This window comes from Electrophorus electricus, chromosome 10, assembly GCF_041902795.1.
Source record: "Electrophorus electricus isolate QZ-2024a chromosome 10, ASM4190279v1, whole genome shotgun sequence".
NCBI classification, from domain to species: domain Eukaryota; kingdom Metazoa; phylum Chordata; class Actinopteri; order Gymnotiformes; family Gymnotidae; genus Electrophorus; species Electrophorus electricus.
This window is the reverse complement of record NC_137506.1, coordinates 4421303-4491485: the sequence shown is the minus strand read 5'-3', so window position 1 is coordinate 4491485 and position 70183 is coordinate 4421303. Positions and strand designations below refer to the sequence as shown.

Below are 70183 nucleotides of genomic sequence, written 5' to 3'. Positions count from 1 at the left end.
CAACAACAAAAACAGCCAAAATAGTGAACTACTTTGAATTAATTTTTTATACTATAATGAAATAAACGGATATTGTTGTTATCTTAAGTTGTTATCTTGGTGTTCTTTTTGACACGTTTGTCATGCGAATCGCAAATTAAATCTCTACAAATCTGCATACTTCCATCTCGACAGTATTGTCTGCCTGCGCTCGATGATGACGCGTAAAGACACTGAGATCTTGGTTCATGCATTTATTACCTCAAGATTAGATTATTGCAATTCACTTATGTATGGTTTACATTCAAAATCTATCTGCACCTTACAGCGTGCAGCTAGAGTCTTGGTCCCCACTAAGAAATCTGCGCATTCCACTCCCACCCTTCAGCAGTTACCCACAGTTAAACGCACTCAATACAAAATTTAAGGCACTTCAAGGCCTTGCGCCCTCATATATTGCAAAATTATTCCATAAGGTCCTCTGATTCAGGTCTCCTTACTGTCTCCATGTTTAGGCTGTCCACCATACATTTCATTTAGTGTTGCTGCACCTTTTCTCTGGAACTCCCTTCCTACACCAATTCGCTCATGTTACTCTCTTCTCTCTCCCTTTATTATTATTAAGTAACCCTCTTTTAGCTGCATAACTCATTATTCTTTTAAAAGAAAGTAATGAACTATTGAGTACTATAGTAATACTATATAAACAAGCAATTTAAAATTATAAATCATAGCGTTGAAACAAGTGTCTTAGCCACCATTAACAAATAAACGGGATTTTAAAATTAAACTACTGCAAGGAGTATAATGAATCCATCTAACAATATGCCTCTTCTACCACCTAGTGGCTGTAATATAATATAACATTATATATACGTATTACGTATTATATTTACGTGCATATTCTCTCTCTCCCTCTCTCCGTAAACACACACACACACACACACACACACACACACGCACACATGAAACTAAAGATGGAAACTCTGTGTACATTACTACAATTATTTTGGGGGAGAAACTGGGCGCTGTTGCGAGCTGTCTGTCCCTGCATGACAGGGTGGGTAATGTGGAAGCATCTAAATGCAAAAAAAATCATTTGAGGCAAATGACAAATTTACATTTAAATTTAACATTTTCAGCATTTAGCAGACACTTTTATCCAGAGCGACTTATAAAAATGCTTTGTCATCTAGTCACAGAATGTATCCTAGCCAGTACAGTCAGAATTCAAGCTATCTTTGAACTAGAATACTGCTGAAATACAGTAATCAATGCTGGAACCTAGAAGAAATGCAAAGTAAGTATAAGCTCTAGATCAGACAACAGTAAGTGCAATAACAAACAATACCAAACAATAAATGTTAGAATTTGTTATTCAACAGTAATATGTAGTAAACAGTAGTAAATTCAATAGGTGCAGTATCAATGGTCATTTATATAATACACAAATAAATGAGTCTTCAGGATCACTGATCATTTATATAATACACAAATAGATGTGTCTTAAAGATAACTGGTCATTTATATAATATACAAATAGACAAGTCTTCAGGATCAGTGGTCATTTATATACACAAATAGATGAGTCTTCAGTCTTCAGTCAGCATTTGAAGATTGCAACAGCTTCTGCAGTCTGGACTTCCAGTGGAAGTTCATTCCACTATCTGGGAGTCAGGATGGAGAAGTCTCAAGACTTGTCTACCACAAGACTTGAAGCATGGTGTCTCAAGCTGAGTCGTATTTGAAGTAGTTGAGGTATGGATCGGGCTTTGACCATTGTCATCATCTAGGGAAGGGCTGGTCCATTTTTGGCTTTGTAAGCGAACATCAGAGTTTTAAATCTGATTCAGACAGCTAGTGGAAACCAGTGAAGGGAACAACACAGCAGTGGAGTAATATATGAACTTTGGATGACTGAAGACTTGTTGTGCTGTGACTTCTCGTCAGGTTTGAAAGTTACAGAATGACCTTCTACATGAAGTTGCCATTATGATGGTACAGACTGGTTGGATTATTCATAGCAATTGTTATTTTATATTTATTTATTTTACTCATAAATAAATGTACCTTATTTGTATATGACTACATCACAAATGGGAAATTGGGGTGATTCACAGCCCTGATGTGTTTTCTTGCCTTTTTTCTGTTTTTTTTTTCTTTTCATTTCAAAAAGAAAAAAACAATCAGATTTACATCTCTCATTTAACAATCACAGTATGATCATTTCTCAATAGAAACCCTTTGAAGCCATTAGAAAAAGAGGCATTTAATGCTTTGACTCTTAACTAATGTCTTCAGACATTCCACTGGTTGTTCTATGTATTGTCAAGCAGGTCGGTGTAATATTAGCAGTTCGGTCTTAGGCACCTAGCAAACATCTGCAGTGGCCAGAACCAAATACTCAAAAATGAGATTTGATATTCTGATGACAGTACAATGTGCATAACCAACTTTAACAAAGATGGCATGTTTCAATGGTATGTTTTCCAAACCTCTTGTTATAAAGAAAACATTTAAGGAAATATAAAGTCCCTAACTCTAATCACTAATATTTGGTTTTAAAGTATAAATATGATCATCTGCATTATCTATTTATGCACTTTCCCACTCAGCTGGAAATCTTCTGGTCTAACCATCTGTTCTTTTCTAACTAACTGCTCTGGTCTAACTGGTGATAGTGACATCAAGCCAATGATGAACCTACACCATACATGTGCATTTCTGAATATTACTGTTCTTTACATATTTATTCTTGATTAACCTGAGACACAGAGTTCCTAGGACATTATCCCATAATGTTTGTAATTCCCCTAGGGCCAGGGGACCAAATACTAAATCAGTTTTGAAATTTGCAAGGGCAGCACTTATAGCAACACACACACACACACACACACACACACACACACACACACACACACATAAATATATATATAAATATATAAATATATATATATATATATATATATATATATATATATATATATATATATATATATATATATATATAGATATGTATTTTTGTATTTTTTTCTTGTGATGATGGATTAGACTGTCGAGATTGTCATTTGAATGAAAGAAAATGATAAGTAATGAGAAAAATAATAAGTAGAGTTAGTTTTCAAAGAGAGCCATTTCTAATAAAATATTGCAATCTGGGCAGATGACACAGAGCACCCTGTGGTCTTAAATCTCCCTAGGCCTGGCATGTAGGCTTAACTCTGCTCACTTTCCATCTTGTTGTAGAATCTAGAGTCTTGTGTGTTTTTTTCTCCTCATACTTGTCAGTCTGCATATTATAGACATATTATTATCTTTTACATTCACACCCTCATGTATGAAAAAAAAATCAAAGTTTTATACATTTTTAATATATTTCATTTTAAAAAACAAAAGAGCATGGACACTGATTTGTTAGGCCATCAAATAATTAATTAGTAGTCCCTCTGTCAATAACATGGTAAATTATTAAAGTCTTAAAGTAAAATATTAGAAACATGTTAGTGAAGAGCCTTTGTGGTGAAAGTGCTTTTGCAGCAATAGCTGGGCTTTAAAAATGTATTTGCAGTTCAATGTGCTAACTTGTTTTGTCCTGAATTGAGAGCAGGAAACAGTAATCTTGTGTTGCTACATTGATTTGTCCTTTTATGCTAAATATATGGAACATAAACCATTAACCTACTGAATATCTGATTATCTCCTTATCATCTTAGCTAGCTCTACAGTGATGAGCTGTCTAAATGTAATATTTTGTTGTTGTTTATGTTTTGCACATTTGCAGTACTGGGTTTCAAACCCCACTACTATTTTGTGTATTTCTTTTGGACTACAGTCCTATACAGTCCGCATAATCAAAGAGTAGTACTCAAGTTAAGTAAAACTCTTGTACAGATGCTTGATAATATTTAATAACATTCCAATCTACTTCATTGATACAATACAATATACAGCAGTAATAAGCACAGCAAAAAATATTTTATCTCTGTTATATATAATACTCAGTGTTAATTTACTTTTGTAAAATGTTTATTCTTTGCCCTGTGAGAGAAAACCAGTCCACTGCTTCATGATGCCTCTTTAAAACCACATTTTCCAAAGTTGAAGAGAATAGTTTTGTTTAATTTCACTGTCACAATTATTTTATTAATACAGATAAAATGAGACATCTGGACATTTAAATGTGAGCCGTTATGTGTACCAAGCAGATGCTGTTTTATGGTCTTTTACAGATGTTCCACTGACCTGTTTCATACGGATGAGGACATTTCTTCTTTAGACTAAATCACTTTCTTTTTTGAAAACACCATGTTTCTCTTTTAAATTGTTCAGTTTTCAATAATCTTCTGTATGACGTCTAACAAACGTATGTGTGTGTGTGTGTGTGTGTGTGTGTGTGTGTGTGTGTGAATGTGCGTGCATGTAGTATGCCATCCATCCATTCTTCATTAGGCAATGCAACCGTCTTGAATAGAATGAGCCAGTGTAGCCCTTATGACAGATAACTCCTCTACTTCTCTCATCCTTGCAGATGTACACTGTCAAGCTCATGTTGATCCATGGAATCCTGCATTACCCAGAGCATTAGTCAATTACTGGGATTGTTTCTATTTGTATTATGAACTTTAGCACAATCCTATGTGTATATAATAAAACAGGTGTGTTCAAAACATTTATAAGAGTTGCTTCATCAGTACTGACACTTTTTGATAATTTTGATTATTTAGTTAAACCTTAAAAGCTATATTAAATCACTGACATTTTAGAGCATTTAAAACATTTTAAAGTTTAAAGCATTCTCTCTTACTCACCTTCTTTGTGTCTCTGATACATTTAGTTATACAGAATGGAGGGAAGAGAGTTATTTATAGTAGGGTACTGAGGAGGAAAGTTCCTGGAGTGGTGTCCATTTCATGACAAATGAAATTCCTTGGCCCTGTCTGCAACAATAGGGCTGAAAGCATGCACCTTTAAGAGGGTAGCAGCTGCACAGCTTGTCATCCCTTCACTTGTGGTTCTCCAGCCTTCACACATCTCGTATAAACAAAGATTACATAGAACAGAGGCTACATACTATATCAGCATCCAAAAAGACTTCCTAAGATAATTTCACCTTGAAATCATCTGTATCATGGTAGAGTGGTGACATATTTTAGCAAACACTGTTACATTACCTTTGCTCATCTGACCCCACATAGAAAATCTGTGACACCCTTAGAAGGACCTAGGAATGTTCTACACCCACAAAGTTTCAATAGGCACTAAGAACTAACAGTGTGCCAGTAGCAATAGCTAAACATTAACCTTAGATAACCTTAAAATTAACCATAGACAAGTAAGACAAAAGATAAAAATGAAATATGATAAAATAGATTTAATACAAACCAAGATGGTGGCACTGAGTAGATTCTCTATCCTTATTTACAATCACAGCAGATGGCTTGTATGCTAATGTGGTATTCTAAATGTTCTAGTTGCTGATATTGTTCATTTATTTTCTCTCAGACTTTACAAATGCACCAACACATTATTTTATAAAGTTGTCGGTTTTGTTTGCATAACACTATTTACAATATATATTGTCACAAAAGACAAACAGTTGTTGACCTTAATAAATCAGAGAAAAAAGCTGCAAATCTGAAAGTAGCACTGATGCAATAAAAAACTAAAGAAAACAACTATGGATTTGATAACTGTGTCTGGAAAAGGACATATGTATATTCTGCTGTAATACAATGATGATCTCCAATCTCCAGCCTCCTATATAAGGGATCAAGGGGCAAAAATTAAGTAAATTAAGCCCAAATTAATTATGACAAGCTACCTGGCTCTAAAAGGAAACCTTCAGTTGAACTTTCATGGGAACCAAAATATAATGTTCCATTAGAAAGCAATGTATCGCAGGAGGGAGTATACATTTTTGTATTCCAGCAAAGCATAATTTGTGAATAAATGCATTTTATTTAATTTCAGAACATGCAGAAGCATATGTGCACATGCACATATGGTACCTGCCAAAGGTTTGGACACGACTCACTGAGTGTATATTTTCCTTAAGATATTTGAAAATAATCATAATTTTTTGTTCTAAGATAAATATAAACATTGAACGTTGATAGCTGTGTAGAACTTCAGTCACTCATCCAACACATGCTCAGCATATGTTGGAACTTCTCCAAGTCTCTTTGAAAAGCACCCCAAGTGGTTACCTTATGAAGCTGAGAGAATGCCAAGAGTATGTGAAGCTGTCATCAAGCCTACATGTGAAGTGTCTAAAATATAAGATTTTTGATTAACACTTTTTTGGACATTGCACAATTCCACAACTATTTGTTCATAGTTTTCTAGTTTTTTCTAGTTTTGTAATTTTGGAAAGTATTAAAAATAAGGAAAGTATGTGATCTAGATATTTGATGACTCACAACAAAATGGGAGTCATACCCCAACAAACATAATAGACACTTGAATTTTTCATGATCTTACATAGCTGTGATTGAGAGCATAATTATAAATCCACCACTAGGTGTCACCAAGTCATTTCATACACGCTTGTGTCTACGTTGACGGACCAATTTTATTAAAATGAGAAACAAAAGTGGTCCTTACGAAGTGCCCAGTGTAGTGTAAATAAGTAACGCCAAATTTAAGATCAGACGTCTCATCTTTTCTCATAGGGAACTATGGCATTTGGATGATTTATAACAAGCCTGTTGTTTCCAAATTTAAAGACATAATTCCAGATTGCTTGTGAAAAGAAAAGCTCTGCCTGCTTGCTTGATTCTCACATATTTCACCAGTCATACCTTGTTTGCTGTTGGCTCTACAACCTTATGGAAGAAGCAAGACACGCATCACTTAATAAAGCCGCAGTCAGATGGCACTTCCCTACTGATCGCCTTTCCTTACCCTTGTGGTTGTGTGTACATTGCACTTAAAGTAAGTTTATCTAAGATGTAATTTTAGTAATTGTATTCTAACTATTCTTGTATTCTAAGATGTAATTCTAGCAAATGGAATATAGTGTTCAATATATTAGTACCACAGTCAATATTCACTTAGTTCGAACTTTAAAGATAGTTGCATTAGCATGTAAGCGTCATCATTAGCATTTAACTACTAGCATTAGCATTAGCCACATTAGCTATACTGTCATCTATATGTTTGTATGCTACTCAGTGGTATTTCTCTATTCAGATCTTAGTTTATGTGCTAAAATGTCTACCACTATGCATTTGTTTGCTTCTACAACCGCACACAGCTCAACCCACAGACAGTACACTCCACCTTAAAAATTGTTTATCTGTACTGTGAATATACATTGGTACATGTAAAGTTGGGTTCAGGCGCATAGGAATCAAGAATAAACAGTATCATCACCCAAGCCTCATCCATTATGGTCTTATATTCTTGTTTTTGACTGGGTAGAATATGCGATTTCAAGACACAAATTTCCGGATGTATGTCGTGATATCTGACATTTTGCACATGACCACAGTATGAGTGATTTGTTTGCACGCTATTCCCCTTTAGTGTAAATACTAGTTTTCTCAGTCAAATAATATATCTGGTCAATTCAACAAATCACCCTCCCAGTCTATTATTCTGTAGGGATCTGAGAGGATGTCTCCTGCTGGTAGGGTGAGTTTGCTCATGTAACTGATATGAATCTTAGCATACAGTAAATACTAACGTTATTGAAAGATTTTTATTATGAAGGATCTTATTAAATCTAAATGTTTGCATATGTGCATCATCATTGTGTAAGGATAAAAGTGGAAAAAAACATAAATACAATATCTTGACATATAATCTTTTATTAATTGAATTAGCAGTTAAACACTGATAAACACTGCGGATCACTAACACAAACCTGTACTTGTGTTGCCAATATACCATCATGATTTTGCTGTACATAACTTTTTGCTGACCTGGTGAAGGAGGTTTGGAGCTTCCCTGGTCTTGACCTCAGTTTGTGTTAGCCTGAATCTCTGTTGTTGCAGACTAGCTATTACTGGAAGACTAGGCCTTCTTTTAACCTGCCCTAGAGTTTTCATGCTTCTAGTGTCCACCTGCCCTGGAGATTTCATGTTTCCATTTTGGCATAACAGCAGTTCCAGACACAAAAATGCAAAATAGATACATCACCAGATAATGTTAATTTTTGTATTTGCCAGGGTTGCTAGCTGCCATTGTTGACTAACCCTAGCTAGATAACTAGGTCACTTTTTCAAAGTAATAGCAATAAGCTCAACAGTCACTCCTGTGATCTGTAACAGAAGTTCAGGCATAGCACATTGAAATGCTCATTGAAATGTTATGGTAATGTGTTGAATCATCTGTAACTTAACTACCATGAAGCTTGTGTGGTTTTCACACTATCATGGTTACATTATCTTTGCAGTTTTCTGTTTCTTGTGTGCTGTAGTCTGTCTCAAGGTAGATGATGCCATAGATTTCCCAGTGAAATCAAATGAATATAGTGTTTGTTAATCTTTCAAAATACAGCTAATGAAATGCTCTGAAGTGACAAGTGACAGGACAGGGGCACTTCTGGGACCAATCAGATTTCAACTGGCCCCTGTGGCCCCTCCCCCAAATGTGCCAGATCATATTTTCTGTAGCCTGGGTTGTACATCTGCCTCTGAATGGGCCTGAACAGAGGCAGGACACGCTTAGCAGAGTCCTTAGCATGTGTGAGGTGGCAAACAAATACATCCTTTGAGAGATCTTTCACTTCCCAAACTTCACTTGCACCATGCTGCTGATTCTCCCCCTGTTTACCATTCAGCCTGCAGTCATTTCCAGTAATAGGACTTCAAGCATGATCAACTCTGAGACTCCTCATCAGAGGCAGAATAGGCAAAACTTTTTTTGTCAAAAAGTGTTAGTTCACTTTGAAGATTTTCCCCATTCGCTCTGTTTGCTATCCATTTACATGCTCTCCATTCTCTGTCTGTGTCTATCTATCTATCTATCTATCTATCTATCTATCTATCTATCTATCTATCTATCTATCTATCTATCTATCTATCTATCTATCTATCTATCTTTAGAGAGAGAGAGAGAGAGAGATAAATAGGTAGATAGATGGGTAGATATTTGTGTGTGTGTGTGTTTGTCTGTGTTTGTCTGTCCCCCACCCCTCTGTGCGGTGGTCCTCTACACTTGGCTACCCATGGCAAGATAATCGGTACTTGAGCAAGGCAATATCAACCCACCAGCAGCTCCTAACAACCCCCTAGCCAGGAGAGAGTGGGCACCTCATAAAAGTAGCATAAAGATGTATTAAAGGTAGTAAATATACACATCTAGTCAGTGAACTGTGAAAGTTGTGAATTGGCTTTTTAAGCTTTGTTAAGACCAGAAAGCACAGATGTTAAAAACAGGTTCAGATGTAGCGACAGATGGTATTTGATTATGAAGCAGACTGTTTGTGAAATGCAAAGATGCTGCTTCAGCCCAACTGCAAGGAGCCTGTCTGCTCAAAACACAGGGAGCCTTGGAGGTGGGTGTCGGTTTCTTCTTCATTACCAAGAAGAGGAAGAATAACAAGTGATGTCATAGAACTCTCACGAAGCAAGTTCCCAGCTTCCAACAAACCTGTGTCCCAGCCAGTGGCTCCATGTGTTTAAATAGAGCTTTAGGCTATGGGTGACCTCTGACAGCAGCAGACATGTTCAAACAGCTGTAACATCTGCAGTCGCTTATGATGCAAGAAGAAATGATAATGACATTTTCCTATTGTCCTCTCTCAAAGACGAGCCATCTCTTAGTTTACCTTTTAAGTAATAATCAAAAGAAAGTGCTAACACTGTGGCCACTGAAGAGGTCTCCAGACTTAATTTCTTACCTATCAGATGTCAGTTCTCACCTATCAAGAGTCTGTGAACAATTTGAAAATGCTTTCAGCTTATCAGATTTTATTGTAAACATAACTAGTGACATTTAATATTTTATAGAAATGGCATACATTTTACAGTAGTCTTCAACATTATTCCAATTAAGAACAATGATTCTTCATTCTTTTTTTAGGGAACATGTGAGTGACATTATTCTTGTGTTATCTCTTTAGTAAGAGAGAGAGGAGAGGGGGTGGTGGTAAAATTTTCAACAATGAACAGGCCAACACAAACACAGCTGTTTTATTGTTGTGCTGTTAAGATGTGCCTTTCAAAGCCACGCTGATGAAATCAAACAGAAGGGGAGCAGGGTTCTACTCGTCATTATGGTGCAGAAGGGGGAGTGACCCTACCTCCTGTTCAGCCGAGTTGCAGAAGCGCCCGGCCAGCTAAAGTGCCTTTTTGTATCAGCCTATAAATTACAGTGGTGGGTGCTTCTCTTCTCTCAACACAGCGCTGCCACAAAAGCCACACACTGCTTTTTTATCCCACTCTCTCCAAGCATACCTTTTCATTCCCGAGGCTTTTCTTTGCAAATTTGTCCAAACAATGTTATGTTTATTTGGCACAATTCATCTTTCTCTCTTCTTCCCTTTATTTTAGGCTACAACAAACAAAAACAATTACAATAAAAAATTATATCCCTATGTTGACAATTTGAGAGCAATGGCAAAGATATTTAATGACTGGTTTATTCTGTTATCAGTACGGTCAGCTATCAGTACTGTCAGTAAAGAAAGAATATAGTACATATGGTAATCTGGATTACAACAGAACAAAAAAAAAAAGAAAAAAAGTATGTCCAGATAGCATATATAATATGAGCCCCATATGGTATTTAAGGGCCTTGACTATAAAACTGTGAATGAATGAGCCAAACAATGTAGAACAGGCAATGTAGAACAGACTACATCTAGAATTATTTTTTATTCTTCTTTCTACAAGTTTGCATACATAGTGCACATACATTCAGTTCCAAGGAGATGGAAGGCACGGTTTGACTACTATATCATGTAGGTCGTTCAAAGTGAAGCTAAGTATGATTATACAGTTAATCAAATAAATAAATAAATAAATAAATAAATAAATAAACGAATCTTCTCCATCATCCTCGAGAGGCAGTCAAGTTCCTTTTGCAACTATACATTGCAATAGTTACTGTAGTAGGGTTACCATGTTTTTCTGCCAATTCTACACAACAGTATTAACGTATACCTCCAGGATTACCAAATTTATACATCAAATAAATTAGGATTAATTAAAACAAATACATGGCAAAAATACACAGTTCAGACTTGACCATGCTTGTAAACATGCCTAATAAAGTCTCTCTCAAAATATCTCTCAAAATACAGCAAAAAATGTGACTGAAATGTGACTGTGATTGAAAAAAACTTCACTAAAGTCAAATAAGTATATTATACAAAAAAGCACCACAATTCTATTTACATCATATTGCTAAATTATAGAAAGGTATACACCAATGAGCATGTTTAAAACTTTTGAAAACTCATCATTTTATAAATATAGCATTAAATAATTTACAAAGAGTCAAACATTGTGTTAAAATACACTGCATTTTTTACATCTCACTCTTAGCAACTCTCTCTCATACTCTTTAATCTTTGTTGTTGAAAGCAGTTTCCAGTTATGAGTGTTTTATAAAAACCTAAGCACCTTTGAAAGACTAAAGCCTTATTCTCTAACATATATTTTTGTGCAACACAATTTAAATGGTGAAATTAAAGATCACATTACTAGCCATCTCACCAATTTTCTACAGCAAGTAAGTAGATGTTTTTATGTAAGTAGTTATTTTTAGGTTCAGGTATAGGGATGCACAAAACAAATAGCAAAAGAAGTACTTAAACCAGGGGTCAGCAGTCCCATAAAGGCTGTAGGCTGTAGGTTTTCAATTCTGCCAAGCAGTAGAACATGAGGTACTTGACTGTTTGAAGATGGAGACCAACCAATTAAACAAGTGGAATCAGGTGTGCACCTGCTTGTACAGGATGAAAACCTGCAGGCATGCCAACCCTTTGTGGAAAAGACCCTGTCACCCCACCCCAAGGCCTACACACACACACACACACACACACACACACACACACACACACACACACTAATGTGTGCTTTTATAGAACAGTGCTCCTTTATAGTGCTTTAGTACAAAAAAAATCAACTTCATTAAATGTACTGTAAAAGACTCTTAAATGACTCTTACACGTTTTGTTGTCACAAGTGAACAATAATTAAATTAGGCTCATTTTAGAGTAATATGAAAATACAATAAACCTAAAGAATAAGAATTTATTCAGATGTTTTAAGGAAAAGCCAAAGGTTTATGTTTATTTCAATACACACTGTTAACATATATCTAAATATGATATTTCAAAAAGACATCCAACTAAGAAAACATTTGCTGGTGTTATCAGTCTAGGCACAGGGTGCAAATTGTCTGTGAAGGCGAGACTCTTTTTTGATTGAGAACATACTGTTAATGTGTTGTGACGTTGTATTTGGGATGTCATTCTACGCTGTACTGTGATGCTTCTGCTACTTACTACATGAAACCTAAAAGTTGTAATCATTGGAGTAGCTCAAACTACATACTAGGTCAGTTGATACAACTGAAAAAACGTATCGCATCTACGGTGGCATCACATATTTGGGCCAAAATTATTACAATGTATTAAACTTGTAATAGACTTTCAATTTCCATAAATACCATACCTCCTAAAATTTTGATTTCTCTCTCTCTCTTTCTGTGAGTTTGTGTATTTTGGTGTCAAATACTTGTTTGATATTAGATTTTTTTATTTTAGTTGTTGCTTTGCCCTCAACATATCAAAGACCTGTACAAGCTATCGTGAACTCACGTTAACATGGTCTAATCAAAGGCATGAAAGAGAAGCTGTGTAGTTTTCAGCTTTAATTTTTTTGCATCTTTTTTCTTTTCAGTGCATAGTGAAAAGCTGGGCACTTTGCTGCACTCATTGTATGTGTGGTCCAGTGGCTGTAACTGGAGCGAAGCCTGGAACAGTGCATCGCCCTATGTACTCATCCACCTAGAAGTCAGCAGACTTTTTAAGGCTTTGTGATGACAGTATCTGAACGCGTACATTCTAGTTCATTTTCTGGTTTAGTCCAGAGCAAAGCATTTCAGGGAAATCATGTCTGGAATTTTGCCTTTCAAGCCTTTCCAGTTATGATCTAGAAATTAAGGCCCTTTTATCTTGAAACAATAGAGAACCTCTCTCTCCAGATTTCTATAAATTCCTGTAACTTTCCTTGGTCATCACTACAAAAACTTTATACAACAAATTCTACATTCTTTTGTAGCTTACTTTGATGATGCAGCAGTGTACATGCTTTTGTTTTAAAGTTCCATTTCATCTCTTATAACCATTGGGGAGCATAGGTTTACTTTAAAATCACAAACTCCTTTCCTATTCCTTTACATATATAAATAATATGATTCTTGTAAATATTAGTCATATAAAACACATGCAAGAAATAAAATAAAATGATTGAAAAACAATAACAATATTTCAATAAAAACCATCCTACATTTTTGTGGTTGCTCCTAAACTTCTTAGATCTATATTGTTTAAGTAATTGTAAATGAACAAGTAAATTAACAATGATTCCCTTATTTTGAGTTTCAAAGTCTGTTTGACTTTTTGTATGTTTGTACTTCTGTAATAGTCTATGCATGAGCATAGTATGTTCATGCGTGTGTGTTCACATGAGCAATTGTGACATCACTCTTTTTATGAACAAAAATGGTTTCTCAGTGGGAAGGCGTCCATCTTTTTTGTGCTAAACTGCCTTGCCCCACTATGAAATGGCCATGTTGCTTAGTTACAGGAGAGGCTGTACCCTCCCCAGAACCAGCATTATCAAAGTGGACGCAAAACACAAGAAAACTGGACCCCAGCCAAAGCTGAAGAATGAACAGACAAAATATATGTAACTAGAAAAGGTATACCCTCTTAATATTTTTGTTCAAAGAATAATTTATTTTATGTAGCATTGCCATGAGAAACAAGAATACCACGAGTCTTTTTTTCAAGCATTAATAACATTATTGGTAATAATTATATTAATCATAAATAATAATTACATCTATACACACTAAAAATGTAAGTCTTATTGAGAAATTGTAATCACACATTACAAACATCCTGCCATGAAACAAGTCCTCAACAAAATGACCAAAGAAGAAGAAAATATCTGTGGAATCGGTTCCATTAGTTACCATCTTATGGTAAATATAATAATGCCCATTTAAAGGCAGTAAAAGGGGTTGAGTAAAGATTAAACAGTCAAAAAAGAGACTTTTTTTCTTAAAAGAAAAGCACAAAACATTAACAGTAGCTGGGGCTTGAAAATATAAATGCTACCTTAATCTTCATACAGATCTGAGGCAGAGAGAGGATGAGAAACTGGTATTCAATACCAATTACTACTCGTGCAGAAGCTCCTGCAGGCAGTTAGGAGATTTGAAAATCTCTGGAACCTCACTGTCCAGCTTGCAGATGACCTTGTATATGGCCTTCTTCCAGGAAGGATCAACATCTTTGCCTGCCACAATGGCATTGAAAAACTCCCGTAACGTGATCTGCGCCACTTCCAGGAATCGCTCCGGAACCTGCTGATCCACAAGGAGACAATGACATTAATAAACATATTATGTTTCATTCCCAAGTCTCTGATTAACCAAAAAAAAAAAAAACAAAAAAAAACACCAAACCACCCAGCAAAATAGACCTGCAGTACAGCTCAAACAAGACAAGAGAGGAGGCCACTTGCCAAGCTAGAACCTCCCTGGCAGTGAGTGGAGACAGAGCTGCTCTGCCAAGACTGATGGGACATGGAGTAAAGCTGCAAACAGCTTCACTGCCTTAATTCCTCTTTGTTTCACTAGCTGAAGCACATTTTGGTGGAGCTGCTGTAAATACTTTTTTTGGATCGTGATATTTTCCTCTGATTCAAAAGGCATACATCTTCTGTATCTATTGAATCTCCTGTGCAATACAGTTGTCTACATAGTTAAACTGAAATTAATATAACTCTCCAAGAGTACGTTTAAACTGATCAATTTGGAACATAAACTACGTTATGCTGTTTTTCTTTTATTAGACCATTTTGCACAGCAATGAATATTAGAAGTATATAATATAATGCAGTTTATAAAGCTTTGGAATTTTTATTTACTAGCAGTATCCTTCATGCACAGTTCAGACAAGTGTGTTGTCAGGCTTAGTTTGCATTAGACATCCCCCAACGTTTCATCAGTGGTTATTCTCTAACCATACGTCTCACTACTTTCAACCCAGCAGCAACAGTGATGCATATAAAACTACAACATACTAGGCACTAATTCTAGTGCAGCAGCCACTACCCAACTACAGTGTCATTGTAACTGATGTCTGACCAGCATCCCTGTGGAACTGAGCAGAGTGCAGAGGGGCCATGGGTGCAGATTCTCTTCACCGTTAGAGAGCATTTCCCGAAGGGGCCAAATGTGCTACCAGAAATACTGCTGAATTACATGTTATATGGCAAGTTAAATATTAAATATTATACGTTTTATTTCCTATTACAAGATAAAGTATCCAGTATCATACATACACATATCCCGTTTGTAACAAACTAAACCACTTGAAAATATGTCGAAAGTTCAGCATGTTATGATTATTTTAAGTGCGGATGTTCTACCTTCACTGACAGCATTAGGAGATACAGCTGCTCTAGAACAATATGTCAGCTGCATTGATTCACAAGATTCACTCGCAAGGTAAAGGAGCAAAAAAAAAAAAAAAAAAAAGCAGTCTGATTACAAGATAAATAAGCAAACAAAATGCAGTCTGATTACAAGCTAAAAGCAAACAAAATACAGTCTGATTACAAGGTAAAGGAGCAAACAAAATGCATTCTGATTAAATTGTAAATGTGTTTTATTCTGTTGAGTGGTGGAAGTAAAGTACAATGTCTGACACATCCTATATTTTAAACTAATCTTTGAAAATTAGCTTAGAGGTCAGCTACTACTTCCACACTTCATATCATGCATTTGTATTGAGGGCTAACGTGTTGGGTTTCAGGGATGGTAGGCTGTGGACCAAATCACTGTGAGGCATATGAAGGTGGGATACAATGTTTTGAAACACAAAGATGAATTTTCTTGCATCTACAATTAGCATAAGTTCTTTCAATGCATATTATTATTTAAAATTGTATAGTTATGTTTACAATGATATGTTGAGAGAGCCAACTCTCTGTTCTTCCCCAGGAAGGGGGGGTCAGCACCCCATCCCCCTAAGTTCTGCCTATAGGATGGCTGATAAATGACACATGGCAACACATGGGCTACAGTAGTTAGTAACACCTCTCATGAGTATTATGCCTATAGCCCGTCAGTAATTCTGGGTCCAGTTCATAGCACCTGAATGCCTTTAGGGTTAAAGATGAAGGGATGGATTTCCAGACATGGTTTTGGACACCCAGACACCCAGTCTTGGACTAAATTGTAGTAACAGTGGTGAAACTAGACCATAGTCTTAATCTGGGTTGGGAAACTGGATTTTCTAGATTAGTTTCTAGTTTACATTTCAAAGGTTCACAAAATAATTTGGTATCTTCGATTTTGTTGAACATAACACATGAAAACTGCATATTTAAAATAAAACTATATATTTATTAGTATTCCCAGTAGATACTAATTTCACTGTCACGATCAGTCGCTCCCGGGTTCCGTGTTTTCCCTGTCTTGTGTTTTTTAGTTCCATGCCATAGTGTCGTTTTCTCCACCCCTCGTTTGATTTTCCACACCTGTCCCTCGTTAAGTTCATGTATTTAAACCATGTCTTGATCCCTGTGTTTTGCCTGTTCATTGAATTTGTGAATGAATTTTGGAATGTGTTTGAATGTTAGGCTTGATGGTTGTATGTTTATTTCATATGGTTGTGTTGGTTTGTACTCCGTGTTTCCTAGCCCTGTGTTTTCCCTAGCCTTAGTTATAGCCTGCTTCCCTGTTTGCCTTCGTGTGTGTTTATTTAGTTTACTCATGTATCCCCGTGCTCGCCTTGTCGGCTCTATGACCCTGGACTGCTTTAATGACTCTGATTTTGGATTTGCCCCTATTAAATCTCACTCTTCTCTGCACATGCGTGCACCTCCTTACTGCTCAATGTTACACACTGTAGATAGTGGTCTCTTATACTCTTCTTGACATTAACAAAATGTGGCACAGATTATATGTGTGTGTGTGTGTGTGTGTGTGTGTGTGTGTGTGATGCCACCAAAAGGTGTTTTACCTTGCTTTTGTCACTGTCAAGAAAGAAAAAAGAAAATGCCTCTTAATTTAAGACTAATAGCAACTACCTAGCTGTCACAGTAAGAGTGTTACTAGAGTATCCCAAGCTACATTTAGTATGAAAACGTTTGAGCCCTTGAGCTCTAGTATTAAAGGGCAGTGTAATAGTTGACAGTTATCCAGCAGTGTTGAATGAACTCTTGCAGTGCTCATTTATGTCCAGCTAATTCTGCCAGATCAGGCAGAATACATCCTATATGTGCTCAGTATTCAGAAGACAGCATCTCCTTAGAGGTCAGAGAAGAGACTCCTGTGCATTACAGAGGAAATAGTGAATTTAAGTCATAAGATACTGAGCAGTAGGACTAGCTTCAGTATCTGGTCTTAATCCTGTTTAATCCATTCTTCTCCTGCAATTGACATGTTTTCATTCCAATCAAGCAGGACCACACATGATGCAACTAATCAGTTGTTTGAAGGACTACAAACTGATTAAACAAATGTAAATAGGTGTTTCCACTTGGTTGGAATGAAAACTTAAGACACACCGATCCTTTGCAGATAAGATTGAGTACCCCTAACCTAAACAGAAAATGCAGTTCATACAGATATTCTATGTCATGATTTAGATCAACACATGGGTTTGGGGGAAACTGATTCAGATACATGTTGTGGATTTTGGGCATGACAATGCTTAATCTGCCACTGTGATAGAAAAGATTGGATTATAAAGAAATAAATGTTAATGTAAAAAAGGGAGGTTTACTTTGGGCCTTCCATCAGAAGGCCAGTTTAGCACCAGGGTAAATGCCCTGTGCAAACTATGCTTATTATTAGTAACTACAACTTTTCACAAACATGTACGTTTAATCTTGCTGTGATAATACTTTACTACTTTAATATAATGCACCCAATTTTTATGCTGCTATGAATAAATATACATTGAACACCAAATATCCTAATTTCCTATCAGGGGACTGTACCAAACTCTTCTAAAAATATGTCCTCCTAGCATAGCATCAGTCCTATCAGTCATAGCCTGATCAGCTCTCCTCAAAGACCCAGACAGGTGAGCAGTTGTCTGGACAAAGCATGCTATCTATGAAACCCAAGCCATGCACCACCCTCTTTTTTTCCATTAGATGTGTTAAATATACTGTCATCAAAGGCAAACCTTTGTTTAGAAGACCTTGGTTGGTGGGTTATCTTAGGGTTAGCTTTGCCAACATCATAACTGCCTCACTTCTGGTGATGCACCATTAAATTATAGTGTGACTATAAATATCTTTTTAAACCCATCCAACAAATAAGATGATAGGGTCCAACATGTCTTTTTGGATGGCCTGATTGTGTTTCTGTGGCTGTATGCACACCCTATTTTCCCTTTTCATGCTTGTGTTCAAACTCTGCTTGCCTTGAACGTGTGACATTTTTGTACAGTGTGGTACAGTAATTTCTCGCTTCCTCTCCCTCTTTCTCCTGGGGCAAGATCATAGAATGGGAGGGGTAAGGAAAGAGGGGGAGGGGGGACCTGCCCAAGTGCTTTTGGCTGGGGCTCTGTCTCCTTCTCCTTCTCCTTTCCCAAGGGGCACAGCCTTCAGGGGTCATTTGTTTGATTATGCTGACTGTCCCCAGCCTCGGCAGTACACAATAAAGGCCTGACATAGCAGCATGCTTGCCTTCTGTGTCCTGCAGATACTCATCATGAGTGTCAGGACATACCAAGGTTAGTGGTCACTGGGACGGCGCTTGTAGGCGAAGGGCTTGCCAAACGCACTTGGCTGATGAATGAATGTCACATGGAAAAGAGGGTGAGGCAGAAAAAGAGGTGAAAAGAGAGGGAAAGATAGGGAGAGGGGATTACAAAGGTTATAGATATCCCAACTCCAAATCACCAACCTCAACACTGACAACCTACCACATCTTCTGTGATTTAAAGCCATTCATGGCAAAAAGCTGTCTGAAAAACAGCAGCAAAATTTTAACATGGCAGGAGGACAGATAAAAAGAGAGAATGAGAGAGAGAGAAAGAGAGAGAGAGAGAAAGCCTTGTTCTACTCTCAGGAGGGACTGTGTGTTATTGTGGTATGCCTACATCCAATTTGTTCTAAAGGTTGCAACAAATGTACTAATTTTGTTTTTGTGTTTTTTAACTATGTACACACACAAAATATTATTTGTAAAATACTGCCCTTTGATCTAGACAGTCAGGTCAGTGACAGTCTGTGTGGGATACTTTACAGCAGCAGTGTATTTCAAGCCTCAAAAAGGTCTCCCAAATGCCAAACTACAAATAGTTTCTTTATAATTTTTGGGTGAACATAAAAAATCATTATTTGTAAAATGTAAAACTTCTTGGTAATTACTTAATAATTCATATTACATTTAATCAAACTGGAGCAGTAATGTAAGAAGTCTCCTACCCATAACATGCTGGAGAATCATGATTACAGCAGTGAAATATTTGTCTACACCTCTTTCTAACTGATCATTAAAAGAGTAAATAGAATATCCCAACAGAGAGAAGTTTATTACTCATATAATGCAGAATTGCGCACCAACCTTCCTATTAGTTTATCAGTATTTGCACAATCCGAAAATCTGCTAAAGTGAAATACTTTTGTTTTTAAGACTGAATTAAAGTTTGAAATCTTCTGCTTAGGTACTAAATATAAAGCAAAGAATTGCTATGAACGTATTTTTAACTAGAAAAAGCAAGTAAAATGCTGACTGTTTAAGAGAAGGCAATGGCAAGGAGAAAAGGGCATTGGTATTTTGGACTCTTGACTATCCACCTTGGAAAGAGGGAGGGAAAGAGGTTTGGAGAATGAGGGGTGGGGGGGGAGTTATTCTTGTCACAAACCCTTTTGTCTGCATCTGCTGACTGCTTGCCCATAGCCAACAGCATGCTTTAACTGTTTTGTCACCTCCTCGCCTCGCATGGATCAGCTGTGGTGCTTTTGTTACAGCCATTGTGTAGGATAAGCCTCACAGGCTGCTCTGTCCCACAGGAAACGCTGCCGAGTCAAGCAGCACACAGGCCACATCAATATTACATACACCCTCTTTATTGCTCCTGATTTGGTCAGACTGAAAAAAAAACAAAACAAAAATAAAATGCATAAGATTCAGCTTAACCAGCTGTCAATCGGAGCCATTCAGGAAGAATTATGGATAATAGTCTAGAAACCATGAAGGTAGCCATTACTGTTGGGCACGATGTCTCACCCACAGCTCTGTGTTCCATATGACTTTGAATTTATTTTTTTGTGTGTTTTTCTGTTTTGGTCACAGCTGAAGAGTTCAGAGCTATAACCTTTAGGATTGGTTTAGGATAAAAAAAAAAAAAATGTCATTAATAACAAAGTCTTTTTACTTTTTAAAATTAAATCAAATTTGCAATAGCAAAAAATCCTAATAAAGCTAGTAATGTGTTTTTGTAGTTTGTATTGTAGTTTATGGCATAGAAACTAGGAATAAAAACAAGACATAGGAAACTACTAAGAGTGGTCTGCACTAACGTCATTTATGTGTGCCTAAGTGCAAAATATAGGAATGGGACACCAGTGTATGTGCTCCTGTGCAATCAATTATTTGGCAGTGTCGAAGTTTCTACCTCACAGTTGCCAGTGATGACAGTATGGAGAGGCTACCTTATGAAAAGAAGGATATTATATTTCAGTGGAGGGTAAGGGGAGGAGATTAAGCACAGGAGGGGAGTTAAGACTGCTTTCACCCAGAATTCATTCACCCTGTAATGTGTGCTTGGTCTATCTAAACAACCATCTTCCCCTAAACCCCTGTGTTTGTTGTATAAATATTGATTGATGAGTGACTTAGCTCCTGATAACTGCCAGACAAACCAAGGACTGCATGGGCAGAAGGGGGAGTCCTGTGTCTGCATTTGTATGGATGGATGTTATGGACAAGAGGTACAGATGTGGATTGTAAACCCAGCCACACAGGGCTAAAGTTTACCTTAGAATGGGTCATTCATTCATTCATTCATTCATTCATTCAATCATTTTATTTCTTTAATGAAGCATGAGCGCGTAAGAGAAAGTCCTGATTTCCTCACTAAGGTTAATCATTAAAGAGGAGGACTCTGTTTTCTCTTTCACTGACTCGACATCTCCTATTCATACGTGGTATATCTTGGTGCTTATATCTGCAAAGCCCCCAAGTAAGCAGTGATAAATTAAGAAGTTCTCTAGTAAAAATTATAAGAAAAATCCTGATTATTTGGAAAAAATTAATTAATTAAAAATGTATATTATATTAAAACATATTAAAACATTTTTTAACATTGTTGATTCTAGTGATAATTTCTAAATATCCAGGTGTCTCAAATGGAAAATATGAAGTTGCTTTATTTGTTTGTTTTAGAGTTATACAGCTGAACTAAGCCTTTTAAATGTTTAAAACAATCTCAGTGGCTCTGTGTCCATAAACCTTGCCTTGGTCTGAGAGCAGTGGCTCTTTTTTCATTGTGCTGGCAGATAGATTTTAATAATAGCTGGCCTATCTCTTATTTTGCATACTATATCGTGTTTCCTGATTCTACCCAAAGCCTTCTGTGAAGAGACTTCCCTCTTGCTAACAGCAGAAACTATAGCACGGCAAAAGTCAATAAGCAGAAAATACACATATACTTAAAAATGAAAGACACAAGGAAATTAAGTTATTAAGTGCTATTTGTGAAAGTGTGTTATCATAAAGAGATCAGTAGTAAATGATAAAATACACGCACGTGCGCATGCACACACACACACACACACACACACACACACACACCTCTCTCTCTCTCTCTCTCTCTCTATCTATATATATATAAAGTCAAACACACACACACACACACACACACACACACACACACAGGTTTCTCTTTTATTTAAATACACTATTCTATAATCTCATTCAGCCTTACTTTAAAATAGATGTAGGCATTTGACATAGGAGCAGTATGGAAGGCTGAATAATTTCAAGAGATAATGGGCTGACAGTGAGCAAATATGTCTCAAGGCCAGGGGGATAAGAGCTTTCTCTCTCTGTCTTTCTCTGTCTCTCCTTTGCCCCCCACCCCCAACACACACACACACACACACTCTCTCTCTCTCTCTCTCTCTCTCTCTCTCTCTCTCTCTCTCTCTCTCTCTCTCTCTCTCTCTCTCTCTCTCTCATGGTTGAGAAAATAAAGTTGTTTGGGGTCTGGAGGGTAGATCTGAGCTTACTGTCAAAAGAACATCTTTCTGTTCAACATGAAACATGTACTGTGTGCCTTGTATATTAATCAATAGCATGTATGAGGTAAGTCTTTCCCACATGATACTTAGCTGGAGTGCCACTGAGACAAACAAATCACAGGTTTCCCTCTCTACAAGAAGCTTTTATGTTCGCTGTGTTGCAACTGTCCCTGTGCCCTTCATGCCCAGAACAGAATCCTGCTGGTGCTGCTGGGCAAATACATACGGCTGCATTGGAGCTGCTGATTCAGCACCAGCCTTGACAAAACCAATTCTTCATACTTCACAATTTTAAGCATGCACCATATGCCCATTTCTCAAAAAGGTTTATGGGGTGTTTGTGTGTGTGTGTGTGCGTGCCTGTGCATTTATATATAAGTCACATCTAACAAGGGACTTTCAGTTATTTGTCTCCTATGGAAGACAAATTTCCATGAAACATTTTGTACACCTTGACTTTGATTAAACATGGCCATATTTACTCATAACTACACTTACCAAGATAAACAATGACATGTCCACCCAAATTTAACAGAGAAAGGTCTATGACCTAGAGGAGGGTCTGAGGTCAAGCTCAGACAGGACAAAGGTTGCAAAGTCATTTGTCTCATGTTGCAGTCCAATGAAAGACGAGATGGGGTGGGCAGAGAAGGACAGAGGGACATATGGAGCTGGGGGGTGGGGGTGAACAGAACGGCCTAAGGAGCCAAAGCAGAGAAGAGGAGGAGCAAGGCAGCTTGGAGCTGGGTCTTTCTTGTCTGGCAAAAGAAGAGATCTGGCACTGATACTAATGAAATGAAGAGGCAGTGAGGGAGAGACAGAGGAAGTATGGGGGGTGGGGGGGGGGGGCGCAATGGGAGTGATGCCAGGGTTTGGAGAAAGGCGTGCACATGTGCTACAGATGTGCCCCCCTCCACAGCAAAATAATGACATGATCACTGAGCCGACAGCATGTAAAGTAAAGTGGGAGAGGACGGATGGATGTGAGGCCAAAAAAAGAATCCCCCACAGAAGTCCCAACACCCCCGTTTTCTAACCTATTTTCACATCTACATAATTAATATATTTTATATCACCGTATGCTGGCTCTTAAAGTATTTCTGAATGGTTAAGTCGAATATTTTAGTTATAAACATGCATAGTTTATAACTATATAGTCTGTATAGTGGAAGAATGAGAGAGCTAGGAAGATTTCCAGTTTTCTAATGAACCATTTGACAATAAAGTCTCAAGGTATGATGTAAATCATTGCAAAAAAGCCCAATGTCAATAACATAATTCAGGATATTACCCATCCTCTTAAACTAGAGCTATATCATTAATTTAAACCACTTCTTACTCCCAAATGTCTATCTAACTAAATTTGGATATGAATAAAACAAATAAACATGGCAATTATTCCATCTGCATACATGACTGACTCCTCCTGTAGAGGAGTACTCCAGCGTTTCGTTCTGAGCCATGCTAAAACTGCTCTCTGCTTCCAGTAAGGCTGCCGCCCTTGTGATGGCTATTAACAGCCCTGTTCCTGATGGGTCACAGGTCCTGTCATGACAAGAACAAGATCTCAGTTCATGGCAGCCACTACTTAACACTAAGAGGCAATTAAAGGAACTAGACATACAGCAGCATGGTATCATATGTGAGGCATGTGATGTTCTTTTGGCTTCTTGGTGATTAGGTTCAGCCCATCGACTGAACTGAGATCTATTTTTACATATAATGTGTACATTAAAACACCTAAATAATATGACAAAACCTTTGTATTGAAAATGTTAGCTAATAAGTCAGATCCATAATATAATACATAATAAGACTAAAACTGAGAGCTTGTGTAAATAATTTTTTGTTTTTGGCTTTAACTATAAAAAAGAAGGCTCAGAACCCCTTTGTGCAACTTTGTCACCATGAATAAGTAATTTTGTGTAGTCTAAATGCATTACCCTCCCATCTAATCACGTATCAGCCTGTTTCCACAGTGAAGTAATGCTGCTAGCCCACTTACAAATTTCTAGCGTTCCGTACCCATATTACTAACGTCAATGGGAAAGTAAATGAGTGCAAAATGGAATGGAAAGCTATGCACTCTACACTAAATTATATCACTGTCTTTAGTTATCTATAAGGTAAACTGCATGACATTAAGCTTTGTGCTATTGTATTTGTGTTTTACACAGGTGTTGCATGCAAACAGTTTCTGATGTTCATTTTAGACTGAATTTGTACAAATTCCAACTTATGTCAGCCTGACTTTTACAAAAATATTTGTCTAGTTAATTAACAGCAGTCAGTCATTAGTTGAAAGACATTGATTTTGGGCAGAAATACTCATAGTAAAATATCATGGAAGGGAGAGTGAAGTTCTCCAGATCACCTCTGCTAATGTTTAACCAGCACACAGAGGGAAATCATTTTGTATTTCAGAACTGGGAGAAGGGACCAGGAGAAAGAAGAGTCCAAAAACAGCATTAATAGAGATTTATAAAAAAGCAACAAATTAAAATGCCTCAAATGAATAATAATGTTGTATGGTAAATTCATTTAAAGAGGAAAAGATTTCTGAGTTAAATCCTGTTAGCTGAAACCTTTGTCCTAGCCAGCATTTATCTGATATTTATATACTGCGCCAAGAATGAAAATACACAAACATGTACCTGATGAAACACATATAAAATAATATTTACAGCTTCCAACAACTGTAGTCAAACACAAAAATGACAGAATTGCACAAATATTTTGTATTGCTATATTGCCTCTGTATAAGATGCAACTTAAGTCTGTTATACTGAATGGGCTTTGAAGTTTTTGGAACCAGAGCCTGATCAAATTCAAGCATTTATCTATTATGTTGTGCTATCCTTTTATTATAAATGCTCAAATGACTGCATATACATATTATTTATGTTTAAGTTAAAATGTTCTGTTATACACTTGTTAGACATGTTTGTTTGTTGTCCATTTGTATTGGTTAGCTTAAAATATTTCAATTGTATAATGACGTACTACACTATCATGCTGTATGGTGCAAGCAGAATTATTGTGACCTGATAGCTCTCAAAGACAATAGTTTGCATCATCTGACCAGTCAGTTTATATCACATGACAGAGGTCACTACAGAACACTTATTGTAATAGCTTCCATCCCAGCTGCACATGCTTCAACACCACAATGGGTACAAGTTAGACAGTGACTTTAGACCAATGTATAACCAGATTTGGAAATTAGACACCTTTACTTAAAACAACGTTATTGCTGACAAAATCATCTACTTATGCCTATATGCGGTTTAGATGACACCATTTACCTATGGAAGCCAATTTTTCCCCCTGCAGAATAGAGAGTCATGGGTTTGCCCAGAGATTGAAAGCAGGACAGGTGATAGTCAGAAAGAGGAAATGAAACCACAGCCATCTTCATACACATGCTCATGTAGTCTAGAGGTTAGCAACCTGGTGGAACAGTATGGAAACCTATCTGTCTGCAGGAGAGGAGTGTGTGAGGCCTGCACCCTCTGTAGCAGGCAAAGGGGTAGTCATTTCTGCTTTAATTGCTAACATTCTTTTCTCTTGAGCTATGCTGGATAATACAGTCCAAGAACAAGGGTAAAAAGAGATTAATGTCAGATAATAGATGGTGGCATGTAAAGGAAGTATCAGTACAGTCTTTGAACTTTTCCCTGTCTCCAAAGGACAATTAATAATGAAGGCCTGTGGGGTAGGTCATACCAGGCATAGAAAAGAGTAGGTGCAGACATGAAGGAGGGGAGAGGAGAGAAACAAACACAAAGATAGACCTGGGGTGGAAGGTGAGTTGTCCCTGATCTGGCATTATTGATCTCTTTGAGTTGGGGTAAGGCAGGACTGATCACAGACTCATGTACTTATTTGTTCATGTTCCCAGAAACTGTCATTGAAAGGTGCATGGTAAAAAGGAAAGGAAATAGAAAATAACTATTCCCTCATCTTTGTAATGTTCTTTTCATCAGATATCTTAAAAAGGACAAGAAAAGGGAGAAGTCAAAGCAAAGCCAAATAGTCATCCAAAAAGACAAACCTTCCTCTTTAATACCAGAAAACAGAGCAATTGAATTATAAGTATGGACATCTGATAGGCAAAGACATGAGGATGAGAGCTCTTGAAGTCAAAGGAGGTCTCTGTGCATCTGCTGTGGGGATACTGCCACCAACACACTTTCAAAAGGGCTCAAAGATCACAGGATCAGAGAAAGAAAGAAAGAAAGAGAGAAAGAGAAAGACTTTAGCCTCGTCTATGCACTACTCAGACTGGCAAGGGAGGAGGGGAGGGGAGGTAGAAGAAGAGGGAGGGTGGAGGGGTGGTTTGGCTCAGGCTGGGTGTAGACTCAGGGGCTTTGACAGAAGAGCCTTGAACTATTTTGTGGGTGAAAGATGAGACCTTCCCAGAGCTGTCATAAAAATGTCTCCTTATCCCAGTGGGGCCAAGGGACCCCACCCCTCTCAGACCTCTTGAATGCTGCTTGTGATGTGATACAGTAAGTGTGGAAACTGCCCCTGAGAACCAGGACCAGGGCGTTTGGACAGAAAATGGGACTTTGACTAACAATGCCGAACTGTGCTGCTAGATTAAACAGGTGTTCTCTCTAATCACACAGTCTTGAGTATTTAACATGCTCATTTTGCTGCTCCTCACACTTTCTTCATTTGTCAGATATAATACATTGTTCCAGAGCTCTGATATGTATATTTAGGGAATTAAGAAGGTATGGGTATGGTTACCTTCCATGGGGATCTTAGAAATGTGGCCAAATGTAGTGATCAAGTTCAGTGACACCTCCGGGAGGGATAATACATACTAAATTCAGTAGCTAATAATAACGAGAAGAGAAGATACCGTGGCTTTGCCACTCTACCTGATTTTGTTTTTTGTTTCTTTTTTGGTAAACTTAAACTCCGGGCTCATTATGTATTAATTAATCTTAAGGCACACTATTCAGTAACTACTGTGAATTATTCAGTAACCACACTGAAAGGTATGTAGTTATGACAAGGAGTACAGGAGTTTAAGGCTTTAAGTAACTTTCACATTGAACACAATGTTCTGCCTTCATTCTAATCATTTATTACATCATCAACCTGAAAACTGAAAGGTAAATATGAGTGAAGCTGCCTTATACTGGGGAGGCATCAGTGAGGAGAAGGGTGAAGGATAAACAACTGAACTTGAAAGAAGATGGCAAGCACAGAGGGTGCAACATGAGTACAGGAAAGGCAATTAACAGACCTCTTTAATAGCAGACTCTGCTCATTCCACCATGAGAATTGCAACAATTATGTCATTAAAAACTTTGTAAGTGGGAAGAGTGGAAGAAGGGCAAATGCAGGCTTTTTTTTGAAAAGCGTAAAGAGGGAAATGGAGAGGACGAATGAACCAAGAAGGCCAAACTCCAACAGAAGCCTCATAGGAGAAGGAAGCGTATTACTGGTACATACTGCATTAACATAAAACATAAGCAAAGCAGAATGCATATTCATTCAGGAAGAGCTAGAAATGTGGAATTTTGATGCTAAAAGGTCTGCTAAATCGGCTGACGTTCCACTTTCATGCCTTGCTGTCACAGGTGGAAAAGAGGGGAAAAAATTATGTCCTTTAGCAATAGAGTAAAACAGTGTGTGTGTGTGTGTGTGTGTGTGTATATATATATATATATATATATATATATATATATATATAAACGCTAGTCAAAACACACACACCTCTGACAGCCAAGTCAGAGGTAGACAAACTCATTGCCCACCTTCTGTGTGTGATTTGCATTAAAAATCTAATGTTCCTTGTGTGGGGGAAAAAGACAATAATCCAGTGGTCTTTGATACAGCCCTGGTTGTGCTGCACACCTGCCCAGCCTGTTCTTGCTATGCAAATCAATTTATCCCTCACTTCACTTCTCTTGCAACAACAGTCTTATTCATGGTATCATGCATTTTCTTCCACAGCCATGCAAATCCCATATTTATGCATGAAAATAAGGAACTCCTCTCCTAAATGTTTTCCTGGTTGCAAATCATATTCCTTTATATCTGCAACCTTAATAACCCTAGGTTTGGATATGCTGCAAATTAAACAGGAAGCAAAAGGGGGTATAGAATATTGTCATTACTCAGTGAGGACAACTGTATGATATAAGAGTGCTATATTGTCAATACTCATTGTGGACAACTGTAGGATATAAGAACAGTGTTTTTGTTTACCATATTTTCTGTGGACCTAAAACATACTATCCATATTTTAGGTATTCAGTATACACACAGCAAACTGCATTTGACAAGGACAGTTGGGCCTCAAAAATCAGTCTTGGCAATATCAAACAGAGAGCCACATGACTGCTACAGCTAACCAACTCAGTTACATCACCTCAGGAACGAAGGGAGAGAATGGTGTGTGAGGAGGTACTCAAGTCTCTTCACCTCAGGAACAAGGGGACAGAACGATGTGTGAGGAGGTATCCAAGTCTCTTCACCTCAGGAACGAGGGGAAGAACAGTGTGTGAGGAGGTATTCGAGTCTCTTCACCTCAGGAACGAGGGGAGAGAACGATGTGTGAGGAGGTATTCGAGTCTCTTCACCTCAGGAACGAGGGGAGAGAACGATGTGTGAGGAGGTATTCGAGTCTCTTCACCTCAGGAACGAGGGGAGAGAACGGTGTGTGAGGAGGTATTCGAGTCTCTTCACCTCAGGAACGAGGGGAGAGAACAGTGTGTGAGGAGGTATTCGAGTCTCTTCACCTCAGGAACGAGGAGAGAGAACGGTGTGTGAGGAGGTATTCGAGTCTCTTCACCTCAGGAACGAGGAGAGAGAACGGTGTGTGAGGAGGTATTCGAGTCTCTTCACCTCAGGAACGAGGAGAGAGAACGGTGTGTGAGGAGGTATTCGAGACTCTTCACCTCAGGAACGAGGAGAGAGAACGGTGTGTGAGGAGGTATTCGAGTCTCTTCACCTCAGGAACGAGGAGAGAGAACGGTGTGTGAGGAGGTATTCGAGACTCTTCACCTCAGGAACGAGGGGAGAGAACGGTGTGTGAGGAGGTATTCGAGACTCTTCACCTCAGGAACGAAGGGAGAGAACGGTGTGTGAGGAGGTATTTAGGAACAAAGGGAGAGATAGGTGTGTGAGATGAGACTCAGCACTCATTGTTTTAAAACATGTAAAGGAGATCAGCAAAATACTGAATTAAGTGTGTTAGTTTTCGATAAAATGTTTTTACAAATAAATTACTCTTACATTTTCTGGATATTATCGATATAATAAAAGGAAAAAAGCAGGTTTGCAACTCTACCTCCAAAATAACTTTTTTTGTTATAATCAGGACACTAAGCTCAGATGTGCTAGCTACTACATTATGCGCATAAGTCTTTCTTATTAAAAAAATATTTCTTATAAAAATATGATTATCTGTAGATATAAAGTGCTTCTTTATGCTAACTGGCAAGATTCTGGGACTTCACTGTTACCAACAATTTTACATAATGGGGGTACAAATAATGTTGCACTGCAAAAGTACATGATAGATATTTCACAAATAATAAATAAATAAATATTTATGAACTACATTGAAGTATATTGATTAATTATATTAATATTTATGTTTTTATTTTGAGGTTGATGCCACACATAAGGTTGTTGGATGTTACCACACATAAATCGACCACAATCATATAAGGACACACACACATAACCCAAAACACTGTAATGAACAGAGCTCACCTCAAAATCGTTGGCCTTATTGTAGTGCATGTTGAGGGCGCGATACAGCTCACAGTCTCGACTGACCATTAGTTCCTCTGCTCCAGTCACACCATCGTTGATGGCCTGGCGGGCAAACTTTTCCATCTGGATGTAGTAGAACTCACGGAAGTTGCTAAACCACTTGATCAGCTGAGACGTAATGCAACGGTTGAACTACAGGAACAGAGATTGTAAGATTTAGCACTCCATTTTATATTTAAGACAAGTATTATACTCACTAGAACATGTAAATTTGACACCATGTCAATGTGATACATTTGTATAGCAAAGCAATGCAAAACATTTTCTTTTTTAACTTTTTTTGTGAAATACTAATTAAGATCATAACCTTTCAGTAATTTGTTACATTTTCATATGTGCAACTATTGCAGGGTAACCTGAAGTTGCTTTAGTTCAGTGCAAACATTTGCAAGGTAAGACATTTATTTCTACAATTGTGTTTGTTTCATATTGTCCTTGAGAATAATGAGTTGGCAAATACACCTTTGGTTGTGAAAGAGCGGTCAGGGGTTCTGGGGGAGGCTTACATGATCAGTGTAGATTTGTGCAGTTATGCACAAATGCAAACAGTTCAGGGTTGAGTGGATGAAATTATAATTGTGTTAACAGCCTGTAAAGTACTGACAGCAAATTTCCATATCAAGTAGCTCAGTTAATTCTGATATGCCCTAGGGCTGCCCCCCCAGTCACCACCACTAATAATATCCGCTAACGGGTGAAATTGAGCGAATAAACAAAATTAAATAAAAAAAGCACGCAACAACCTAGTTGTGCTACAAACATAGTGTTAGAGTCATAGTGCATTCAGATAGTGTTAGTATAGTATGTTCAGATTTACAAACATAGTATTAGAGTTATAGTGTGTTCAGATAGTATTACTGTTATAGTGCATTCAGATAGTGCTAGTTATAGTGTGTTCAGATTTGTAGGCAAACAATTGTCATTAAGTGATTTTGGGAACTACCATGATCCAGTGACGTTAGTATGCAAATTAACAAACGAACATATCAGGATAGCCATGTGTGTTTCACCTTTGACCTGTAACCTCAACAAATGACTTGCATGACACAAGTGTGACAAGGTTTTGTGTGTTCATTTAATACATTCTTTGTACTAATGCACAGTAAAGTAGCTATTATTGCATCAGATGTTTGTTTTCTGGACAAACAGAAGCAATATAGTGTGTGTGTGCGCGCGCGTGTGTGTGTTTTGGATACATGGGTACATCTTTTCCAAGTATGTGAATGTGCAGAACAGCTGAGGTGCATATAGCCATAAATGCAGCAGGCTTTGGTTACTATGGCGATCATTAATCCCTCAGTCCCCTTCCACACTTCCTGGCATCATTTATTATGAGCAATTATCTACTTGTGTGAACATGCGGATACATGTTTAGATGACAGTTGTCCAGGGGAAAGGGGAAGAAAATGGAAAAAAAGAGGTAGAGAGAGAGAGAGAGAGAGAGAGAGAGAGAGAGAGAGAGAGAGAGAGAGAGAGAATGTAGCTGTTGGAGAAAGAAACCCATCTTGTGTGTAGGTAGATGTAATTACCATGTGGAAACTTGTCTTCATGCTCTCAAATTTAAGATAATGAAGTCAATGAGAATTCATAGTGGAGGAACCAAGTTAGTGGGAGAACCACAGTGGGATGATGGGTGCCCTAAGAGGCCAAGGCAGGAGTGTAATTACTGTAGCACTGCAAGAATTCCTCACACATAATTAAACAGAAAATAAATTGTCATCATTCAAATGCCCCAATTCTGCAGAAGTTCAAACATGTACTTAACCTCTCCAAGTAGCATACATTCAGACTGCATGGTACTTCATCCTTCTCAGCATATTGTAGGGAAAGACTAGAGAGAGAGAGAGAGAGAGAAAGAAAGAAAGAAAGAAAGAAAGAAAGAAAGAAAGAAAGAAAGAAAGAGAGGAAGAGAGAAAGAGGAAGTGCAAAGGGGACACCCAGCAAGCAAGAGAGGCTAGAAGGGTGAGAGAGAGAGAGAGAGAGAGAGAGAGACAGACGCACAGAGAGAGACAGGCAGAGAGAGAGAGAGAGGGAGAGAGAAGCAGGGCTATCTGATTTCCTGGTTAGCCATTTCAAAAGAACTTCTATGTATAAGGATCTGCTGAACTGGGAGGGTTTCTTTTTTCCCGCTATACAGCAAAAATCACCGACCAAATAAGGAATAATGAACCCTAGCTGCCATGATGCATCTCCCCCTCAACCCCCAAGCCTCCAGTTAATTATTTTAGAATAAGAAACAAAACAGTCCAAAATCATAGTAGGTACAAACAGTACAAAATCATAGTGGGCTGCTCACTGGGGAATGAAAAGTACTTTGACATTGAGATTAGACCTGTCTATTGTCAAAATACATTGTCTCATATGATTGAAGCGCTCAGAAGAGAGGAATGCCACAGTGAGAGAAGGAGGTCCATTTCCAGAACAGACAGCAAATGATATAACGGGGACCACAGAAAAGTAAGTCCACATGACACCATTTGGCTAAGTAGTATAAAGGGAGTTTAAAGCTCATTGTTGCCAGTCAGAAAAACCAGAGTTAAAAGTCAAAAGGGCTGCACTGCTGGAATGTGACAACTCAGCAGTTAAGGACCTGCATTATCTGCCTGTCTAGGCCCACACATATACACACACACATACACACACACACACACACACACACACACACACACACACACACACACACACACACACACACACACACACACACACACACACACACACACACACACACACACACACACACACAGCAATAGGGTAACTAACACATCAACACAAATACCCAGAATTTCCTGAGAATAACACTGGCAAGGATGAAAGAAAAATGGGAAATATCTGCATAAAGGACAAAATTAACAGAAAAATTAAGGACAAAAGAAAACTTAAAGACATGCAAATAACCAAACTATTATACATTGATATGAGCAGGCTACACCATACACACTCAATCAACCATATTAAACTATATACAGAATATACAAAACAAACTAAAAGGTTTTTTTGTGTGTGTGTGTGTGTGTGTGTGTGTGTGTGTGTGTGTGCGCGCGCATATGTGTGCAAGCATGTGGATGCATGTGCGCATGTGTACAGGACAGGACTATTTCACACACTCATGCTCACAAGCCTGTGAAAGATTATTCCTTTAGTAATAGAGATCCCTCTCTCTGAGTCACAGGGGGGAAGACTTGACCCGTCATTCTGCACATTTCCTCTGTTAGCCATGGACAATACAGGCTTTCACATGCTCCATGCAAGCTGTTTCAGATGCTACTTATATGGGCTTTACCCCTCCCACCCCTCCCACCCCAGCACCACCAACACTTAAGACAGGCACACTAAACATGAATGTGGGAAAGGTCAGGATCTGTAGATTCTATTTTAGTGCCTCAATAGGTTAATGTTTCTTGATATTGATCTCTTAATAGCATCTGGCATTATTTCAGAAGAGAAGACCATGCCTAAACTAGTGGCTAAAATGTAAGATTGGACAACCCTACTGGTGATGCCTAGCTAACCAGTAGGCCTTGACCATGGTAGACTGACAAAATAGCTCCTATATACCTACTGTGACCCCTCATCATCAAAGCTCCTCTCCTCTGTTACCCATTTTAACCCTCTCCCCATCTTTACCCGTTTCAGTCACTCCTCTCAGTCTAGAAAGTCATGTAGTGCATATGCTTCAGGTATTATAAAAATTGGATTTTAGAGCTTACTTAAACAAGCTATCATGCTTGTGACAACTCTGACCCACCATTTATCCAGTATGAAAATAGTTGTAGATCATTTAACCAGTTTAACCAGGATGAAAGGAGATAGAGATTATTTTACCAGCTGATAAGAAGGGACAAAACAGACCTGTCAGACCATGACATTTACCTGACACTTTTAGCCAAAGCGACTTACAATTATGAGTGAGCACAATTTGAGCAATTGAGAGTTAAGGGCCTCGCTGAGGCACCCAACAGTGGCAACTTGGCAGCAGTGTGGCTTGAACTGGCCACCTTCTGATTACTAGTTGAATACCTTAACTACTGAGCTACCACTGCCTATGATCTAAAACAGACCTGTCAAATCATGACCTACAACAGATCCTGGTCACAAGCTTGGAACTAAACACAACAAACAGCTTTGCCTTCTGACTGCTCTGAATTTAAACAATGTTTTTATTTTTATTTTTCTAATACTGTGTATATGTTACATTTACATTTAACCCCCCCCCCCCCCCAAAAAAAAACCTTTACAAGTAAATTCAAAAGATTGTTGCCAAAATAATACATGAAACCACTGAAATCATATATATTAATTATAAACAACAATAAAGGCTTAAGGAACTGCAAGTTAATGCACAATTTAAATTTAAGCAGGCTATTATATAGATGTTATGGTCAAAAGGTAGGGGCTTCTGTCATCCCATTAGAGATGAAATGGTTGTCAAATCAACTTATTTCCCACAGTCATTACTCTCTATTAAGATCTCATTACTGTGGTGAATAAGCCTCTTTAATTAGTTAGTCCCATAGCTTTCATTAGCTTATTACACTGTAATTATTACGTAATTTATGCTTAATTCTTTAACATATATACTTCTTATCTAGAAAATACATGGTGTCCTTTATTTCCTCTGGAAAAACAACAACAGTTCCCAGAACCCTGACCTTATTCTAGAATAATTTAATATACTGCATTTAAGAGTGGCATAACCTTGTCATATAAAGACAATACAATGAATCCAAGAACCACATAGTTTATTCACAGCTAATGACTAATGTCAGTAAATACTCTAGACTGTGGAAAGGTTTTCCCTGCCATGTTGTAGACACAAAAATGTAACAGACTCCATTACATGATGCTGTGCTTGCTGCAGACCCAGGGCATGTCCAACTGGGACTCAAAGGACCATCCTTATCTCATTTGAATAATGTGGCCTGAATCTGTCACATTATTTCTCGCCCATATGCCTGCTGCTTTATGCTTCAACCACAAATTAAATAGTAAATAAGAGACTCCATTGTTTTGTTGGTGTTGTCATTCTCTAGTTTGTTTGTTGCCCCTGCTGTTCCCTCTTCCGTGCACTTGCCTATTTCTCATGACTCCTTTCAGTTCATTCCATCAGCTACAATCCCCTAATTTACTTAGGAATAGTGAAACAAAGAGAAAGGGCAAATGGGAGCTTATGATGTACTAGTAATCTATCTATCTATCTATCTATCTATCTATCTATCTATCTATCTATCTATCTATCTATCTATCTATCTATCTATCTATCTATCTATCTATCTATCTATCTATCTATCTATCTATCTATCTATCTATCTGAGAGTGAGGAGTGAGAGAGAGAGAAAGGAGTAAGCTGGGAGAGAGAGTTGGCCGTCTGTTCTGACCCATCTGGGCTAGTATGGCAGAGCCCCCTCTCACAACATGTGGTTAATGGTCAGAGACAGGCTCACCTTCACATCGGAGAAAAACATCTTCAGCATGTTGGAGCTAGGGTAGCGGGTGTAGAAGAACATCAGCTTGGCTTTCTTTAGATGGTTGGGAGAGAGCCCTTCTTGGATTTGCAGAATTGAAGGTCAAGGAAAATATATTAATATATACAGAGATATCAACTTATATTCATGTTTTATGATAATAAAAGTAGAGATAAATACAGATGAATAATATATATATATATATATATATATATATGCACACACACACACACACACACATTTCAGAAAATAATATTTATAACCAGTCTAACATTTGCATAATTTCACAACAGTACACAATAGCATTATTAAATGAAACCACATCCGACATCATCCAAAATATTTTTTAACTCACATATTACCGTCTACAACCTGAAAGGCCTCTAAAAGTTCTAAAAGAGTTCCAGTCAATATACTCAGTATTGCTGGTCAATAAATGCCTGCTTATCCAATAAAAACCCTATTTATCTGGAGGTGGCATTACCCTGTAGATTGGTAAACAGACGGCTGCTGAGAGTAGTCCCAGGAGGAGACATGGCTAACCAGAGCCATCTCCTCATTACAGTCGCCCCAACAACCCCCAGCCCCCCCTGCCCCCAACCTCCACCCCCAGCACTTCTGCCCCCACCCTCCACCTTTACCCCCACACTGCAGCCCCAGCACCCCTGCCCCCCAGCCTCCTGGCATGGCCGCTGTGCTGTCAGTTATGGCAGCTTTAGCCACATCTGCGATGCAGACTGGCCATGCCATTTCCTCGGCAAATTAATGGCTTTATAATTTATCAAAAATGAAGATTCATATGGGGCTAAATCAATGGGCCCCTGCAAGGTCAATTAAGAGGCTGGCCCAGCAGAGGCTTATGCTGTCCGTGTGATGCAGAGAGTGGGCGCTAATTCCCCACTGCAGCCCCTTCACGTTGGTTTATATGCTCAGTGCTGCATTGGGAGCCAAAGGAAGTGTTAACTTCAAATAATCATGCTGACAGTTTGTATGTAAAAATGAGTATAAATTAAATACTGACAAAAAACTAGCATTTCTAAATATTCAAACTGTTTCTATAGCACAAGTGAGTCTATTTGTGCTGTAGTGGGACTACAGTGATGCCATCCATGTTGTTGGACACACTCCTTGTGTAAAGAGACAAGGGAACGAAAACAGCCCTGTGTGACCTCCAATACACTAATAGCAAAGACTGAAAAGAGCATTGACTTCTTTTCTGCCATGTGTCATAACACATAGAGCAAATAATAGTTGTGAATGACTGGGGAAGAGGATGGGAAAGCAAGAGACAGGAGGAAAGTTTTTTCAAGGATCCCAAGGCTTTTTCAGAAGCATAAAGAAAGAAGTCTAGTCCCTCAAGTAAAGGAAATACAGTAGAGTAGAAAGATGTGTCTGGCTTAGACACGGGGGAGAAAAAGGAATAGTGAACACCATCACTGGCTGCCTCTTGTTTAAAATAATTTTACTGAGATGTTTCTGTCAAATTGTAGGCCATATCTTTGGTCAATTAATTCAAAAATAAATAAATTATATATATATATATATATATATATATAAAAAATAAAAAGTGTAATTTTAACACTTCTCTGAAGCATATTTAAATACCTAAAGGTCCTGGAAAAATATATGAGCAAGACATGATAGACCTGACTCACCCAGTGCCCATTTCCTACAAGGAAACCTCTCTTCTAAGAAAAATACAGTCGTTTCTAGGATACGTAAATATGCACAGTGACAAGAAGATCAAGTAAACACTGGCCCACTCGGTATATAACCAGCCAGGCCACAGCCAAGGTCAGTCAAAAAATAATGCAAACATGAATATGAAGAATTGAAGGATACGGGGAAAAACAGGGTTCCCATGGGTTATAGCCAAACGAGATGCTACAAAAACACCAGCGCTGCGGATGGCATGCACCATCCGCCTTTTTGTTTTGTTTTGTTTTGTTTTCAGTGAGTTTCATGAAAGGAAGACAATAACTATTGAAATCTGATCCAAGTGCCAGGTGTAAGGAGAGACAGGGACATAGAGATGTCCACATCAGATGATAAATCCATAAATTAATGCTAGACATCTGCTTGGCAACATGAAAGATTACACAAATGTGCCACAGCTGAACCTAACTTCTTCCTAAAAAAATCCTCTTAACTTTGCCTAGTACACTAAAACTGCACATTCAGGCTGCATCAGCTCAAAAAAGCATACCATATTCTTTTAATAGGTGAGAGCAAAAATGTATGATGAAATCTAGAGGCTTCATATTGTAATACTAATAACACTATAATGACCATATGTCTAAAATATCAGCAGAATGGAGAAAAGCCTATAGTTAATCATTTTATTCACCCGAATGTATTTAACTAAAATATATGTTAAACAACAGTGAACCTCAGCCTGGTCTGTTACATTAGGCATGCAAACTGCCTTCAACACCCCAGCCCCCATGTGTCTTGTAGGCGCACCGTGCCAGAGCTGTTCGGACTCTCTATATGCAAATGCTGAAGGGGAACTGAACAAGGCTATTTTTCTTGAGATGCAAAGAAGGCGCGTGACAAGGAGGATCATTCTGGACACAGCTGAAGACAATTGGCTGCCTGTTCCTTTTAGAATTTGAATAAAATTTAATATTTGATTAAAGACCCTATTTTGCAAATATTGAGACATTGCAGTTGAGAGCCCAACTGTGCAGGTGCACATGTTTATTTACTGAAGTAAAAGACACTTTAACTCTTTCAGAGCTGAAAGCGTTTGCCTTGTTATTGAAAGAGGACAAAAAAGAATAAATATTTTGAACATTAATATTTTGGAAACTAATATTTTTTAATATTAATTTACAGGATGGAGTACATAAAAAATCTGATAATTATATTAAAGTTCAAAAATATTTGTGTATCATACTTTGTACCAAATCTGAACCGTGCAGCTAGATTGAACAATCCATGATTTAAAAACACATATAGTATTATACCATCTGAGTTTATTCTTAAAATGGGCATATTCAGGGCTTGTAAGACATCTATTAGCTTTTTGGTATACGGTTGTAAAAAGGGATGGGGGTGAAGGATAAACAACTACCTGAAAACACCTGTTCACACCAGGAAAAAGAGACAGATGAAAAGACTAGCTCTGCTGCCAGGCAACAGCTATTAGTGCTGCAAGTGCTTCCCACTATAGCAAGCTGTTCATGATCAGAGGGAATAAGACTTTTTTCTTCTTAGATACTCTACGAAGCAACATGTTATATGAATTAGTCTCTTCAACCTGAGGCTTATTATTTAGTTATTAATCTTTTAGATTAATGTGCTATTAATAACCATGTTATTCAGTAATATTGTGAATTATTCAGGAACTTCATTAATATTAATGCGAAAAGTATGTAGTGACAAGAGCGAGGAATGAGAGTCAGGACCCACTGGCAGGTCTCTGGAGTGTAAGTGGTTAAGAGGGAACATTAGAGAAACAAACAGCCAAACAAAAATCATTGAATACATCATACTGCTGTTCCCTATTACTTTAATATAGCATTCAGCAAGTACAAAGTCCTCCTACAAATGCTGCCTTAGGAACAGATATCTTTGTAAATGCAGGATGCTAAGACCACTCAGCAAAGGAGCTCTCTTGTCCTTTCACTTCCTAGCTTTGAAACACGATTTGCTTTGAGCATTTATGTCCAAAGTCTTACATACGCTGTGATGAAAGAGGGGAATTTATTGTGGGTCTCTGTGATAGTGTGAGAACAGAGAAGATAAGAAGCATCTTCACCATAGCAGGGCCTTTCAGGATCGTTCCCTCAGCACACACTTGAAGGCCTCAATCATCAAGCTTTTTTGCATGAACACATGATCTGAAATGTACTAATTAATGGAGATAAAATTAAATGATCTTTTTTAAATCCTCCTGCAAAAATTCTCCCAGTAATATGTAATATAATTCATATGTAATATAAACATTCTTGCAGTCATATTGGGCAAGCCCTTTAGATCTTATATCTGTTTAAATCTATTGTCTATAAAATTTCAGAAATAGTTACACAAACAATTACTTTAAACTGTACAAAAGGATATTGCAATAAGCCAACAAGGAGTTACTTTTGCAAAAGGATATTGTACTTCCTGAATATGGAGAGATGTCAGACATATCTTGGAGGTCACCACATTCAGACTTGATGAGCGATAGAGAAAGACTTTCAGGGTTGTGTGTTGGGGAAATGGAGCGATGGGTGCTGAGGTGGTTGGAGGACATCTTGGTCCGTAGGCTGGTAGTCTCTCTGGAGAGGTCCAGGGACTCAGGAGAAGATCTGTCCTTGCCTGAATAAGGCCCAGTTGGGGCAGCTAAAGGGTTTTGGAAAGGGTACCCCATGAGAGGAAGGGGGAAAGGATGGCGGAAGGAGGGAGGGCTGAAGCCAATAGTTGTGGATAACGGTGATGGGTGCAGAGCAGCGTGGTGACCCCCAGGCGTGGGCAGAGTGCCAGTATGGTCTGCAGAGTTCTTTCTTACTACCAGTGGCAGGGCCTCTGTTTGGTCATTTGAGTTGGGCACTTGCATGGCGCCAAAAGAGTCAAGAGGATTAGGAATGATGACATCGCCAAAACATTGCAAACGCGGGTTAGTGGTGTGGAAGTTGGGGTTCTCACCATTGACTGTGAAGCGGTCTGAGGGTGTCTGCACAGGGGTGAAGACCTGTGGAAGAGGACGTGGAGGTTTTGCAAAGACTTTTACCACTGTGTCCACTACCTGGGACATGGCTGTGTTCAGCTCCTGTTTCAGTGTCTCTGCTAGCTGTTTTCCTTCTGCATGCATTGACGTTGGTCCATGAGCCTTTCCCCTGGAGCCATCTCGCTTGGGTTTCTCCCCCCCTGTCAGCACGGTCTGCTCACGAATGAGTGCTCGAGCTCGGTCCAAGAAGTGTCCCGGATCCAGATCAGACATCTCATTGTCTGAGCGGTCAGGAGCTGGATCAGAGACACGAATGTCCATTCCATCAGAATGCAGGCTGTCCTCTGAGAGGTTCCCATCTTCATCGTTCTCAGAGTCAGTGCTGTCATATATCTGATAAAACTTCTCCTGTAGCTGGCGGAGTTGTTTCTGCATGTCCTCCAGCTGCAGTTTGAGTTGCCGGCGCTCTTCTTGCTTCTGCTCTTTGCGAGCAGAGACGAACTGCTGAAAACTCTGCTGCTGCTGCTGGGGCAGTTTCTGCTTGCGCTTGTTTTCTCTGTAGCCCTCGCGAGGGCTTGGGGGCTGGGCTGCCCCCTCACGCTCATTTTCACCTGTGCGGAGTGTGACACTGGGAGAGTGGCTCATCCCACGAATGATGTTCTCCACCCGGGCACGTTTTGCTCTCAGGTGCTCATCTGTCAACCGATCAATGTCAAATTGTGCCATGGAGGGCCTGCTGAAGGGAGACAGGCACTCCGGAGGGCTACCCCGAGACGACGTGCTGCAGGCATCCTCCTGGTGCATCTCTGAGCCAGTGCTGGACAGGCCACTGCTCTGGAAGGTGGGCTCACTGACTCCATTTTTGGTTAGATTACTTTTCAGCAGCTGTGAGATGATGGTGGCCCCAGGAAAGGGCATCATGGCATCTTCATAGGAGTTTGCCCTTTTCAGTAACTTGCGAAGCACATTGGACTTCTCGCTGTCTGCGTGTTGTACCACAGAACACTCAACATCCTGTTCAGATCCGTGGGGATTCATGGCACTGAAAATGCTTGCTTTTGATCGAGCGAAAGCCACAGATGCTGCTGTTACAGTCCTTTTCACTCCAATGTCAACTCTTCTTCTCTTGGTTTGTCTGCTTAAGAGGGCTGTGCTGTCATGGTCAGGCATCACTGGACTGTTACTGTGCCATCTTTAAAAGCCTGTCAACTGGACACAGCTTGGGAACCCTGTAAGTCTGGCCAAGAAGAAACAAAGAACAGGAATAAATGACTTTTACATAAAGTCTATATGCAAATCAAAATATCACACATATATTATACAATAGGAAATTAAAGCATGAATTGTTCTAAATAATCTCCCATCAGGCCAACTAAGAAAATTACTCACAGAGATTTTGAAGGATACTCTTATTTTTCAATATTATCTAAGTAATATTATAATAATGTTCTATTCATTTTAATGGAATAAGGTATCATGCATACCTGTGAATGTAAATCAAAATGTAAAAGAATATAAAAGAAAAAGGTTGAACCTTAGCCATATTTAAATTGCATTGCACAGTAAAAGACACTGAGGAACCTTATCACAAGTAATGGTACTACAACTAAACACTGTTAACTGTGTTTTTCTTTTTATCATCTAGTGCGGAACCACTGTACTATTCTCTGGAAATAAATACATACATATATACTTAAACCCCCCCCCCCACAAATGAATAATTAGAAAGCTCAAATGTAATACCTTTAAATACTACCGTGGAACTGTGCAACTCCAGTTAACGTGATACATTTACACAGAGGCACTGCAATAAGTCTGCAAATAAGTCTGCAATAAGTCTGTAGACAAGTGTAAAACTAAAGCGAGAAATGTTTATTTATACAGCCCAATAAAGAAATTGAAGGTATTTAATATCTAAGCTTAATTAATTAAACTGTATAGTTCAATTATTTATTTAATCAGAGATTACAGCATACTTGGTAATAAGTGATGTTGAAAATATGTAGCCAAGAAAACTCTTTGATTCATAACCTGTAGGGAAGGTAGTCCTCCTAAACTCTCGCGTTAAAAAAGTAATACAACAGATCTGCATTCACCTCTTCTTATCACGTTCATGCCAGTTTGATTTCTGTCTTGATCTGCAAATGACTATCGCAACAGAAAAGAAGGCCTATAACTTCTGATGTACTGAGGTACTGATAAAGTTTTTAAATACTGGCTGAAGTTAACCCCACAAAGTGGCCTTGTCATTTCAGGCATTAAAAGTCAATGGTATAAGTAAAATAATGCATGTACGTTTAGTGTTACATACTACAAGAAGTCATAAAAATTATACAAAAACTCGTTTTAAGGACATGCTAATTTATTTTGTTTAGACTACTCGCTCAAGCCAGGTGCTGCTTCTCTTCCGAAGACCTGATTTTTGGTGAGGCAAACCAATAATCGCGGAAAAGGAAAATCGCATCGTTCACGTAATGTGATGTCGAAACACAAAACTGATTTTAAAGGTGTTTTACACCATCAGCTAACCTGACAACAACAAAGTCGTCACTGCAAACCTTCTCTTAGGGAGCGTTTTCTGACTAGACCCGACGTTAACAGCAATATCCCTCAATGTTACATACGGAGCTCTAACAAAATAGCGCGCGTGAAGGAAAAACAGCCTACAAGTTTTGGATTGGCTGCGTTTGCCGACAAAAAAAAGTCAATGACAGGTAAACGTGCGTAGTGATGCACCCGTGAACATCAATGATTACAAATACGTGCAACGCAATGTTCCTTGGATATACAAATCCGATATACTTGCGGCCAATACGAGTTTACATTTCTGAGCGAAGTGTCAAACTCGAGCGCTATAATGTATTACAGCGCAAGGGATTAAGGCTAGTAACAAGGTAAAAACGGAACTAGAATGCAAATCCGTTAATGAGTTAAAGCACAGATATTTGAATCCTTACAGAAATGAATTTTTATTACAAAATACGCGCAACGTCCAAATTAATGCACAAACACACAATTATAAGGTAAAAACGCTGCTTAGTCAAGTTGAAACCAAAAACTTAAACGTGATTGTTTCCCGTTGTCTGTACAGAAACATCAAATGATCGTATACTTACTTCATAAGCCAGATATGAAAAGTAACTCAACTGTGTAAATTCCCTCCAGGTCACTGTGAATAATGTCTTCAGTGTATTTATGAATCTTGACCATATTTAATTCGTCTCAGTCAACCATACAAAAAATGTTTACTAAGAGTTAAGCGATAGGCTACATTGCACCCTATCAAAAGTAATCTACTGCTTTCAAACTCATAAACGATGAAAGAGTACAAAAAAGCGAGCAGAGAGCAGTGAGCTATATGAGGACAAGGTTACTTACTCTGGAGATAACAGCGAATTGAGCTTCTTTGCAATAGTGCAGCAGAGAGCAGAGAGGGCTGTTCGCCCCGAGATGAGTATTGTATTTTCTCAGGAGAAGCGAGAGCGAGGAGAGAGTGTTTGAGAAAGAGAGCTCTTGTGCGCCGCTCCTCTCTCTAGATGGAAATTGTACGTCTCAGCGAACACCAACAGTACGAGGCTGGAGCGCACTCACACCAACAAGATTCACTTTAAGACTCAACTGAAGGAAACAGGAAGACGGCGCGTCATAATCATTGTGATGTAACGTTTTCACCTACCAATAAGAATAGTCCGCTGGATTTAGAGGAATACAAAACACTGAACTTCACCGATGTAGATGAAGACGCCCAATCAACAAAACGCACCGGACAGCGCGCGATAAGGGGTAATTCAAGTACATTACTTGGATTTTGAACTAGTCCACTGTTGATATTATGTCCAGAAACGCCCGGGCTTACTTCTGATATCTAATCTGAAAGAAGTCTATTTTTTCGTGGTGCATTTCTCCATTATATGCATTAAAAGAGACATGTTTAGGGATAGTGTCGAATTTTAAAAAGGAAACGAAAATGTTTACTACGGAGGATTTTTATGCACATAGCTAGCTCGTTAAAATCCCCCAATTTATAAATGTATTAATAAAACCACACTAATAAGCATATCACGTAGTCAACCACCATTAAACGTTTGATAAAGAAGAATTATTCATGATCTTTAAAAACTTATTTATGGTCCGTACAGGAATTGACAGCAACGTCTGTTCCTACGCACATGCACTGGCTACTGTCGGGCTATGAAATGTCTGGATAATGCCGAGGAGATCACCTAGATAAAATAGACGAACAGACCACCACCTGAAAGAACATAAGCTACATTAAAATGTAAACACCATGACACATTTTTTCAGTACACAATAATTTTCAGTCACAAAGTTGAAAAAGTAAAATTGATGTAGTTTGCACTTTTTTTTCACCAGACATTTTTCTGAGTGAAATGATGACCTGAATATTGAAACTTTTATATGACTCTGAAATAATATTTTGTAGGCTGTTTCGTACTGCATGTCAAAAAGTATAAATCGAATATCTTAATTTATCTATTTATGTAATTTAATAATATAGACTTTTCAGTCACAAAATAATTTTTGACAGATCATTTTGAAAAAGCCATTCAAAGCTAATCAAATGTTATGTCATTTTGCCATGGTTTGAAAGCAGATTTTAGAAAGCTCTGAACCAAGTTTTTTTGTGTGAACTAGCCTCTTTCTCTCTCTCTCTCTCTCTCTCTCTCTCTCTCTCTCTCTCTCTCTCTCTCTATATATATATATATATATATATATATATATATATATATATATATATATATATATATATATATGTGTGTGTGTGTGTGTGTGTGTGTGTGTGTGTGTATTTATTTTTCCTGGTTTTAAAATTTACAACATTTTTAGTCCTTTCGCTCTACATTTAGACTTCTTGAATTTGTCAATAATGTCCACAACAAGATTTTTAAAATGTGGACTTTTTACATGGCGATAATTTTCTCGGAACATGGTGTTTATTGTGTACATTAAACGTGTTGCCGCTTTGAGAAAAAAACCCAAACAAATCTGATGCTATACACGGTGCATATGATCGTTTAAACTTTTGGACAACAAAAGCCTACTATAGTATCTTATTTGACTCTATTTAATACCAGATTACTGGCAACTATTTGACCAGTTAATGAGATTAATGTTAACAGCACCAGTTCACGCTGCCTTTTACAAAGCTTTGAATTTGGATTTGGTTGATTAAACATGCAAACAAACTTACCATTTGTTATTTCTACGAGTTCCACTCTTATTTTTCTTTTACAGTTATCACGTTTCAACAACCAGCACCCATTATTATTATTATTGTTATTATTATTATTATTATTATTATTATTATTATTATTATTAAAGCATTTAATCATTTATAGCTTTTATTCTGATTCAGATAGTTTTGTCTGTGTAAGTTGAACATTTATTCGCCTTTTTCTTACGTGGGTTTTGGAGTCATGATTTTTTCCCCCACGTTTGCTAGCTACACCGGCATCTTTCACCTAAGGCGTCCTTGGTACGCAAATAGGCTACAGAGGAATATAGCGGAAAGAATATACAACACTCTGTTAATTTAAGTAATGCCAAATCATTTATCTACATGACAGGTCACACTTAACTTCTACCCAAGCGAAACCGACCGATCTTTTAAGCGCAACAACACTGCGTTCACCTTTCACATCTGTTACAAAGACTACTTTAGATAATATTCATTTTATGTCAAAAAGGGGAAATTATGTCAAAAACGTTCACAAATTACGGAAAACGAGAAACATCTATTGTCAAAATTTTTTTTGTTTTTTTTAAAGTTTTTTCTAACCCTTTTAGACTACGAACTTAGATAAATGATTTAAAACAAAAATCACGATAGTACTGCAAAACACTTCATAGTCACTTTTCTTACTTGTATCAGTTTCAGCACCTACCTGCCCACTCAGATACAGATTTTGCTGTGCAGCAGGTATAAATCTAGTAAATAACTACATTATCTCAGTCACAGAATATTTCAGTGGTGTATAACTGACAGGTGTCATTATCAGTGTTGATATTTGAAAGTAGATTAACAAGAAGAACAAAAACAGCAGCAGCATGAGAAACACTTTGGAATAGAATCATTACGGATCCCTGGGCAAAACACTTATTTATGATAACAAAAAGAAATGCAGAGACGTCCTCTTCTGAGCATGCTGTATGAGATCTAGTTGTGCAGTTGGCAGTTATCAACTCTTACTCTATAGATTAAGTTTATCACTGTATCTATGTTCAAATATACAAAAAGTTAAACATGCAGATATTATTTTATGAAGCCATAATAAATTAATATCCACTCATAAGCATTACATAAAATCATTAAGCACTAATCACTAATAAGATATTATCATGTGCTGCAATGCAACGATCATACAGATAACCTCCCTTCCCTTGTTAAAGTACTGTGCAGTGTATGATGCACTGCTGGCAGTGAAGAATTCCCTCACCTCAGATTCAGTCTGTTCTGCCACCTGACAGAATGTGAAATATGAGGTTATGAAGAAACATAAGGTTATGCACCCTTATGACTGAGATATGCCAAGATATGTGAAGTGAACCTGATAACATTCATAAAGTTTTTAGTTGTTAGATGCAGGTTGGAGGTCAAAATATTTATAACATATAATGCTATAATAAGTAACTGAGTAACTAAAATAATGAAAACTCTAAACTTATTATAGACAAAAATCTGTAGTGTACACCATGGTTACTGATTATTCATATCATATATCATCATGACATTAAGTGTGTGTGTGTGTGTGTGTGTGTGAGAGAGAGAGAGAGAGAGAGAGAGAGAGAGAGAGAGAGAGAGAGAGACATTGATTGTTGTGGGGATAACCTGAATGTTTTTTTTTTTTGGGGGGGGGGGGGGGGGGCTAACCACTTCTCCAGACAGATAAACATAATGCATGCTGCATATATGTGAAGTATGTGAATGGAAATTGTTTTTTGTCAGGAAATATTATCCTTTTTAGTACATTCGAATTGTTTTTTTATACCAAACATTCATTGAGTCTCACCATGGTTACTGACTATTCATATCATATATCATCATGACATTAAGAGTGTGTGTGTGTGTGTGTGTGTGTGTGAGAGAGAGAGACATTGATTGTTGTGGGGATAACCTGAATGTTTTTTTTTTTTGGGGGGGGGGGGGGGTCTAACCACTTCTCCAGACAGATAAACATAATGCATGCTGCATATATGTGAAGTATGTGAATGGAAATTGTTTTTTGGCAGGAAATATTATCCTTTTTAGTACATTCGAATTGTTTTTTATACCAAACATTCATTGAGTCTGGGGTTTATACTGCAACTGTCGGAGTAGGAGTGGTGGAGAACTTTTTGAAAAAGTGAAGCTACACAAGGCAGCCAGGTTATTCAATATAAGTATCCTCTCCTGGGAGACTTCAGTATAATCTTCTGCATGCCAGATCATGCCAACCCAATGTAGTTCAAGTGAATCTTCATTACACCACTGCTTAAAACATCTGAGGTGTCATGTCTGCATGACTACTGCCTTGTAATATTTACCTGAAGTGCACATACAAATTGATGCTAAGACAAATGAACAGTATTGTTCCACATTCCCTGAATTCCTTACAACAATAAGAAGTCAGTGGATGATATTGTTTCTAATCTCACAACCCATGAGAACCTGGACAATGTCTATGGCAGGATGTTATTTGTAGTTTTCAGCTCAGCCTTATATAAGGTTGTGCTGGGCAAATTGATGGTGAAATTCAATAGATCAGGCCTTAACAACTCCATCTGCAGCGGGATTCTGGACCTGACCCCAAAGTGTGAGGATAGGAAAGAGGCCCTATGATCCTCAAAACAGTCTTAAAGCATGAATGTGTGTCATCAACTTTGCTTAAGACCATAATTATTTTAACTCCAGCGATATTGTTACTGTATAGAGAAACAAGGTATCAGCATCAGCAAAATCGTCAGCAAAATTGACAAAACAGAGGTGGACGTTCAAAGGGAGGCATACTTTCATCACCATATACAGGGTTCCAAATGAACCTGTCAACAATATTCCTACATCTCCAGATCTTTGAGTGGTTGAGTTGGTTAGAAAGCACTTCTGCCATCCTCTCTAAAGTTCAACAGCATCTTTATTTCTTTGGAAGCAGGGAATGAACAAGATGACCCTTAACAAACCCTACTGTAAATACTCCACTGAGCATTTACTGACCAGCAGCACTACAGCGTAGCATGAGGGAGCCACAGTGCACTGCAGGAAGACCACAGAAGTGTTAACCGCTGATCATTGGGCATGAGCTACCTATTTTTGACCAGATATATCTCAACCTGGCCTCAATGGACCTGAGCTACCTATCAGTGACCAGATATATCTCAGTCCCCACCACAACAGAATGTGAGCCACACTTTGGGATTGAACCATTTTAGCCACAAACCGTTCTCACCTTTGGGGTTGGCAGGCAGGAATGCAGTATCAGAACACTACCACCATGACCACCATATTCAAGAACTAACACCTAATTAACTAACATCTGCACTTGATATCTCACTTGAAATTTTAGTTTTATTGTGCTGTGTACATTTTTCATACTGTATTCTGCTGTTTATTGTATATTGAAAAAGAGTCAATTTAATAAGGTGTTCCAAGCAAATTAGCTATGGGTTTGAACAATAGTTTTTTTGTTGCAATATGTACAGAAAAGTACAGTGTGGTCAAATCAAAATGGCAGTACAACCAATATGGGCTATAGAAAGAAATTCCAAGACCTCCATCAGTTCTAAGACAAGTATTTAGTAGCATTGCTATTCGGATTAAGAGTGGGCATCTTACAACGATCACGAGCATGCTGTAGAAACCCAGAATATGCATTGCTTACACTTGAGAAAACATGTAATAATGAATGCACCATAAGAATAAACACTGAATGGGATTGATATTAAATGACAGCTTACCACAGAAAACCATGTCTCTCTTTGCTATAGACAACCTAGATGTTCTCCATCATTGCTTAAGAATTCTTCAGTGGAAAGTTGACATTTGTTGTAAATGTACATAACATTACATGTAGAAACACAAATCTTATAAAACAGAGGACTGCACGGCTTGCAATCATTGAGCAATCAATAAATTAATAAGTTGCATGAGAAAATTCTATAACACATAGCCAGTGATCTAGAAAGTGGTTGGGTCATGCAGCATGACAGTAAACTAAAACACAGAGACACATCAACAACTGTGTCTCAAATAGAAGAAATTCTGTATTTTAGAAGTCAGAGACCTGACCTCAATCTCACTGAAATCCTGTGACATGATCTGAAGCAAGACACCTCATAATTATGCAGAAACTGAAATAGTTTTGCATATATGCTGTGCAGGTCTGCTCAGTAGCTATGCAAAGTTACTGTCAATAAAGGCCATAATATTAATCACTAAATTAATAGTGGCCTTGATTATTTAAATCATTTGATAATTTAAAATTGTAAATGTCATATGCTGTTTGTTAAATAAACCTTTTTTCTCTTTCTGACTTAAATGATAAGGTCATATATAAAGTGTCATTTTACACAAACAACCAGGTAATTCCAAAGAGCATACATTTTTGCAGCACCTAAGGTCTAACTGTACTGTAATATCAACTGAGTATTTATTATTTCTTTTGGTAATACTTTATAATGACTGGCCACAATAAGTATCCACAAAATCATTATCTAATGATAATGATTGTTAATAATTATGTGATTGATTTATACATATTACTAAATGTAACAATTTCATTTAAACTTTAATGTTATCATTTGCTATCATTTTGCTATGATTGTAATTTTAAACATTTACACTCTAAAAGGATTGGCGCAGTGTGCAGCTCATATGAAAACATTTTATAAACGCTGCAATGTGGTCTTATTACATTGTTAACATTTAACTATTTAGTCTATAGCTAGACTGGTAGGCTTGAAAAATAGACAAGTAGGCTTTAAAAAAATTCACATCCACACAAGATACTGAGAGTGCTTGGTTGAAATTTTATAAAAGCAAACATTAATACTTGGATAACATAGTGAGGAGAACATTTCTGTGCATCTGATTTTCATCTGTATGAATAGCTGGCAAAAATATCCTTTGTAAACTATTGCATTACAAAAGTGTTTAACCTTTTAAATTATAGTGGTTATTTAATGCCCATAAAACAAACTATTAGATAGTTGCTATTTATTAGGGCTTGTAATTATGAAGTATTATGCATATTATTATTTCCAGTACACCTGATACAGCTGAACAAGTAAGCATTCCAATCCACTCACTTTATACAGCAAATCAGAAAAAAATTAAATATATGTTGAATTTATGGGGGATACAAGGATAAAAATGAAAGTGAATTCCTATATACAGTATGTTTACTGTACATTTGAATCATTATGGATAAGACATTCCTCTGGAATATCTCATCTTAGGCAGATTCATACATATCTCACCGTAGCCAGCCTGTGCTACCCTCAGGTATAAGCATGTCATCTTCCAAACATATATTTATTCAAATGGACAAAGCTTATTTCCCAACTACATTAGTGATTCAAGTCTAAAATCAAATAACAACTATTAACAAAGGGAAAACAGGGTTTTAATGTGACTAGTGGATTAGAGATATGTCCTGGAGCTTGACAGTGAGAGGATTACCTGAACACACATGCTATCAGTAGGTTATAATACTGTGTGAACATCATCTTGTGAAGTGGATAAAAATGACATTAAGGGAGCTAAATGTTATAATTTTACATGTAACTAATGATCATAGATAACAAACATATGCACATACAAAGTCTAAAAAAAGAAACTGAACAAATATGAAATCATACTCACTAGACAATATATTGTCGGAAAAGTCTTTGATGCACCTAATGCCTAGCTCCTAAAGTAATTATAGTTTAATCTGTTGCACAAATACCAAATCAGAGTCACTAAACAATATATTGTCCTAAAGAACTTTGATGCACCTAATCTCCAAAAGAAATGATAGTTTAATCTGTTGTAAAACATCATCAGATTTTCTTGCCTTTTATGCAGTCTTAATACTGAGTATTGTGCATGTTTCAGGAAGATGTTAACACATTCCAGCTGAAAGATACAGCGCTTGATGTAACAATTCACTTAAAAGCTTTCTGCTGATATGATAAGTTTTTTCTGTAATTGCAAAGCACAACATAATTGTAATAGTATTCTCATTTCATAATATTCCATCATATCTGTGAGGAGATAATATCCTCCATCTCACTAATCATATGATAGAAAGGTCGCAGGAGGGAAAGCGGATAGGAGGGAAGAGATATAATAAGATAAGATTACGTTTGGAAGCACACAAGAATAGATAGAAAAAAAGAGGCTAATACTGTGCTGTAGTTGCTGTTGTGTACAAATTCAGGCAGCTTTCGGGGGGCCATCAAGATTCAGGGGGTAGCTATTATTCCACACATTAGCGCAGGCTAGCTAAAAGCTCTTATGCTTGAGAAGGGTCTTGGAGGTCTTCAGGAAAAAGGATGAGGTGGTGAAAGTGGGCAGTGTTTAAGGGACCATATTACGCATGCCTCTCAATGTGACAATGTGACATGGACTCATTTACAAGACAGAGAAAACATAGGTCTGAATGTGTGAGTATGATATTGTGATATGGAACTATTATGAAGAGCTAGTTTCATACCAAGTTCAGTCAGGTGGGGTCAAAGGAATACAGGTATAGGAGCAAACAGGAAAGAATGGTTCAAAATGATAAGTAAAAACCATGCAAGGTGTTTGAGACCATATATACCTAAAGCACTTTCCCAAAAAAATAACAATGGCAATGTAATTGTTTTTGCTACTAATGAACCAGATCTGTGTTATCTGTGTGCCAGATATCTGACCTGACCTAGATAATTTCAGTAAGGGTACTGAAAACATTCTTGAGAAACATAAACAACGAAAGCCAAATTAGGTTACAATGTAATACCAAACTGCTAAGCTAAGATATCCTTGGCTAACACTTGGCTACCATTTTTCCCTCTCTATGCAATATTTTCTCTTTCTTCTCTTTTAGTCTGCTTACCTGTTTTTGGTTTGTTTGTTTTTTGTTTTGTTTTTTTACATCCTTTGTAAAGCAACATTGTGTGAAATAAAGATGCTACATAAATAGAGTAACAAATACAATAAAGTAAATCAATAGGAAACAGAGAGAGTGAGAGAAAGTGTGTGAAAAGCATGTACGTTCATGTCATAGCTTTAAAAGGTATGAATTAAATAGATTGAAATAAATGACTTGTAAGTTGTACAAAAAGCATTAATTTTATGTAAATAAAACCCAAATTATGTGACCCACACGCCTTTAATTCTGTTTAAATGGGTGTGGAAAAAAAGGCCTGAATCCAACTGATTGTACTTCTTAAACTTTACTGTCTCTTTAATTCATTTCCTGTGTGTCCCTGTGACTGTTTTATTTTTATTTTTATTGCAGAGGTCTTAACACATAACTGCACACAGTTGTTAGTCCTGCTCGTGATAAGCTTTTTGAATGAATGAGCTGCTGAGAGTAAATTGCCTGTGCTGCCTCACACTCCCCTGTCGAGTCTGGCCGGTAGGTCAGGGTTTGAGGCGAGCTGGCAGAGACCAGAGGACTGGCCTGGCCGTATGCCTCAGTGCCTGCAGGGTCCCACCCAGACCCCTGCTGCCCCAGTGGCATCCAGCTTGAATAGAGACCTTCAGATGCCGGTGCATTGGACTGAAGCAGCATTTTAAGTGAACAATCCTATCTGCCTCCACTTCCTCCACTGACTTATACAGAGGGCTCAACCAGTTCAAGGAGGGAATCACCCATTTGGTTTTGTGTGCATGTGTGTTTTTATATATATATATATATATATATATATATATATATATATATATATATATATATATATATATATATATATAATGTGTGTGTGTGTGTGTGTGTGTGTGCATGCACACTTGTGTGTGTGGATGCATTTATGTGTGTTATATGTGTCTTTATGTCCATGTTTTACTTGGAATGGAAAGAAAAAGAAACATACTGACTAAAAATGCCTCAGAAATAGAGATTCTTTGGCAAAGGTTTCTCTACAATTGTGTTGGTCCCAGCTTTGATGAAAGTGTCAGGTTCACATGTATCTGCAATTTTTCCTGAATAAAATGACAATCATTGGATCCATTTGGATATTTTAATTTGCAAAATGAAATATGGAATATGTCTACCAAAAAGGATCATTTGCATAAATATTGTCTGTCAATATTATCCCTTTGTCTATTTAGTATGAAAACATAGCGTGACATGTTAAGGTATACATTTATTTAAAAGCAACAAAAAAAGTTACTGCACAAAGGTGGGTAGCTACCTTTACTTAGTTACATTTACTTAAATAACGTTTTGAACAAATTGTACTTTTAAGAGTTGTTTTAAAAGAGGGTACTTTATACTTTTACTCGAGTACATTTGTGGAGTCAAAAATGTACTTTATTCCATTATATTCATTCCTCCTGTTACATTTTAAAATACTTTTTACATTTTGCACGTTTTGCCAGAACCTGTCAAGTGTGTAAGGGTTGGTGAAATCCCTAAATATGATCACTGTGTGAAATCCCTAATGATGATCACTGAGTGCTGCCGCTTTGCTTCAGTATATTACACAACTGGACAGTAGACCAACATAATGAACAGCGAACAGGCACAGGTATGGGACTCAAATTACATATAGCTTGTAATATATCCTTTTCTTTAAGGCTCACATTTCTGTGTGTGAAATTGTTGCCCTCTCCTAATGTGCATTATTAATATGAAAGAAAAGTCTGATATTGATGAAATTTTAAGAAAAAATGGTTAACTATCTACTTAGCTTAACTATAAGCTGCAGAAAAATAAATGCAGCAGCTAAACTGAATTTATGGCGTGCAGGACTGCATGACCCATGTTAAGATTATAAAGATTATAAAGGTTTCAAAGGTATAAAAATTAAGGATTGTTATTGATTTTATATACTGATATTTCTTTCGACCACATACAGTTGTTAGCTAGGCAACATAGGATATCTAACCTAGCTAGCTAACTAGCAGGTCTGACTGAACGGTTGCCTAAATTGCAATGTAAATATAATGAAATATAAAATGTCTAGTAAGTGACCTTGGGTAGAAGCCCAGAATATTCCCAGAAACTGTACTAATCACAAAATTATCACCAAATCCAATGTGACTTATATCTGATATGAAAGATATTGTGTAGCTGTAACATAACACATGAAGAAAGTAGGACAAAGACCCAGAGCAAAGAAAAAACAGCTAATAATAAAGTATTTAGTCTGCAACAAACACTCTATGCTGACATAACAGTAAAAGTATGTAAAAAGTATGACGGTCATCACTAGTCACAGTTACACTATGCTCATTTGAGCTGAACTTCATATGTATCGAAGGAAAATATATCATTATTATGTAAGTGCTAATTACTTATATAAGTACAGATGTACTGTACTTTAAGATACAATTACTGCAGTATCATCATTTGTATAATTAGAAAGAGAAATAGAAGGAGAAGCATTTGCAGGAAAAGAGACTTCACATTTTGTTTTACGGATTACTGACAAACCTGTGACTTTTATAAAATAGCTTATTTTTGTGGAATTTTTTAGAAACTGAAACTCCACTATCACCCTCACCTCTTTATATTTTGATGTGGCAGAGGAGTGTTTGTTGGAAAACATCTCCATTACGATCAGGATTATTGTTATGTTTGAGTGAACACTAAGAGTGGTGAGCAGAGCAAGGCAGAGGGCCAGACTAGGCTGGTCTCAGGACAGAGTGCTGGCTAGCATGATGATGCCTACTGGTGACGGTTAGATTCTCTTCTCCAGGCTGTATTTAATTCTGCTGTTGCATGTGTATGATACAAAAGAAAAAAAATAGGGATATTGTGTTTGTGATGGATAGATATCCTTTATTTGAGATTTATAGGATTTTGGTAATCAAAGATGAAAGTTGTATGGAAATAATTTTAATTTCTTTTTTACATATTAAATACTTAATCGACGGTCATCTCATCCACAATTCTGAAAAAGTAAACAAACATGATCTACATTTGTTGAGACTTTAGCAGGACAATCGTTACAAGATGATAATCATGCTTTAATCTTCAAGACAAATATCTTCGAGTGCATCATCAAATAGTTTTTTTTAAAACCACTCAAACCAGTTACCACTGAAACCTTTCACCATTCAAACTAGTAATCATTCAAACCAGTCACCATTCGAACCAGTTACCTTACAGTCATTCTTCTCCTCGGTAGCAGTCACAGTGAGGGACTTTGGATTTATTCATCTCCATGCATTTATCAAGTTTTACTCTGAACAGGCAGGATTTGTTGTGGGTCATTTTTTATGGCTTGGCAAAAATGGAGACGATCTGTTTTGGCTACTCATTTACCATATTAAGTACCCCACCTGCCAATGATTACCCATAAACACTTATTTCTGTGGAGATGTACCTGGCAATTAGGGTTTAAAATGGCCCACGCTTGATTTACCTTAGTGGTGTCCATGAATGCCGATGCGTCCAGACAGCTTGACCTCTCTTGGTCCTTTCTGATTTGTTTATATGCTTGTTTGTTTGACTGTAACACACACACACACACACACACACACACACACAAACACACATGCACACATGCACACACACAAATGGATTGTATCCATTATAATTATATTGATTTGCTTGTAATTATACTGTGATACAGGTGTTTGCGAAAGTTTGGGAAAGGGATCTGCATGGACCTCTCATATTAAAAATATCACCAGAGATTTTCATATGTTCATTGCAGTGAAGATGGACTTCTTTACTTTACACTTCCATTATATTTACATAGACACACAGTGGGGTAATGAAACTGTCAGTGGTGAACTGATTAGTATGGTTGAGAGATATTTGAGAATATGATAATATATGTCAGAGAGAAGAAGAGAGGCGGGAGAAATGAGGTCTGTTTCAGCTATTGTTTTGGTCACGTGTTTGGTTACATGTTGTTCTGGTTATGTGTTGCTCTGTCCATTAACAGTGTTTGACCATATGACCTCCATCATCTGAGACTGATGCATTATCCATGAGCTCCAGCCTCTCCAAGGAACCAATCCTCTCCCTCAAACTGCTCCTTTTGGAGAAACCCCAACAACAGGTGGGCATCCTTTCAGCCACCACTCTCTCAAACCTTCTTTCTGTCTTGTGGTTCCTTATGATCGAAGACAATGCCTACTTGTAAGATTAGAATGTAAACAGACTAAAAAAGCTTGGATGTTTCTTCTTCTTACCATTATCTATATGAAGAGCATGCATCATATTATTCCTTACTGGCTTTGATGATCCTGTTTCTACTGCATTAAAACAATAGAACAGACACTACTCTTTGGGTAGACAGGAGGAAATTCTCTAATGCACGCTGCAAATTTATTCTATTGTTTTTAAAGTACCCAATTGGAAATTAAGGCATTGTACTGTCTTGCAAACATGATCATGCCAAAGGAAATCGAATGATTCAGATTGCACTCTTTTCTACTTTAGCATCAGAATGTGATGTTTACAGGCATTACTGAAACACTCATATTGACTGGAATTGAGATACCTACATGATTTTACTTTTCCTAGTAAATTCTATTAAAGGTTTCCCTTCATCTAAGGAACTGTACATGTTTTCACATCTAATCTATGCTGTCACAGGCATGTTTATATTCGCAATCCAAGTCATAAATGTGCATCCTTAATAAAGTCTTACAATATCCTCCCAGAGGGAAATGTGGCCATTACTGCTATAAATCACTGTTAGACATGAGCGGAGGGCACCGTACACCTTGTCTGGACACAAGTGTGAGATGTTACATAAACGACAACATCCTGTATATCATATGGCCTGTCAGTCCATATGGACCATGTAGAAAGGGTCTGGGAGGTAGAGGTCATTTCCCTAAGAATGTGTGTGTGTGTGTGTGTGTGTGTGTGTATGTGTGAGTGAGTGAGAAAGAGAGAGAGAGTTCATACAAGTGACAAGGTTGTGTGCTACCTCAACACATTTCAAAGCTAAACTATTTGCACTGAAAGTATACAACTATAGGTGTACTTCATCTGAGATGCATCATAGAGCTGACACCTGATTGGGTAAGTGTGTTGTTTTGACCACAAGTGGTAGAGAAAACCAGACAAAAAGGATGTTGAAATTAATTAGGTATGAATGGCATAATGGACTTGCCTAGTCTAGCAGCCACATGCTTTAATCTGATATAATAACAAGTATTTCCAATTGTTTAAACTAATTTATATACACATATTGTCATGTAATATACAAACATATAGCAAAATGTGCTAAACCAACATCACTGGATGGCTTGGCTCAGGAAATGCTTCTCACCTCAAAAGAAATTTCTATAGATATATGCACACATCTTTCCTATATGCACACATCTTATGAAGGACCTGTTTAAAATATTCTGCAAACATCTTGTACTACCGTGTCTACAACTTTAACCACAGTAAATTGCAGTTACTGCCTGAAATCTTCTTTACACACACCCACAAACACACTCACACACGCAAACGCATACGTACAGTATGTGTGTGTGTCTGTGTGTGAATATGCCATCCTCCTTAAATTAATATTGGATTAAACAATTCTGAACAAACCATAGTGTTCCCAATTGACTGAAAAATGTATGTTGATGCAAAGAGTCTTCATCAAAGCCAAAATGTCAATAAAGTAAATGGATTATTCCAAAAAGTGTTAATTACCCTTTAAAGGCCTATGAAACCTGCACAACACTTAATGTATGTGAACTACATGTACCAGATGTTCTTTTTGTTTCAGACAGCTGCCTTGTTTTGTGTGAGGTTGGATAGTTGGAGTGGTTTAAAGTATCTTTCACAACCATTAATCACGGCTAACTCATTAAAATGAACACTTGATTGCCCCCCCCCCTTCTTGTTAAAGCACAGGAAAAATTTAAGAGGGTTTATTATCGAGGAGCAGAGTAGATGCTTTTGTAAAAGGTGTATAATAGTGGGAGGAAAAGCCATGCTTTTGTTCTCTCTCTCTCTTTCTTTCTTTCTTTCTTTCTTTCTTTCTTTTAAATATATATACAACAAATAATCATGTTAACATGCTGTCAGCAGAGGAACATCCATGACAATAACTGAAATTGATTAAAGGATATTTTTGTAATTTGTTTTGTAGGTTCAAGCACAGAAGTATGTGCTACATAACAAATTAATCTGGATATCATATGCTAGAAGAACTGTACATTCCTCTGCAAAGTATGTTGATGCACTTTTCAGGTGAAATAGATAAGTTGCTGACCAGTCTAATACTTTACTATACCTTTTTATATGTTACAATTTATTCTGACAAACTTCTTATAAAACTGCATTTCTTTCACAGGGGAGATTTTACATGAGCCCATCAAAGTTTGATACAATGTTTCATATAATCCAGTGTTTCATATTTTTTTCATAAACCATAATCAAAATTCTGATTTTCCTTCACTGTAGTAATGCAAAGAGTCACAATAAAATCCCACCAATCCCAGGGGTTAATAGAAATGAAAAGGAGTAGGATAACTAGTGACCACACATATTTTCTTTTCTGCATTTTAATTGGCTCATGAGCTTGCTGTGAGTGGGTGACTGAAAGGTAAAGTATGAAAGTGCACATACGTGTCTTATATTAACCTTTCACCCTACATAAGCCAGACAAACAGGCAGGCAGGCAGACACACACACACACACACACACACACACACACACACACACACACACACACACACAGAGAGAGAGAGTGCAAGTCCATGTCTTTTTAGGAGAATTAAGGTCAAAGTTTAACATACTGTATATTAATTAAGTCTCAAGATTATCTCAAAATGCTGTATTTTGGGCAAAGAGCAACTAACTTGTTTAAAAATGTCAAAATTTTCAACACAAATCCTATTTATATAACATGCAACTTGACTTGATGCACAGCCATCCTCAAGATAAATGTAAAACAAATAAATCCTTAAAACTGTGATAAACTACAGGTCTACTATCCCATCGCTCATCGTAGTTAATATGCAACAATGCGTTATAGGCTTGTGAAGTTTAAACATAGACAAGTTAAAAAAAAGAAGAAGCTAATAATAGCTTCTTTGCTGTCATAGTGCTTTGTGTGTGTTTTTTGTTTGCAGCTGCATATTCCTTTAGAGCTAACCATGCCAATCTTCTGTCTGGCTTCAACTAGGGTGAGTATAGGGGCGATCCCAGACTTCTTACAGGCGTGTGTTACAATGAGCAACTATTTTTTGTCTTTTTACCATTGACCCTGTGATTTCTTGTATGATTGCCTAACTGGCATGTTTCAACATTAAACTACTTTACATAGTGCTATTCATCTCATAATCCACCCCCTCGCCTCCTCCTTTTAAAAACTCTTACTTAAGTTACTTAAGTCTCATAACATGCCAATACTGAGATACTGAAATGATATGGAACTTTATGACAACTCACTTTGCAGCTCAGCAATTGTTTGGTATGTCAGGGTGAATCCGAACTAAGCAGAGATCAGATATGATACTGGGTTCCTGGGGAGGGGTTTAAATACACAGTAGCTCTAACAGAGTGTTTTAAATGGGGGTTGAAAAGAGATGTATAGTATGAGAAAAATTATGTTTTTGGAATATTGAAACATGTAAATCTTTTCTAGTAGATTCTAAAAATAAAAGTATGAGCACTGAAAATGAGCATATGTTTCCTTTTAAAAAATGTGTATAACACTAAACCTGTATAACCTTTTTTTTAATTAAAGAGAGATTAGATTATTATAACTAAAATTCCTTTTGTTTAAAAAATGCCATGAGACTGTAATGACAGTATTATGACAGTAATGACAGTATTGTGTATTTTTTTACAAAAACTTGAGTTTTTCTTTTTTTTTAATGTTTTTATTATATATTTATGCAACAGATGTCACAAAGCAGCTTTACAAATGTCCAAGTCCAAGCCCCCAGTAAGCAAGCCAAGGGTGACAGTGGCAAGGAAAAATTCCCTAGACCATGGTGAAGAAACCTTGAGAGGAACCAAGACTCAAGAGGGGGGAGGGATCCTCCTCTAGATGACAACAATCACCACAATGATAACAATTTTAAGAGAAAAATCAATCAAATCATAAAAACATGAAAAAATAAGCAATTAATGTGTAATCGAATTTTTTAGAGGTCCTAGTCTTGTCCCCATCCTGCAAGAGAATGTCCATTAAAGACAACAGAGTAGTTGGCTGGGGTGGAGGTGTGGTGGGCTACAGCAGGGGACATCAGGGGGTGGGGGGAGTTGTCATGGCAGCTGAGACGGGTTGGGGCTCAACATCATGATATCAGGGGTAGGTGTACCTCCTCAGAAGGAGAGACTAAATTATTAGGCATGTCCAGGTACAAGGGTGTACAAACTAGAGAACTATAATGTACAAAGATGGACTCCGGGAGATCTAGCTATGGCAGCACAGCTAAAAGAATAGAGCCAGAAGGAAACACAGGCATGAGGGCACTGTGGATCATCAGCACTCCACCGCTCTCAGTCAACAAACTTGAGTGACATAAGTTACAGCATCATAACATCCCAGTTTACCATAACTCCCAATGCCCATGGACCCCCAGATCTACACCTTTACCTAAGATGGGAAGTAGTTAATAAAATGCTTGACTGAACAGATAGATTTTCAGCCTAGCTTTAAATATGGAGACTGTGTCTCCTTTTGATCTAAGCAGATATGGTGGATCATAATGCACTAAGAGTTCTCTAAGGTACTGTGGAGCAAGACCATTCAGTACTTTGTAGGTTATTAGAAGTACTTTATAATCAATATGAAATTTTACTGGGAGCCAGTGTAAAGTAGCTAAATAGGAGTGATGTGATCAAAATTTCTAGTTCTAGTAAGAACTCTAGCTGCTGCATTTTGAACTAGATGGAGCTTGTTTAGGCACTTAATGGTACAGCCAGACAGTAAGGTATTATAGTAGTCCAATCTTGAAGTAATAAATACATGGACTAGCTTTTCTGCATCATTTGAGTAGAGCATGTTCCTAATCTTTGAAATGTTCCTAAGGTAGAGAAAGGCGGTCCTCATGTTTACATGAGCTTCAAATGAGACACTGGGATCCATAATATCTTCAAGATCTCTAATATGTGATTGGGAGCCCATTCAGGTTCATTGAGTAATTAGAGAGTGAGGACCTAGCTGTCTCTGGGCCTAATAGTGTAATGTATGCTGGCCCGAGTGCCGATGGGACGCACAGACTCCCTCGATAAGGTGAAACATTTATTAGCAAAAGACAAACAACACTGGTGGCACTCCTACACAATATTAACAAAAGACATGACTTCCATAATTAACACAACACACTATACAATAGCACTTAACAAGGACTACATACATGTTTAATATAACAGCAGACTAACAATGACCAACACCATACATACACTAGCAGAGATTTAAATAGACATGACATTGAACCCCGAGCAAGTGCGCGTAATCACAAAAGGCGTGGCCACAAACAAGGTGAACCCCCTGCACGCGGCAGGCCATACCATGTGACTCGTGGGAGGGAGCGTCCCTTGACAAATAGAAGCACCTTTGTTTTGTCAGGAATAAGTGATAGGAAGTTCATCAACAACCAGTGTCTGATGTCCTTTGTGCATTCCTCAATAATATTAAGATGATATATGTCCTGTGGTTTGGCCAAGACATATAGCTGAGTATCAGTGCTGGCTCTATACTATGATGAGGCCTAAACACTGACTGAAAGACTTCATGTATCTGGTTTTGATTCAGATATGATCTTTTCTGCTGAGATACAGCTTTTTGTAGGATCTTTGAAATAAATGGAAGGATTGAGATCAGCCTGTAGTTTGACATCTGACGTGTTGTGGTTAGATTTTTTGATAAGGGGTCTGATTACTGCTAATTTGAAGTATTTAAGAACATGGCTAAGGTTCAAGGAGGAGTTTATTAAATTTATTAAAGGTTTAATTACATCAGGTAGGATTTCCTTAAGAATGTGTGTGAGCAGTGAATCTAATAAGCACGTGGAGGATTTTGAGCACAAGTTCTGGCTCTTGGATAGGTGTAAAGGGTTCTAGAGTCATTTTCTAGAGTAACTGCCTGATGTCATGTTAATATTCAATGTGCTTCATTTTCTCATTAAAGAAATTCATGAACTCATTACTACTGTGTGATGTTGTAATCTGAGCATTGGTGTCAGTTTTATTCCTAGATTGATGTGCAATTGTACTAAAAAGAAATCTAGGATTATTTTTGTTATTTTCTATTTTTCTATTTTTATGAGTTCTTATGCCATATGCCATATGTTTATTTTCTCTAGCCCTCAAGTAAAGTGAGTTGACAGGGATGAACATTTTATACTATGACAATTAAAAGCAAAATACATAGCATGCAATAAATGATACATGAAAACAGAGTTTAATATTCTCAAAGTGGAAAAGAACCTCTACAAACATGCCAATGATGAAGTGTGTAGTGCTTAAAAAGGATGTCTTGCTGCTGTGTGGAAATTTTACAATTGCGGCACTACATGACTTTTACACTATATCTGGAGAATTAAAAACTTGGAATTAGAAAAAAACAAAAATATATTACTCTGAAGCACTCGATAACAAAAGTTATCAACTGGTTTAGGTTTCATAACCACAAAGCCTAGGGACGTGCAGCTTAGTAACTAATGCTAACAAAAAGGAATCATGGAACGCTTTTGAAGTCCTCACTTTTGATCAATTTTACCATCAGTCTTACTTGTCAAGCTCTGCCATATCCCTAGCATGTCACCCTGACATACCAATCGTTGAGTTGCAAAGTCAATTCTCATAATGTCATATAATTTCACCCCACAAAAATGTCATGACAAATCCTAAGGTCACCAAAATTCTGTCACTTGACATAGTTGTTATGATAACTTGACATTAACATAATGAATGAGCATATTTACGTATAAGTCAATTATTAAGAAGGTTTTATAGAGGTATCGTGTAGCTTTCTAAATAGTGCTTTTTCTTTGTTATAGTTTTCTTATTAGATATATAGGCTCAGATCCTTGTAAAACTTTCTTTCTATGTTTATTAAAATTATTGCTAATGGTTACTAAACAGTATTTCAATGGTGCTCTCTCTCTCTCTCTCTCTCTCTCTCTCTCTCTCTCTCTCTCTCTATATATATATATATATATATATATATATATATATATATATATATATATATATATATATATATATATATATATATGCAAACATTTTAAATATTGCTCGAAAAGAACCACTTTGGAAATGTATTTCAAGGCCATCTGTACGAAATAACTTGCTGCTTGGCCTGTTGAACAGAACTGAAAAGCCTTTTTTCTTTCTAAATCTTCTGCCTTGGCCACACATCAGGGGTCAAAACTTCAGTATCCTTCTGTATGTCTCCTCTTACCCTGGGGCATATGTTAGGAGAACATTAGCAGCTGCTTCTTGGGTAGGAATCTGGAATGGCCTTCTATGCCAAGAGCCCTCATATCCAGTTCAGACAGTGGAGGATGAGGTCCAGTATGGCCTCTTAATTGGAGGCTGCTCATTATACAAATATCTTTTTGGTGCAAAATGAAAAACAGTGTTGAAGAAAAAAAGATATTCATATAATATTAAAATATTCATAATGTAAAAAAGTAAAAACTCATAAAAAGTGGTTACAGAAGACATGAATATTACTTTTCTTTTAAATTACAACATATTTTGTTCTCACTGATCAATTGCTTACACACAGTAAGTATAATAATTAATGGTTTGAATATTGCAAGAGAACATTTTGTATTACAGCATGCGTTAACACATATTAACACCTTCAAACCATACACAAAATGCTAATAGTAATACCAACAAACATTGACCTCTGATTTGACCTTGACTTGGCAGCAGCCATTCTCATTAGACTATCGATGAACCCTGACCTAAGGAAATGTTCTTTGGTGCCAAATTTGCCTTTCTTCAGTGGTTTGGTGAACATGGAAAAAACACTTGAAAAACATATAAAAATGGATTTTTAAACCAGGGAAATAAGCAGGGAAATTCTACTAAAGAGATTATATCTCTAAAAAGAGCAAAGAAACAAACATAAATAGGAACATATTTGTGTTCTGTTGATTAACGCTTGCCTTGAGGTAGAAGAGCCCATGTATCCTTACAAAAAAAGACCAGAAAATGGCTGAAGAGTGATTACGCAGAGGAAGGCCTTGGGAAGGCTATGGCAAACTGCCTTTATATAAACGGCAGAAAAAACCTTGCATGTCATTGGTACAAAGATCTTAACAAAGACATGCTGTTATGGACAGGCTTTGAGCTCAGATAGAAAAAAAAAAATCACATGAAAGAAAATGCTGAATCTATAATTAATTAGGTAGAACTTAATTATTATGCATGTTTTAGAGAAATAAAAAATCCATTAGAGGCCCAAAACAGTTTGAGCTGCTTTTAAAAGTCTTATTACAAAGACACAGAAAGGGGGCACTTGTGCTTTCGCTCTTAATTTGGCTAAGTCCTGTTAAGGGTTTGCTTCTTCTGCCCAGTACTTTGCAGTCATTGTTCAGGCCTCTGAGCCTTAATGCACACATATGAATCCTATCTGAAAACATTATCTAATTATCATAAAATGGCCTTAGATTAGGAAGGTCATTTTTCCACCATTTCAAGCATAAACATTTCATGTGTACCTTGCAACAAAGATGGAAGGAAAAATAATAATAGAATGAATCTTACCAAGGCCACAGGGGAAAGTTGATGTTTTATTCTAAAATCTATTTTGATTTTAATAAGCTACAAAAGATAAGTCTAACCATATTTTTAAAAGGTTTTCTTGACAAGAATTCTTGTCAAGAATGCAATGAACATTTTCAAGAAGTCACAAACATTTTTAATTGTTGTAGATTTGTTACATTCAGATATTTTAACTGTATTTATTTGGTCACTTTATTTCTGTTTTTTAAATTAATTATTAATTTTTATGAGTAATGTCACACAAATACTGTATAACAATAACACTGTGTGTAATTTCCAATGTAAAACAAAACATAATAGGAACAAAGACCCAGATCACTCCCTGCCTCCACTCCTGACAAACACATGCATACGGATATTCACAAATGACTACGCTATACTTAAATATGCTACATCTAAATAAAGTAAACTTACATCTATGTCCTATCCATGTCATTTTTCACACGTTTGCCAGGTTACTCTTTTAAAGCATGAATCATGAAAGTGAAACTAAGTGGGAGGAAAACTGATCTAAACTGATTTACAAAATCCAGGACAAGACTCAAGTCTTCTCTGGCTGTCTTTATCATTCCCTCTAATAGTGAAGCACAGCATGAGATCATGGTGAGGAAGCAGGACTAGTGAGACCCAGGTGCATTTAGTTTATGTGGTCTCACTGTCATCGCCCATGAGCACACAGAACAAAAGTGCCAGAACTGGCAGGTCATTAGGTCTCTGTTGTGTGTGAGTGTTTGTGTGTGCACTTGCGTGTGCACACATGCAGGCGTGGTTATGTTCGTGTGTTTGTGTGTTGTTATGTTTGTGTGTGTGTGTGTGTGTGTGTGTGTGTGTGTGTGTGTGTGTGTGTGTTTTGTTGTGTTCATGTTTATGTATGTTTCTTAGCCAGACCAAGAAGATATGTCATGGGATATGTCATCCCCTAATACAAATTGACATAGAGAAAGAAGAAAAACAGGCTCTCTAACACAAAATGATAAAAACAAAGTCCAACAGTTACCAGTACATTTATTAACAAAAAGAATTATTAACAATAAGAATAACCATAATTTTTAACATACTAAACTATTTTAGATCAGGAACCTGCAATATAACAGAAAATGTTAGGCAGTTTTTTGGGAAAAGATGAAAATATGATATATCTCTGATGTTATTTTTTTTAATGTGAAAAAGACCATCACTACCTTCTGATTGAAGGTTCCCAGCTAAATTTAAGCTAGATTTAAGGTAGTAAAGCTTCAGTTGGAGCCATGGCACTATGCATAATGTATTTGTAGAACCACAAATTATTGCATTATCTTTGATAAATAATTTATACTTTTTTTGGTCATTTTCAGTCATTTTCATGTCATGTCAATTTCTGGTCATTTTCATGTCTACTTTTGCACATTAAAGATACAAACAGCTGGGAATGTGCTGTTTGCAAAGATTCCACCACTCTGCTCAGGCCAATTGCTTCCATGGAATCATACAGTGCATTTTCAAGAGTCAATCAGTATATGTCTGTTACATTAAACATGTCCTACTACTGTTTGTTATTGCATTAAACATATTTTTGGTTGAAAGTACTGAGAATTTTTACTGTGTGATTGCTCACATATTTTATATATATATATATATATATATATATATATATATATATATATATATATATATATATATATATTTATTTATTTATTTATTTTATTTATTTATTTATTTATTTTTTATTTTATTGGGATTACATTTACAGTTCATTGGATTTGGTTGGTGTAGTAAAGCCTGTGGTGTAAAATGTCTTTCTATGTTTTATTGCTTGCACTCTTATGCAGGCTCTATCCAGCTTCCCAGTCCTCTTGTTACATCCCTCTTTCCAACCTAACACAATAAAACCAAAAATCAGCTGTTTATTTGGAAGATCCAAGACACAGAAAAAAATATGAAACATCTTTAGAAACACAGGTCTGATTGTAGCTACTCCAATTGAGAACAAGTCCACTTATCACATTTATGAACATACACAGATTTAAAGACACTAAACTTAAGAACATACTTGTATTAATTGGTCATTTAGAGACACTAAACATAAACAAAATACTTGTGTTCATTGACCAATTAGAGACACTATACATAAGAACATGCTTGCTGTGTTCATTATTCATTTAAATACACTATATGTAAGAATATACTTGCTGTGTTCATTGTTATTTCCATGAGCATGATTGTGCTATGGTCAAAGGAAATAAAGAAATACACATACAGTATGGCCACACAATGCCCAAAATAAAAGCATTCTTCTACCCATACAGAACTTATTGTATATGCTATGTAGATAGAGGAAGGCACACTTTCTTTCTTTTGCCTACATGTAATATGTAATATAACGTTTATGTGACATTATCACAGAATGATTTACTACATAAACATTCTAGTAAATATGATTTTAAATGGTCAGGAATAAAAACATAATGTGCTGCATCACATAGTATCATTTCTGTTTTGATGAGTGACTGTTTTTAGTACTGTAAAAAAAGATATGTGATCAACATACAGTACATGTATAGTTTTCTATATACATTTTCAAAATTGTAGTGAAAGACCTTTGTCCGAAACATCCTGTTTCACTGGTAACCTTGCGTACTTCACTGCAATCTTGAATATCTCTAATTCACTTACTACAGTACAAGCAAAGTGATTTTATATGTAGATGTATGTACTGTATATCAGGGTCTGCCTAATTAACTTTAATAACCTTGAATGAATACCCTCAAAGTCAAAGTAGAGGATAGAAGAAATCCTGTAAATATGATTCTGGACTAGAGGCTACACCCACGTAATCTCAAATGACCATCACAGGCTCAGTTGTGATAGACAAATTGACCTTGTGATAGACAAATTTAGATAAAGGTATGGTTTTATATATATATATATATATATATATATATATATATATATATATATATATATAAAGTTTGTGCAATTGTACTTTTCCTAACACTGTTTACTTGCTACTGTGTAGCATTTATCTATTTCGCCAGGTGTGGTGCATTGTGCTTTTTATAATACAGCTTGCCTGAAAAGAGATATTTAGTACATAGTAGAATTTTACCTTTTAAACTAATCACGTTGGGTTTGGTCTAATTCCATGATCTTTTTTGCAGATAGATTTCCCCTAAAGCAGGTTTGCAATGACCCAAAGCAGCATCAGATCACTTTCACAGAATGAGGTATATTAGCTTCACCAGACAAACATAATTAAATGATCATTGAACAATGCTATGCGTACTTGTACACACACACACATGCACACACACACACATGCACATGCACATACATGCACATGCACATACATGCACCAACTCACAAATATTAATGCAGGGGCGGTGCTCAAGTCAAAGCTCTTAACTAGGGTTGGCCAACAAAAAGTAAGCTGTGCGTGATGCACTTTTTGATAGACACTGTGTTCTTGTCAGGTCTTTTGATGTCGAGGGATTGATCTGGCGAGAGTTGGGGGCCTCTTTGTTTCCCCTCGTGTCCCTGTGAGCTGTCTGATCCCACCATGCAGAGCGACACCGAATCTCTCGGGTCGCCATCATCTGGGCAGGCTGGGTGACTCGTGAGAGAGAGTCTCACTGGATCTCTCCCACATGAGCCAGCTCTCCAGATGGCCTCAAAGAGCCACGTGAGAAGTGCAGCCAACATTTCAGACCAGCACAGAAAAGGAGGCAAATGCACTCTAAATATTTTATAGATAATCTACATTTCACCCACATTGAAGGAATGACAGATACTGCTTACTACTGAGGGAATTAAAAGAGCAATTTTGATGAAAGATTAATAATATCTTTTGCGCTGATTATGAATACTAGAGCTGTTTACTTGGTCCTGATGAATGGTGAGAGTTATAGAGGGCAGGGAGATAACAGAAGTATATTGCCTGATTGTTCTGCTGTGCCTTTGAAATGAAATGGAAAAGATCAAACAGTTTGCACAGTTTGATTTGATGCCTTTTGTAGGCATTGGCGAAGGATTCTCTGAAATGAGAATCTGGACCCTTCATTCAAAAGTGCACTGAAGAGGAAAGATTAGTAAGAAAAAAATCATGTAAACTGGCTTTCTGTATGAACAGTAGTAATGATGCTAGTCTGTCTGTCTCTCTCTCTCTCTCTCTCTCTCTCTCTCTCTCTCTCTCTCTCTCTCTCTCTCTGTGTTTGTGTGTATGTAAGTAATTAAGTAAAAGTTTATCCAGGTCACATGACACTGTGACACTCTCCCAAACTTCAGCTATCCTAACAAAAAAGAGCCAGTTGTTTCAATCACCTGTCATAAATGTCCTTTTTTTAATGATGAATATTTTGTGTACATCAACAACATTGTGGATGCTTGAAGTAATTGGTGCTTAATTTGTACACAAACTGCACATGCAGTTTCCATCACAGCCTGTGTCTTTAGAAATCATTAATCTCTAATTAGGGCCAGTTGGGACCAGCAGTTAGAAGGTTAAAGAGGTTCTGACAGCCCTAATCATTGCTCAGGAAGCTGAAAATATATGCAAAGTCTCAGCAGATGGGGTGAGATCAGCGTCTGCCAAGTGATAACTGTTATTCCTTTGCACCTCCAAAGCTGTCATACTAATGGGCACATTCTGAATTTATTAATGCTCTAGTTACAACGTCTGCATAGTCTCTAATGGTATGTCAGCCGGACTGTGTAAACCAAATGATTAGCTTGTATTATGTGGTAATGATAGGAATGTTCATCTTGATTACGCTCCCTTTATGCAAATTATGGCAAGAATGACTAAGGAGACCCTTAAAAGCTTTCATGATACCTTCCTATTGCCTTGTGACATATGAAGTGTGTTCATTGCTATTTACATCTCTGGCTTTTGGTGAACTGAGAGAACAGAAACTTTATGATATACTACAACGCTTCAGACTGACAGCCGAACAAATTGGTGTAAGCACCTTCGCTGAGTTATTTTTTTCTGGT

At 37.3% G+C, this 70183-nt stretch overlaps 1 protein-coding gene and 1 long non-coding RNA gene across 7 annotated transcripts; one reads left to right on the top strand and one right to left on the bottom strand.

Moving 5' to 3' along the window:
- Nucleotides 1-10780: 10780 nt before the first annotated feature.
- prox1a (prospero homeobox 1a) lies at nucleotides 10781-43882 on the bottom strand. Of its 5 annotated transcripts, none has more exons than XM_081721179.1 (5): nucleotides 43743-43882; nucleotides 39814-41601; nucleotides 35687-35795; nucleotides 30180-30374; nucleotides 10781-14532 (listed from the first exon to the last, which is right to left on the bottom strand). In XM_081721179.1, the coding sequence occupies exons 2-5, from the start codon at nucleotides 41532-41534 to the stop codon at nucleotides 14344-14346; spliced, it is 2214 nt and encodes a 737-aa protein (XP_081577305.1). In that variant the 5' UTR covers nucleotides 41535-41601; nucleotides 43743-43882; the 3' UTR covers nucleotides 10781-14343. The 5 variants fall into 5 exon arrangements, with proteins under 5 accessions (XP_081577305.1, XP_081577306.1, XP_081577307.1 ...); XM_081721180.1 differs by lacking the exon at nucleotides 43743-43882 and adding an exon at nucleotides 43481-43736; XM_081721181.1 differs by lacking the exon at nucleotides 43743-43882 and adding an exon at nucleotides 42461-42928.
- A 126-nt stretch (nucleotides 43883-44008) lies between these two features.
- On the top strand, nucleotides 44009-62635 carry LOC113583670 (uncharacterized). 2 transcript variants are annotated; one of them, XR_014125486.1, is made up of 5 exons: nucleotides 44009-44147; nucleotides 56448-56564; nucleotides 58608-58687; nucleotides 59593-59646; nucleotides 60368-62635. It is a non-coding gene; the product is annotated as an uncharacterized LOC113583670 (long non-coding RNA). The 2 variants fall into 2 exon arrangements; XR_003411324.2 differs by lacking the exon at nucleotides 58608-58687.
- The last annotated feature ends 7548 nt before the right edge of the window (nucleotides 62636-70183 follow it).

Excerpts from the sequence above, each read along its gene's own strand:
- prox1a (XM_081721179.1), bottom strand. The coding sequence starts at position 41,534 with ATGCCTGACCATGACAGCACAGCCCTCTTAAGCAGACAAACCAAGAGA. Across the intron at positions 35,796-39,813 it reads TCTCCATATTCAGGAAGTAC|AATCCAAGAAGGGCTCTCTC; the intron begins AATATCCTTTTG and ends TTCAATTCTGCA. Across the intron at positions 14,533-30,179 it reads ATAAGGCCAACGATTTTGAG|CAGGTTCCGGAGCGATTCCT; the intron begins GTGAGCTCTGTT and ends CTTGTGGATCAG.